The sequence below is a fragment of the Medicago truncatula genome, chromosome 6 (assembly GCF_003473485.1).
Source record: "Medicago truncatula cultivar Jemalong A17 chromosome 6, MtrunA17r5.0-ANR, whole genome shotgun sequence".
NCBI lineage: Eukaryota > Viridiplantae > Streptophyta > Magnoliopsida > Fabales > Fabaceae > Medicago > Medicago truncatula.
Genome location: NC_053047.1, coordinates 14,465,344 through 14,537,432, shown reverse-complemented (window position 1 = coordinate 14,537,432; position 72,089 = coordinate 14,465,344). Strand labels below are relative to the sequence as shown.

General features: G+C 35.1%; 3 protein-coding genes across 3 annotated transcripts; 2 read left to right on the top strand and 1 right to left on the bottom strand.

Moving 5' to 3' along the window:
* Window positions 1–21,365: 21,365 nt before the first annotated feature.
* On the bottom strand, window positions 21,366–21,926 carry LOC112422571 (uncharacterized). The gene has a single exon (XM_024785731.2). The coding sequence runs from the start codon at window positions 21,924–21,926 to the stop codon at window positions 21,366–21,368; it is 561 nt and encodes a 186-aa protein (XP_024641499.2).
* Window positions 21,927–27,855: 5,929 nt separating this feature from the next.
* LOC25496243 (receptor-like protein EIX1) lies at window positions 27,856–32,287 on the top strand. The gene is made up of 2 exons (XM_013596517.3): window positions 27,856–31,487; window positions 31,842–32,287. The coding sequence occupies exon 1, from the start codon at window positions 27,861–27,863 to the stop codon at window positions 31,482–31,484; it is 3,624 nt and encodes a 1,207-aa protein (XP_013451971.3). The 5' UTR covers window positions 27,856–27,860; the 3' UTR covers window positions 31,485–31,487; window positions 31,842–32,287.
* A 22,734-nt stretch (window positions 32,288–55,021) lies between these two features.
* On the top strand, window positions 55,022–58,000 carry LOC25496242 (receptor-like protein EIX2). The gene is made up of 2 exons (XM_024785832.2): window positions 55,022–57,299; window positions 57,589–58,000. Exon 1 carries the CDS (start codon window positions 55,080–55,082, stop codon window positions 57,294–57,296), a length of 2,217 nt encoding a protein of 738 aa, XP_024641600.2. The 5' UTR covers window positions 55,022–55,079; the 3' UTR covers window positions 57,297–57,299; window positions 57,589–58,000.
* Window positions 58,001–72,089: the final 14,089 nt, after the last annotated feature.

Genomic DNA, 72,089 nt, shown 5'->3' with positions numbered 1-72,089 from the left:
AAAGACCTTCGCATGTGTTTGCTATTGGGGATGTGATCGATCAGGCTGGCGAAAATGTGGTTGACTATAAACCCTGGTACTACGACATCAAACAGTTCTTGCTAAGCCGTGAGTATCCGCCGGGTGCTTCCAAACAAGACAAGAAGACCCTGAGAAGATTGGCCAGTAGATTCCTGTTAGATGGAGATATTCTGTACAAGAGAAACTATGACATGGTATTGTTAAGATGTGTTGATGAACACGAAGCAGAGCAGTTAATGCATGATGTACATGACGGTACCTTTGGGACCCACGCTACAGGGCATACTATGTCAAGGAAGTTGTTACGAGCAGGTTACTACTGGATGGCCATGGAGCATGATTGCTACCAGCACGCCAGAAAGTGCCACAAATGTCAAATCTATGCTGATAAGATTCATGTGCCTCCGCACGCCCTCAATGTTATTTCATCCCCATGGCCGTTCTCAATGTGGGGCATCGACATGATTGGAAGAATTGAACCGAAGGCTTCAAATGGTCATCGTTTCATTTTAGTGGCAATTGACTACTTCACCAAGTGGGTTGAAGCAGCACCTTATACTAATGTGACCAAGCAAGTGGTAGCTAAGTTCATCAAGAACAACATCATCTGTCGATATGGTGTTCCCAGCAAGATTATTACCGACAATGGTACCAACCTGAACAACAATGTGGTGCAAGCTCTTTGTGAAGAATTCAAAATTGAGCATCATAACTCTTCTCCCTATAGACCTCAGATGAATGGTGCAGTTGAGGCCGCCAACAAGAATATCAAGAGAATTGTCCAGAAGATGGTAACCACTTACAAGGACTGGCATGAGATGTTACCCTATGCTCTGCATGGCTACCGCACTACCGTGCGCAGTTCAACCGGGGCAACCCCTTTCTCTCTTGTATATGGTATGGAAGCAGTTCTTCCTTTGGAAGTGGAGATCCCATCTCTCCGTGTGATAATGGAAGCAAAGTTATCTGAGGCTGAATGGTGCCAAAGCCGGTATGATCAGTTGAATTTGATTGAGGAAAAACGTATGGATGTCATGGCTCGTGGACAGTCATATCAAGCAAGAATGAAGACTGCCTTTGACAAGAAAGTCCATCCTCGAGAATTCAAGGTAGGGGAACTTGTATTGAAAAGGAGGGTAAGCCAGCAACCCGACCCAAGGGGCAAGTGGACGCCTAACTATGAAGGTCCTTATGTTGTCAAGAAGGCCTTCTCCGGTGGTGCTTTAATCCTTACACACATGGATGGTGTGGAACTTCCAAATCCAGTGAATGCCGATATAGTCAAGAAATACTTTGCCTAAAAATATGAAAAGAACAGCGTGGTAGGTCGAAAACCCGAAAGGGCGGCCTAGGCAAAAATGCGCTTCCCGGTGGATGGTAAACCCGAAAGGGCGGTCCAGGAAAAAATAAGGGACAAAAAACAAATATGAAAAGCTCGCTGAGATTGTACACAACTCAGGCAAGAATGAGCGTCTCGATGAGCCGAAAACCCGGAAGGGCGGTTCATGCAAAAATGAGATTGAAACAAAAGGCAAGTAACTATATCTGGCCAACCACCGTCCCCCTTGGGGCATCTGCAGCTGTTAATGACCATTTTCATCAAAAGCTCTTATGCTTGCGAATTCAAAGTTTCTAGGAGATGTCATGATTACTGTGTTCAATGTACCACCAACCAATAAAATTACCATTTTCCAAGCTTTGTAAATCCGTGGAGTCACGCCTTCGGCTGACCACCACTCTTATACATCTATTTGAGCTTGTGCTTTTGTTTGAAACTCTGCTTTCTTTTTACTTTCAAAGCTATATACAAAACATTTTCTTTCTATTTTGATAATGATAATGCTCGAAACAAACATTTTGAAAATTGAAAAAGTTTTTTTTGAAAAGCAAACCTGAGCAACATGGTACATTCAAATGAGACATGCATGAGCGAGAGTATGTTGATGTCTATTTCAATATGTGTTACAAGCAGGTTCTCCTCCAGGATAGTCTTTGGTCAATGGCAAGAATGAAAAAACAGAATGAAAATGCATGAAAATGAAAAGGCTCGCTAAGTTGAAAACCCGGAAGGGCGGCTTAGGCAAGAATGAGCACCCCGCTGGATTGAAAACCCGAAAGGGCAGTTCAGGCAAAAATGGGGCATTGAAAAGAATTTATTTCCCCGGTGGATCGAAAACCCGAAAGGGCGATCCAGGCAAAAATGGGATGCAAAAAATGAATGAATGAAATTGAGAAAATAACATGCAAAAAGCATTGACCATAGATGCGACGTCCACGATACATCCGGCATTATTCCCAGTAGAGTCTTCCGAGATTCTATCCCCAGCGAGTTGCATACCTACCTGCCCTCAGCCATGGTTCCGATACGTCTCCCAACGACGTCATCTCCAAAGAGGATTTCCAAGAATGTGTAATATAGCACGAGCCACTACGTGCCCAATACTCTGATGTCTTGTCTTCCCCGTGAAGTCGTGCCTACAAAATGCCAACAGTCATGCATTACAAGCATTCATACATGCATATTACGTGCCCATGCATTTAATGAAACTGTTATATCATCCGTGCATATTGCATTTTCAATGTCAACATCAGTCTCAATTCGATACTCATGTCAGGTTCTCTGTCAAAACCTTGTGAGCCAATAATATCGGTCAATTTCTGCCTTTCAATTCAAATCGACGTCAAGTCAATCTCAATCTATATTTTGTCAAAAAAAAAAAAACCAATCCCCAGTGAATATGTTTCTGTTTGGTCAAGTGGCTAGTTCAAGTCCAAGAACAGCTTGTACCTATCAATTTGCTTATGTTATCGGTCGAGTGCCCAGCTCAATCCAAGAGCAGCTTGTACCTGTCAATATGTTTCCGTTTGGTCAAGTGGCTAGCTCAATCCAAGAGCAGCTTGTACCTGTCTATCTGTTTCTGTCCGGTGGAGTAACCAGTTCGCATCCAAGAACAAGCTCACACCTGTTTATTTGTCTTTGCTTTCGGTCGAGTGACCAGTTCGAATCCAAGAAGAACTCGTACCTATCTACTTTTCCATGACCCCGGTCGAGTTACCAGTTCGAATCCAAGAACAGCTCGTACCTGTCTATGTGTCTATGATTTTGGGTCAAGTGGCTAGTTCAAGTCCAAGAACAGCTTGTACCCGTCTATTTGTTTCTGTTCGCTCAAGTGGCTAGCTCGATCTAAGAGCAGCTTGCGCCTGTCTATTTTGTATTTGTCTCCGGTGGAGTAACCAGTTCGCATCCAAGAACAAGCTCGCACCTGTCTATTTGCCTTGCTTTCAGTCGAGTAACCAGTTCGAATCCTTAAGAACAACTCGTACCTGCCAATTTTACATGTTTTCAGTCGAGTCACCAGTTCGAATCCATAAGAACAACTCGTACTTGTCAATTTTCTCTTTTTCCAGTCGAGTCACCAGTTCGAATCCGTAAGAACAACTCGTACTTGCCAATTTTCTCTTTTTCCCAGTCGGGTCACCAGTTCGAATCCATAAGAACAACTCGCACTTTCCAATATCCCCAAGTGAGTTACCAGTTCGAATCCATAAGAACAACTCATGTTTGTCCAGTAACCTCTATCCCCTGTGAAGTGACCAGTTCGAATCCATAAGAACAACTCGCAGTTGTCTGTTTGTTTCATCCCCGGTCAAGTGGCTAGTTTGAATCCAAGAACAGCTTGTACCTGTCCAACTTGTTTCTAGTTTCCCGTTACTCTGCTATTCACTATCTTTGTCAATGTCTACCAATCCCGCAATGGATACGACATATTTTGTTAATTCCAATCCCCATGAGGTCTTGCATTCATAATCCAAATGATGCATGGCATGCATATTATTTGAAAATGGGTAGGCGTATTTTTACGTCCAAACACAGTGCAAATGCTAATATTTAAGTATCTTCGTCCTGTCAAGCCAAAGACTCCGTCTCTTGACTCTCCAGACAAAGAAACTTAAATAGGGGCAGCTGTTATACCCTGTTTTTGGACCTAAAAATACTGGGCCCAATTTCATTTCAAACTTTGTCAATTATCAAATTTCAACTGCACAGTTCAAATTGTCTCTGCCTCGCAGTATTTTCAATCACAATTTTACCTATGTTTTTCTTGCATAAAACCTTTCGAAATGTCTTTACTTGTCTTGTAAGTCATTCAAAAGTGTCTCTGAATCATTACATTGCTTTTTCTACAGTTTATTTCAAAATTTGCAAAAAGTCGTATAGAAGGGTATTTTGGTCATTTCCTGCAGTGGGACCCATTTTCATCCTTGTGACTGTCTCTGAGTCTTTTCAGATTGATTTTTAACATTTCATCAGTAAACCTTGTTAAATTCATTTCAAACTTGCATCTGAGTCAGTGTCAAGTCAATTTGAATCTGTTTAGGTCATTTTTAGCCCTAGGGGCATTTTGGTCATTTCACACAAAATTTCGGCATAGAGAGGTTACTTTGAAGTACCTCATTTAAGCCATTGATTCGTTTTAGTCCGTTTTGTCAATTTTATTTTTTGTTTCGCTTTACGTTTGGTCAAATTACGTTTTTTATTCAATTTTATTTTTAATTGCATTTTGGTCCCTCAATTGAGGTCCCAAAATTGCATTTTTTGTCCAAACAGTTTTTAATTTCATTTCAGTCCTTACTTTCATTTTCCAGTCCTTTTTTATTATTTTTTTTGCAGAAAAGGTCCCAGGGGCATTTTTGTCCAGAATTTTCGCACACTTCAGTCTCAGTCCAGATGGCATTTTCTCATTGGCCCACAAATACACATGGCAGGCTATAAATAGATGTGTCAGATCCAAATAAAAAAATCAGAATCAGTCACATCACAAAAACAGAAATTTCTTTCTCTCTCCAAAATCAGTTAGATCCAAAACAGAAAATCACCAAAAAATTCTCCAAGAACACCAAGAACAAATCTTCACAAAATCAACAAATCCGAACCGGATTCACTCAAAACCAACTCAAATCATCACAAAATCAACAAATCCGAACCGGAATCATTCAAAACCACCGCGAATCATCACACCAACACCAAATCCGTACCGGATTTTCGAGCAAAAGCGGCACCACCGGAGCAAATCCGCGCGCGCGCGGCGGAGAGAAGAGGAGGCTCGGATTTTTTTTTTCTCCGTTTCACGACGACGGTAACACTTTTTTCCCTCGTTTTCGCGCATATACACATGTGAAAAGTTTGTTACGAATCAAGATTTGTAGATCTAGGCTTGTACGTTCGGATTTTTGAAATTTTGAGGCCGGATTCGGACTCTAGAGCGAAAAGGATATCTAGATCCGTAAGCTTTTTTTACAAAAAGAGTGAAAAAATTCCGAAAGTTCAAACGTAGATCTACGACGAATCTCTCACCCCTTTTTAAAACTAGCACCGGATTTGAGTAGAGGAGGAGGAGACGAAGCTTTTGGTATAAAAATTAAAAAAAAAAAAAAAAAAAAAAATTCCGACGCGGTGGCGCCGCCGCCGGAAACCGGCCGGCCACCGCGCCGGAAAAGCTCCGGCCGCCACCTCCACATCAGCTCCGACCGGCTGTTTTTAGAGAGAAGTGAGAGCTTCTCTCTCTAAGTTTAACTTAGAGAGAGAAGAGGAAAGAAATTGTGAGATTTTTGTGAGAGAAATCCTTTTTATACTCCCTCCGATCCCACGCGCGCGCGTGCGTGCTCTTGTTGTGTTCCCTCGCTCTGTGAACCATCAGATCTGGATTGTTCCAAGATCTGATGGCTGCTGTGTGTTTGATTTTGAATCCTGTGCATGACTTTTTGTGTGAAATATGGTATATCTTCTGTTTGAACCGTTAGATCTTTGATCTAACGGTCACTGTGCTTCCTGCATTTTACACTATCTTTTGTGCCTTTTTCTGGACCCTTTGATCTTTGATCAAGTGGCTGTGATGTGATCTTGAGGGCTAGATCTGGACCTCTGGATTCATCCAACGGTCCAGATTAAATCCTGCTGAGTTTTTTTTTAACTGCTTTTTAATTGCGTTTTAAATACCTTTTTTACACTTTCTTGGTGTTTTATGCTTCTAAAAAATTTTCTAAAAATATTTCCCTATCATTTTAATTTTTCCTCTAAGTATTAGAATTTATTTGCTTATTTTTGCATTTATTTCCTTTACTTCGTTCTTTAATTTTTGCTCATTAAAATTCCATATATGTTCTTGATGCATTTTTACATATTGTGATTGATAAATTCTCATGTTTTTACCCCTTTTTATTGCATATTCATTTGGTGCATTTTTCATCATTTCCATTATATTTTTCCTTGTTTCACTAACATTTTGTTCCTTATGTGACTTCACTCATAGCATTTCACTATCTCCTCCACTTTCTTTAGCTTAGCATTTATTTTTGCAAATTTTAATTCATTCGGTGATGTAATTTGTTATCATTGGTTTGTAGCTTGGCAAAGAGGCCATAGAATGTATTTAGGCAATTTTTGTAATATGGACTATGGACACTATGGCGCACCGGCACGCACACACTCACCCTAGATGTATGCCTAGGATTGCATGTGTAGATGTATGGCTAGGATTGCATGGTTAGATGAATGCTTAGGTTTAAACACTTAGAGAAAATCCAATTTTTTCCAAAAAATATGCAAACAAGTTCGCTTCAAATATTTTTCATAAAAATGGAGTCAAAACTCCAACAATTTTTCACCTTTTATTTTCTTAATAAAATTCTCAAATAAATCTAATCATTTAGACTTTTTTGCAAAATCACTAAACAAACCCCCACTTTTTCATACTCTAATGCTCATGAAGCCTCTCAATCCTTTTCTTCAAAATCATTTTCAAAATTTAAAATCAAACAATTAAAACAAAAAAAACAATAAGTCTTTTTTAGCAAGAACTACGCCGGTTTTGATCCCGTAAAACGGTACGTAGGCAAGGGACTTTAACCCCTCCAAGCCAAAATAAAATCAAATTCTACTTCTTCTCACCCCCATTCTTCACTCAAATAAAACTTCTTTTCTTTCAATAAGTAGGCAATAAAAATAAAGCGTAGAAATCAACTTAGGAGAGCGGCTCTTATGGAGTACCATAATCGCTCCGGGTGCCTAACACCTTCCCGTAGCGAAAACGACCCCCGAACTTAGAATCTAAGGGTTTTTCTCAATTTTGCCCTTCCCAAGAAAAAATAGAGAATATCAACGGTCAAAAGGTTCAAGTCCAATTAATGGCTTGGCACCCAAAAACCATGATAACACTGGTGCTACTCATTCTTTTATCTCGGTTAGTTGTGTTGAGCGTTTGAAATTGGTTGTAACTCCGTTGTTGCGAGGGATGGTCATTGACACCCCAACTACTTCCTTAGTGTGTGCTAAGTGTCCTGTTAATTTTGGTAAGGTTGATTTTGAGCTGGATCTTGTGTGTCTTCTGTAACACCCCGTATTCCCAATCATGTATTTATACATAAAATAAATCAGAGTACATCAACAAATACGGAAATGTCACACTACCAAACATAAAATTTCATAAATAGACTTAGGATGCTATTTATTAAACGTCAAGCAACATCATGTAATTAATACATTGTAGCGGAATAATTGTCTTCAACATTAAACAATCTTGGCATAAAGGCCTCAACATAAATATCCATCAAATTATTTCAACAACCAATAAAGGCTCCAAACACAAGTTTCAAAAATTGATATATAAGGAATGAAAATAAACAACTAGTTCCCATCCCGTACATATCAGAGCCCTAGACACTTGAGCCACCACACCTACTACTCAGAATCACCTGCACGTTACCCACGATCGAGGCAACATTCAAACAGAAGGGGTGAGATTCACAATCAACAATAATAGATATAAAATTCATCAAATGAATCTAACACCCTAACATATTAATAATCATTCAACATAACCATATGTTTCACAATCAACAACATCATCAATAATGGCAATTACAACCAACACAGCAAAGACTCATGCACGACTCGACAACACCGCTAAGACTCCTCAACAATGCACATGTGTGTGGTACCAATCTACAGGGCAGAAGCCCTCCCCGAATATTGAATGATTAAAGCATTCATCAGGGCAGAAGCCCTCACCGTTTTGAACAACAAGGTGTTCTAGGACATGAGTCCTTCTGCTTTGAACGACAAGGCATTCCAGGGCAAGAGCCCTCCCGCTGTTTTATGCTTATGCAATGGACTCCACTTGTGTATATCTACATACAACTTCAACAAATGCATATATATGTATATGACTCATAACTCCACTATTCAACAGCATGTATGATTTATTTAAATATAAACGTACATCACAGTCATCTACAGATCCTCATATTCAATCCAACAATCCCAAAAAATACACAATTATTTATAATCAAGCTCCTATGTCAAGGTTAATCATTTTCCACTCAAAACATAGCAACGCAGCACCAGGCATAGGGCAACTCGCCCCGCGAGCACATCTGCTCGCTATGGCGAACTCAAGAAAAGGGGTTACTCGCCATGGCGAGTAGGAGGCGAGCAACCAAAGGTGCTCTCGGGAGTTTTGACAATTTTCCCACTAAATTCATATTTTTAAGCTCCATGTTCATCTTTTTAATCTAAAAATTGTCCCAGCCCTCTCTAAAAATATCCAGGCACTCACAACTAACCAACTTATACCTTATAACAACAATCTAAAAAAATCAAGGTTCATCATCACTAACTCGCCATGGCGAGTGGTTCTGCTCGCGAGGCGAGCCATGAGATTTCTCACTCGCGAGGCGAGCTCAGCTACTCGCGAGGCGAGCGATCAATCTCTGTACGGGCAGAGCGCAGGTTTTTCCCAAAAATCTCATTTTCCTCCCATTCACTCCCCAAATTAGTTTACAGATATGAAATGGAATGTTGTATACACTCAGAACCTATTTCTAACATCAAAGCAACAATCTCTACACTCAAACCTCATTAATTCATCATAATCCTAAAAATCCCCAATTTCTACCATAAACCTGTTTAACTCAAAATCAGAAGAAAAATGCACCGCAATTCGGTATTCTTGGCTCTACTTGCTCTTCTCTCCCTTTCTTCCCACAAGTTCTGTTTCACGTAAAAGCAGTTTTGACTTTCTATTTTCCAAACTCCCAATACTTAACTCCCCCATTATTTCACTTAACTCCCCCTTAATTCTATTAATTCTAATTAACTCCCCAACCTCCAAAATAATATAAATTCCTACTTATTCTAATTATTATTAAAATAAACCATACAATAAAATAATTCACACCACATAAAGCACAAATATTATTTAAAATCATATAAAGACTCTAAATAATTCAGAAATAAATAAATTAACATCTTGGGCGTTACAACTCTCCCCAACTTAGAGATTTTCGTCCTCGAAATATTACCTCAAGTAAACAACTCTGGATAAGACTCCCACATCTTACTTTCCAGCTCCCAAGTCAGACTTTCACCAGTTTCTCCACCCCAAACAACTCTCACTAGAGGTATCTCCTTGCCTCTCAACTTCTTCACCTTACGATCATCGATTCTCAACGGTAACGTCTCCACCGTAAGATTGTCTCTAACTTGCACATCATCTCTAGGAATAACAGGCGAAGGATCCGTTACATACTTCCGTAACTGCGACACATGGAACACATCATGCAAATTCGAAAGATGTTGTGGCAAACCCACTCTATATGCCACTGTTCCAACTCTCTCAGATATCTGATACGGACCAATAAACTTCGAAGTCAACTTCTTAGACTTCAATGCACGACCTACACCTGTCATAGGAGTGACCCTCAGAAACACATGATCTCCTTCCTGAAACTCCAGGTCCTTCCTACGCTTGTCATGATAGCTCTTATGTCGACTCTGCGACGCTTTCATCTGTTCTCATATCAATTTGACCTTTTCTGTAGTCTGCTGAACTATCTCTGATCCCTGCATCACACTTTCTCCCGACTCAAACCAACATATTTATGAAATTTTTTGTTTGGTAGTGTGACATTTCCGTATTTGTTGATGTACTCTGATTTATTTTATGTATAAATACATGATTGGGAATACGGAGTGTTACATCTTCCATTGAAACATATGGATGTGATCTTTGGTATGGATTGGATGTTATCTTTTGGAGTTTGTATTAATTGTTTGACCAAGAGTGTCACGTTTTCTAGACCGCGGAGCAAGTGAAGAAGTCTTTCGACGGTGAAGCTTGTGTGTTTATGATGTTTGGTTCATTGAAGGAGGGTAATGATAAAGGAGTTGGTGATTTGCCGGTAGTGCAAGAGTTTCTAGAATTTTTTTCCGGATGACATTAGTAAATTACCGCCGGAGAGGGAAGTTGAGTTTGCAATTGATTTGGTACCAGGAACGAGTTCTATTTCGATTGCGCCGTATCGGATGTCTACATCAGAGTTGGGTGAATTAAAGAACCAGTTAGAAGAGTTGCTTGAGAAACAGATTATTAGACCGAGTGTTTCTCCGTGGGGTGCTCAAGTGTTGTCGGTTAAGAAGAATGATTGAAGCATGAGGTTGTTTGTGGATTATCGGCAGTTGAACAAAGTGACGATTAAAAATCGGTATCCACTTCCAAGGATTGATGATTTGATGGATCAGCTGGTTGGTGCGGAAGTGTTTAGCAAGATTGATTTGAGGTCAAGATATCATCAGATTAGAGTGAAGGCGGAAGATATATCCAAAACCGCGTTTCGAACGAGGTATGGATACTATGAGTATTATGTGATGTCATTTGGATTATCCAATGTGCTAGGTGTCTTCATGGAATATATGAATAGAACATTTCATCCTTATTTGGACCGTTTTGTGGTGGTGTTTAGAGATGATATTTTGGTGTATTCGAAGTTTGAGGAGGAGCATGCTGAGCATTTGAGGATTGTGTTACGAGTCTTGAAGGAGAACCAGTTATGTGCTAAGTTGTCTAAGTGTGAGTTTTGGTTGTGAGAAGTGAGTTTCCTTGGTCATGTGATTTCTAAAGGTGGTATTTCTGTGGATCCGTTGAAGGTTGATGCAGTGTTGCAGTGGGAATCACCTAAGATTTTTTTTGAGATTATAAGCTTTCTTGGATTAGCAGGTTATTATCGGAGGTTCATTGAGGGATTTTCTAAGTTAGCGTTGCCATTGACGTAGTTGACTCAGAAAGGGCAAGCTTATGTTTGGGACGCCAAGTGTGAGAAGAATTTCCAAGAGTTGAAGAAGAGGTTGACTTCAGCTTTGGTGTTGATTTTGCCGAATCCGAAGGAATCGTTTGTTGTGTATTGTGATGCTTCTAAGATGGGTCTTGGTGGTTTGCTTATGCAGAATCGTCAGGTTGTGGCTTATGCTTTGAGGCGGTTGAAAGTGCATGAGAAGAATTATCCGACTCATGATTTGGAATTGGCGGCAGTTGTGTATGCATTGAAGATTTGGAGGCATTATATGTTTGGTTCTAAGTTTTAAGTGTTCAGTGACCACAAGAGTTTGAAGTACTTGTTTGATCAGAAAGAGTTGAATATGAGGCAAAGAAGATGGTTGGAGTATCTTAAGGATTTTGATTTTCAGTTGAGTTATCATCCCGGGAAGGCTAATGTTGTTGCTGATGCTTTGAGTAGAAAGACTTTGCATATGTCTGCTTTGATGGTTAAAGAGTTTAAATTGATTGAGCACTTTCGAGACTTGAGTTTGGTTAGCGAGTTGACGCCAAATGGTGTGAGATTAGGGATGTTGAAGCTAACAAGCAATATCTTGGAAGAGATTAAGAATGGTCAGAAGGAATATTTAGAACTTGTGGATCGACTGGTGTTGGTCGTGCTTTGAAGTGTCGAAAGTTGACTCCTCGTTTTGTTGGACCGTTTGAGGTTATTGAGAAGGTTGGGGTTGTAGCGTATCGGATTGCGTTACCACCGTCTTTGTTGAATCTTCATGATGTGTTTCATGTGTCTCAGTTGAGGAAGTATGTGTATGATGTGTCTCATGTAATTCAAGTGGATGATTTGGAAGTAAGGGATAATTTGACCGTTGAGACTTGGCCGGTTAGAATTGAGGATCGCGAAGTGAAGCGATTGCGTGGCAAAGAGATTGTTTTGGTGAAAGTGATTTGGGTTGGACGGATTGGTGAGAGTGCCACTTGGGAATCAGAGAGTAGGTTGAAGGTTTCGTCTCCGGAGTTGTTTCCTTTAGGTAATTTTCGTGGGCGAAAATTCTTTTTAGGGGGGGGGGGGGGGGGGGGAGTTGTAACAACCCGATTTTTTGCTAGATTTATTTTTAATTGTTTAATATGTGTTTCTATATGCTTGTGTGTGATTCATCGTTGAGTGTCTTTTACGCGTTTTCGTGTTGGAAAGGTAAATTAGTAATTGTTAGTGGGGATTATTTTAAGTATTAGTGTGAACCATTATTTTACTAAGTTACTAGTGTAGTAATTGGTATTTTACCGTTAAGTGGCCGTTATTAGTATTTTACCGTTAAGTTAGTAGAAACATTTTACAATTGTGTTGGAGTGGGTTAAGTCCACTAAGGTATTAGGTTAAGCCCATTAGAGGAATAGCCTATATAAGCCTTGTCTTAGAGAAAATATCATTTCATTTTTCACTACATAAGATATTATGAGAGAGGTAGAGAGAGAAAAGTGCTAAGAAGAGGAAAAAAAAAAAAAAAGGTTAGAGAGAAGAAGCTTGAAGAATCAAGAAGATGAGAGGATCCTAGGCTTCAATTTAGCTCCTAAGCTCACCCAATCCTTAGTTCTTCAAGTTCCTCTTGTTCCAACCCTTTTTATTCTCTTCACCACTTTCTCTCTCTACTTCTCTCTCAAAACTTGTTGAATAAGAAAATGAAATGATATTTTCCTCTAAGGCAAAACCCCTATGTTATCTCCTTAATGGGCTTAACTTAGTTTCTAGTGGACTTAACCCACTTCTATTCACAACTCAAAAGTTTCTACACTCTAACGGTAATTCACTAATAACGGTCACTAAACGGTAAAATCTTAATTTTACTCTAGTAACTTAGTAAAACAACTATTCTCACTAACCACTAAAAGTCATTCTCAACAAAACTTATAATTTTACCCGTTCTCACAAAAGACCAAAATACCCTTATAAAACGAAAGTCTACCAAAATGCATCCAATGATAATTAATCACATACGAGTACATATAAACACGTAATTAACGATTAAAATAAATATAACGAAAAATCGGGCTGTTATAGCTGAGTTCTCCCATACCTCCTTGAGATCTTGAACTAATACATCAACTATGGGTTCATCAATATTCAATTCATCAAAGTGTTCCGAAAATTCAGAAGCGGAATCAGAAGCTTCTTCTTCAAAACAGACATCACGAGCAAATCCCGCTTCTATTTCTTCCACAATTTTAATACTATAATGCTTGTCATCAATCAAAATATTCTCCACCGCATTGATAGTATCAAGACATTCGGTGCTAACTAAAATACGGGCAAAATCTAACCGCTGCAAATTAGTAGTGCAAGGATCAATTTTTAACATTCGTCCGCAAGAGGAGGAAATAAATTCAAGGAATTTAATATGCCAAACATGTAAGGGAACTCCATAAATTCGAAGCCAAACACCTCTTTCCGGCACATTATCCTCAGTCAGTGATCAAGCTCGCATGTCAGTAAAGAAGCAATTGAAAAAATCAGCAGCTGCAAGGTAAACTGACATCATGTCTTCTTTACCGGGAAAAAATAAAATCACATTATCTCCACCTCTAGGTACTACACGAACATTATCAAAGCCAGCATCAATGATTTTCTGTTGAACAATTGGAATAAATTGCCCATTCAGCAATTTAGCCAACGCCTCTTTACTTGCCCAAACAACATCTTCATTATCAGAATGAAACTTGCGCGTGACGTTTGCTTCACCAATCACCTTGGGTGCATCGCTGACGTGACTAGTATGTTTCTCTTTAAAGAAATTAGCATAAGGAATATCACCAGCTACGCCACTTAACCTTACTTGCTCCCTTTCCTCCTCACTACCCTTAGCATTCAATTTAACCTGCTCAAGTGCGTGTTTTCTAACCAACACCATTTCTTCCTTCTCCGATTCAATAATACCTCCATCATTGTTTTTTTCTCCCTCATTAATTTTTTCCTTCACAACAATTTTTTCACTATTTTTCAACTTATTTTTTCCTCCCATAATATTTGATTCTTTTTTTTCATCATCAGCATTATTTTTCGACTTATTTTTTCCTCCTACTGCAGCCGATTTCTTACCATCCTCCAACCCATTCAACGGTACTTTTTTAACCTCACCAAACCTATCAAAGCATGCAACATTTGTCCAAACTTTATTCTGACCAAAATAAACATTATTAAGAGCTTTTTGTAGTTTTGCGACGTCCTTCACATTGATATAACGTACAAAACCGTAATTTTGGCCACGAGCATTCCTATTTCTAGCCACATAAACATCCGATAGAATACCACAAACCTCAAATGCCTTACGAATATCAACATATTGCGCCTGATCAGGTAAGTTTGTGACATAGAATTGTTACCTTGTGAAATGGTAGATGACGAAATTGAAACAGAAACAGGTCTGGAGTGCATTTCCTGTCTGGTGCATGATCTTCCACGTTCAGTCCTGGAATGATGGCGAGAAGCAACATGCTGATGAATGCCTGTCCGTGAATGATGATGGTGTGGTCGTGAGTGATGATACCGAGAATGAGTATGGTGTGCGTCGAACCTGCTGCTGCTATTTGGAAACCCTAATTCTGTTGCAGACACACGTGAATCACAAGAGAAGTAGCGTGAGTCGCATGAATGATACTGATGACGTCTTCCTGAAGAGTAAAACCGGTCCTCCCTGTAGCCTCCATGCCGAGAAGAAATCCTAGGTCTGTCTTGTCCTCGATCACCCAGTTGGATCGCTTTCCGACGCTTATAGCTGACCGTAGTCCATTCCCCTGCATCCCCTCCCCTTTGTCCCACCCCGGTAGGCGTCCCATCCCTCCCATAGGCCGGCGAATGGTGCCGACGCGGATGCCTGAGTTTTCCCCCATGACTGCCGCTCCTCTCTCTCCTCATAACCCCATAACCCTAAAACAACTTGATAAAAACTTTAGTAACAATTTATCATTCAATTATATATCAACTTGCATAATGATGTAGAATTTCTTTTTATGAATTGAAAACCTTCTTTCTCTCCTAAGTTTTGCCTTTGCTTGAAAATCAATTTTCTTTACCATCCCCTAACACATAATTCCCTACCATGACCAATTCAAAATCATAAAAGTATCACATAAAGTTAGAAATAGCTTAAGGTACAACAATAATGTTGATAAGTTAGAGAACTAGACAAGAAACACATATGTGGATCAAAACAGTCTTTGCATAGTAATAGACCAAGACTTTTCCAAGTCTGTATTTTTGTTTTTTTAAAAGACTATTAAGTCATGACGTGGTCTTTACCCTTTTTATAAATCGTGTAGATCCATTTTTGTTTCTAATGACCATCGTGATCAGAATATAACATATTTGTTTGGTCTGGTTCGGTATTTAAAAGAAAAAAAATCTGAATTAATAAAAAATAATTAATTTTATGAAAAAAAAAATATATTTTTTTTAACTCCATTATATAAGTAACTTGCCCAATTGATTTTGAATATACCATCCATATTTATTTTGATTGCATATTAATCATGACATGAGTTAGAACACATTTAGCTTTTAACTTCCACTCCACAGCCGTTGGCTTTATGTAGTAATATTTCTTCGTTTTTAACTTAGATTTCAATAAATTAAATTCATGGATATAGGTTGAAGATGATAGAATGGATAATCAGTGCTTTGCAATCGATGTTGAAAGCAATGTAATTTATAATTTATAGTGCAACCTAATGATAATATTTGAAGAAAAGACTAAAAAAAACTTTTTGAGTTAGGACACAATAAAAGTTTTCTGAGAAGTAAATGAGAATAATTGGAGAAAGTATTTATGAAGAATGAGATTTAAAAAGGAGGTTACATTATTAACAATTAAAACTAATGATCAAGCCGTTAAATTAAAATAAAATGAAAGGTAGCGATTTGGAGTAAGTCTATAAACTTACTTTTGGCTTGAGATCCGTTAATGCGCTCAGTGGCGGAACTGGGGGTGGCAAGGGGGAGCCACCGCTACCCCATCTTTAAACAAAATAATTTTTTTTATACACTGCAAATTAGTAGATCCAAATTACAGTGAAAGAAAATAGATCTTGAACAAGAAAGAAATAGATCAAGACAAAAGGAAAAGAAAGCAACCAACCATTGTAAGTGTAATGGAAGAAAAAATAAAATAAAGAAGATGCTGAAATGAAAACTTGGGCTTCATAAAATAATACGAGAAGCCCATATTGAATTGTTATGGTCCAGCTCATTATATTTAGAAAATTGTTGTTGACACATTTGATTTGGCTAAGAAACACGAGTAAATTACTCAAATGCCCCTCGACAATTAACTGTCGAAGTTTTCTGGAATCGGCTGCAGTTAATTGCTGAGGAAAACTTCGGTAGTTAACTACCAAAATTTTATTATAAGAACAGAACTGACATAGGAGTTTCCAAAACTCTATTGTTACGTTTTTTATTCTCCAAGGTGCGATTTTCAGCCATTTCAAGCCATTCCAAGCCAATTTCAATCACAAAAACAAGTACGTGTTCTGAATCTTATTGCATTGTTGTTTTGTTGTTGAATTGTTTGTTTTTTTTTTGTTAAATTTCGATTATATAGGTTTTATTGATTTTATGATTTGTTAGATTTATGTTTAGGTTTTATTGTTTTGACGATTTGTTGTAGAATTGTTAAAATTGTTAGGTTTATGTTTTATGATTTTAGGTTAGGTTAGAATTGTTTAGGTTTAGGTTTAGGTTGTTATAATTGTTATAATTGTTATAGAAGTTTTATTGAATTGTTAGGTTTAGGTTTTGAAGGATTGTTGTAGAATTGTTAGAATTGTTTAGATTTAGGTGTAGGTTTTGATGATAGTTTAGGTTTAGGTTTAGGTTTTGATCGTTATTTAATTTTTTTTTTTATGTAGACATGTCTTAGAATCAGAACCAGGGTAACGTTCAGGGTGATGAGAAGAAGAAAGAAAAATCGCATATGACATGGCACGGAATCACATGTGATGGGTCCGTCAAAAGAAGGATTCGAAGGTGCTGATGTACAATCAGTCGAGGTTAAGGAGGAGTGGGAGGACATGCTACTTTGGTCCTTAATCAAAAGTAGGTGCCGCAGGGACTGTAGCGGGCAACCCGATTGACTTGTGTGACGATGAAGATGAATGAATGTAATGACTTGTAATGCCTAATTGTTTTGGATCTTTTTTATGTTTTTTTAATATGTCGCGCACATTTTGCTACATTTTCCTTGACATTATGGTGCTTTTGAATAAAAATCGTGTTTTGAATAATTTCAATTAAAGTCCCGTTTTGAATAATTGCGTATTCGAATAATTAAAATTGCGATAGCGTGAATTTGAATAATTAAAATTGCGACAACGTGAATTCGAATAATTAAAATTGCGACAACATGAATTCGAATAATTAAAATTGTGACAGCGTGAATTCGAATAAAAATTACGTATTGAATAAATTCGAATAAAAAGGTACATTACATTACATTCGGGAATGCACCTTCCAACTACAACAATTGTCTTGCCTCTGAATGGGCAAATTCAAACTTGCTAAGCAGCAGGACATGATTCATCCCGAAGTGCTTTTGTTCCATTCAAAAAGTTAAATTCTTGTTGTTCTTGGTTTAAAATGATAGTATCCAAGTGCCAATGGAATGAGGTCCAGACCTTGACACCTCAATACCATCATTTAAACGAACCCAACATGAATTTAACCTTTTGAATAGAACAAAAGCACTTCCGGGAGAATGCTGGAGTCCTGCCGATTAACAAGTTTAAATTGCCCCATCCATAGTAAGACAATTGTTGTAGTTGAAATGTGCATTCCAACTACAAAAATTGTCTTACCTTTAAATGGGGTAAATTCAAACTTGGCAAGCAGCAAGACTCCAGTATCCGTCCGGCATTCCCATTGTTCCATTCAAAAGATTAAATTCATGTTAGGCTTTGTTTAAATGATGGTATTCAAGTGTCAAAAGAATAAGGTCCATTCCTTGACACTTCAATACCTTCATTTAAACAAGCCTAACAAAAATTTAATCTTTTGAAAGGAACAATGGGAATGTCGGATGGATGTTGAAGTCCCTGATGTAGTATTTTTGCATCAAACAATTCATCAACCTATTCATACATATTCTAGGCCGTTCAATTTTAAGTATTTGTATCGTCTCCAATACCTTCAATTTTAAGTATTTGTATCGTCTCCACAGGGACTGGTGCGATATTCTAGGCCGTTCAACAATTCATATCGTTATGAGCTAGGGTTGCGAAGTTGTTTTGGTTCATAAACTATAAAACTACGGAAATGTGAATAGAATGAGAGTTAACAGGGAAAAGATTATGTTGGGATTAAATTTCATCAACCTATTCATACATATTCTCGGATTAGTGTTGCAGATCCTAATTATCAATTGATATTATCACATATTGCTCGACAACATCATTCGTGTCCAAATGATGTCGTGAATTCTATTGAGTCATTCAATCGTTGATTTCCCAAACTACTAAACGATCCACTAGTCGATTGTATCGTTGTATAGTTGATTTCCCAAACCATTCAATGATGCAAAAGCTTTAAGTTCCAATAGTCAAAGTGATTACCAAAACCTAATTCCATGTCTAGAACAAGAGATTTGATAGAAGATTATTCTAACCTAGATTCAAAAGGTATTTTTCAATCACGATTCAAATCCATAAGATCAAAATGGAAAACAAGAATAACCTCAACATCAAAAGATAACTAAGAACAAACAACATCATAATCAAAGGAAATACATACTAATAGAGTTGATTACATTCAATCCCGACAAAAATAGTTTAGCTACACATTGTCATGGTAACCTTACAAGGAGAAAAGAAGAGATGAAATGAGCAAGCCATGATGTCTCAATGATCTTGGAGATTCCTTCAATCCTTGTGCTCCTTGCTCCTTAAGTTCTCTCTGGTTTTTCCCTGTTTTTCTCTCCCTCCAGTGGTCTATGATATGATATGATAAAAAAATCCCCCCTCTCAATTGAGAAAAATGTGCTTTTATACTTGTGCTGAGAAAATATAATTTCGCCAGGCGGAATCTGGCTCGCCATGGCGAGTCGAGCTTTCTTCCCCTATGGGTTTCTGCCACGTCAGCTTGAAGAGGTTAGGCCGCCTTAGCTCGCCTCGCGAGTAGTTTTGCTCGCCATGGCGAGCTCTTGGATTTCCTTGCTCGCCTTTCACTCGCCATGGCGAGTTGGAAGCGAGTGAGAGATGTGCCTCAGCTCGCCATGAAGTCGCCTTGGGTTCGCCTGGCGAGTTGACCTTTTCATTTCTTCATGTTTTCTTGCTTTTTAAATATCCAGGCATGCATTTTCCTACACAAACAGTTGGCATTAGATGTAAAAAGCATAAATGAATGATTCTTCAATATTTATGAGCTTTTCACTAGATAACTTGCAAACCAAGTAATCAAAGTGCCTAAAATGTATGTCCTATTTAACTGTTTTCTGACACTTATCAAACTCTCCCCAACTTAAATATTTGTTTGTCCCCAAACAAACGACTTCAAAAAGGAAATACACACGCATTGGACAAGAGCTTTAAAGTACAAAGCATATAATCAAATGTTTTAACAAATGTTAGATGACATGATTAAATTGTGAACTGTGCGGGCAAGTTTGGAGTTTCTCATTAATCTAGGAATAGACTGTGAATGTGAAACATGTCCTAAACACAAAATTCATTTCATATAGTTCAAGGCAATAACATGGTTATCGGTGAACCACACCTAACACTCTTCTTTGAAAGTAAATAAGCAATTTAAATCATGAAATGTGGGACATGAACACACATCCGACACTCATGCTAACATCCTGATCAGGTTATGTGTCCATCCAATCATACCATCTTGAAAAACATGAAAGCATAGATCATAAGGTCTTTTAGGGTTGTAATGTGGCTTGGCTACAAAAGAAGGGTCATTTGTGGGAAATTGAATTCAAAAAGGCCAAGCATAGAGGAACATTCTTTTAACTTGGTAATTACACAAGACACTTAATTACACAATTCCTCCTCCATTTTTCTTTCAAACCCGTGGTGTTTAAACATGATACACCTTGATCTTGACAACTTATTCTATTTTTGAATATTTGTGCATATTATTATTATTATTATTATTATTATTTTCTTTGTAGGAATAAAACATTGATGTCTTGATCAACAACTAAAGTCACCATTACTTGACAATTAAGTTAACCTTCCTTTTCTCCCCAACTTGTTCCCAACATAACCTTATTTGAATGTTCCCCTAGCCTATGGCAAGGGACAATTAAACATGAAGGTTTAGGGTTCGACAATTAAAGAATATATCAGAGTCCTATGGGCAACTTCATTAAGCAATGTGCTTATGAATTTGAGGACTCCAATCCATTTGGCTCAATGGGGTTATCAAATACTCGCTCTTTTCACATGGTAGGCTATTTGTGGTCAAGTATTTCACTCAATTTAAAAAATTGCCTTGATCCTTTCTATGCTTTCACAAATTTCAAAACAGATATTGGATTTAACATAAAACGACCGAGTTAAACAATGAATGACGGTCTCCTGCATATAAGTTAAGCACATTGAAGTATCCTCACATTTAGGCTGGATCTAAGTGGTTCACAAACAAATATGGTATTGCGGAGAACTAAATGAAATGAACTATATGCAAAGTACTCATTTCAGATTCAAGTAGACACCTAGAAAAACAGGAAACACGTACCTTGGCTTTGCATAATTCAAACAATACGTATCATAATCATGCACCTTATGTTTTGTTTATTGATGCTAGAAAATTTTTGAACAACTTTGACCTGAGCCAATCATCATCAGTTAATGGGAGTTTGTGACAAAACACATTGCAAAAAGGGTTACCAATGACTTAACCTTAAAATCTTTAATGCAATGATATATCTGTACTGCCTAAGCATCAAAAAGGCCAGACCTGCTGCAACTCGCCTCGCGAGAATATGCTCGCTATGGCGAGCAGTTTGGTGGTCAATGCAGGTCAAAGGACCTATAATACTCGCAATGGCGAGATTGGGCTCGCGAGGCAAATTATGACAGTTTCAGAAAATGAAAATTGAACTTCTGTCGCTGCTTTTTGTGGGTGGAATGTGATCTAAACCTCTTAATTGCAAAAAATAAAGCATGAAAAACTTAAACAAGGTTGGGTTGCCTCCCAACAAGCGCTTGTTTAACGTCGTTAGCTCGACGCCTTTTTCGTTAGGGTGGCCGAAATGAAACGGACAACACATCATCTTTTGTAATCCTGCGCTTTGGAAGGAATTCCATGAACTTTAGGTACAAGTGATGTGGAGTCCATATCCTCCCTAAATTTGGTTTATTGAACAAGGCACATATCTCATCTATGATCCGATCAATCTCCACCTTGTTCACTTTCTTCCCCTTTCCTTCCATTGATTCTTCCTTGATTAGTATCCGTTCCTTTTTCTCTGTCACCTCCATCACTTCTTCATTTTCAATAGTTTCGGCCTCTTCAGTATATGGCCGTTCTTGAGGAAATTCTTCTTTGTGTGGCATTTCTATTTCTTTTGCACTTTCAATCTCACCACATCCGTCTAATGTTGCTCCTTCCTCAGTTTGATCAACTCCTTCCTCACCAATCTCACTAACTTCCTCATTCTCAGTTGAAACATCTGTGCGCTTTTCATGAAGGAGTCGATTGCTGAGTTGAATATCAATGTCTGAAAGTTGCAGCTGCATTTTCTCCATTTGGCATGATAAATTGTTCAATCTTTGGTTAGTATCTTGCATGTTTATCATGGATTACTGCATGAACAGATTCAGAATATTTTCCATCTTTGATATTCGTTCATCTTCAGAAGGATGATGTGGATACTGTTGATATGATTCATACTCGAATGGAGTGTAGAAGTTATAACCATGATCAGGCATGATTTCGTTCATGTGACAAACCTGAAACGGAAACAACTAACAAGAAACTTTTCTTTGTATACCAAAGAGGGGTTAGTGAAAACAATTATACAAAAGAGAAGATTATATACAAATGCTCAAAACAATACAAATTGTCGCAATGCTTGAAATATCTAAACGCCAGTCCCCGGCAGCGGCGCCATTTTGATGTAGTATTTTTGCATCAAACAATTTTAAGTATTTGTATCGTCTCCATAGGGACTGGTGCGATATTCTAGGCCGTTCAACAATTCATATCGTTCTGAGCTAGGGTTGCGAAGTTGTTTTGGTTCATAAACTATAAAACTACGGAAATGTGAATAGAATGAGAGTTAACAGGGAAAAGATTATGTTGGGATTAAATTTCATCAACCTATTCATACATATTCTCGGATTAGTGTTGCAGATCCTAATTATCAATTGATATTATCACATATTGCTCGACAACATCATTCGTGTCCAAATGATGTCGTGAATTCTATTGAGTCATTCAATCGTTGATTTCCCAAACTACTAAACGATCCACTAGTCGATTGTATCGTTGTATAGTTGATTTCCCAAACCATTCAATGATGCAAAAGCTTTAAGTTCCAATAGTCAAAGTGATTACCAAAACCTAATTCCATGTCTAGAACAAGAGATTTGATAGAAGATTATTCTAACCTAGATTCAAAAGGTATTTTTCAATCACGATTCAAATCCATAAGATCAAAATGGAAAACAAGAATAACCTCAACATCAAAAGATAACTAAGAACAAACAACATCATAATCAAAGGAAATACATACTAATAGAGTTGATTACATTCAATCCCGACAAAAATAGTTTAGCTACACATTGTCATGGTAACCTTACAAGGAGAAAAGAAGAGATGAAATGAGCAAGCCATGATGTCTCAATGATCTTGGAGATTCCTTCAATCCTTGTGCTCCTTGCTCCTTAAGTTCTCTCTAGTTTTTCCCTGCTTTTCTCTCCCTCTAGTGGTCTATGATATGATATGATAAAAAAATCCCCCCTCTCAATTGAGAAAAATGTGCTTTTATACTTGTGCTGAGAAAATATAATTTCACCAGGCGGAATCTGTAACGCCCACTTTCGTTTAATCGTTTATTTAATCGAGTTTAGGCGATTATATTATAATTATATAGTATGAGCATGATTTTGATATGTTTTGATGATTTACGATGATTTTAGTGATTTGATTGATGACGTGATAAGGTTATGAGATTTATTTTATTGTTAAATAGAATAAAGATTTGAAAATAATATAAAATATTTAGTTGAGGGCTGTTTTGATATTTTAGATAGTTTTGGGGGAGAAAGTGAGATAAGATAAGTAATTAAGAAAAGATATAAATAGGGAAGACCGAATTTTTAGAAAAACTATTGTACGTGAAAACTTTTGGAAAAAGGGAGAAAAGCTTAGAGAGGAGCAAGAGACCAAGAGGGCTGCATTTCTTCTGCAAACTTAAGGTAAGGGTGAGACTAATAACTCAGTAATATTAGTTGTTGTAATTCTGATGAATAATTAGCAAGAATTAGGATTAATTGGAGAAAACGAAAACTAGGTCAAAACCTTAGAATTGATGATCAAACGGTGAGAATTAGTTTAGTTGATGTAGAAAGTGTTCCTAGACCTTAGATAATGTTTAGGACGAACTTTGGAATCAAAAACAAGCTTAGAACCATGTGGATCAACGGATTTTTGTGAATTTAGGAAGTCTGGCCGTAGCGACATTCATCGCTCGCCACGGTGAGCTATGATCCTCGCCTCGCGAGTGATGAATTTCATCGCTCGCCACACGAATCCTTCCCCTTCGCCTCGCGAGTTGTTTTGGTACAACTCGCCATGGCGAGCTTTTCCCTTCGCCTCGCGAGTTGTGTGACGCAGCTCGCTATTGCGAGCAACCTTACTCGCCATAGCGAGCTAAGGCAGAGTGTATGTTAGATATCGTGTTTCGACCCTTTTTGCTGGACCTTGTATACCTTTGAGTGCCTGAACATGCCTAGTATTGATTAGGAATGAATGTAGGATCAGAGGGAACCCAGAACAAGCTTAGTTTGGGAGATGAGTGGTACTCGCCACGGCGAGTAAGAACTCTCGCCTCGCGAGTACAACCAGAATGAGATTGTTTATGTGTTTGTGCGATCTGTGTCGCACTTGTTGATCAAGAGTGAACCCCTAACTGGTATTGAGACCTAGTGATGTTGTTAAGTACAGTCTGTAGAGTTGTTCGAGCCATGATAATATTAATTGAACATGAGCTAATGTGATGAATATTTATGCAAGATATGAAGATTTGATAATGATACAATTTATGTGCTATTGATATAATGATATCATCTTGTTATGTGACTTGTTTATGCTGCTTTCGTTATTTAACTAAGTGCATAAGTATATGGTAAAGTTTAGCTCCAAATTATTGGATGCATGTTGATATGTTGATTACGATGTTCTGTTCATAAGTGTCCATGCATAGCATCTCATTGAGCTTAGTCCTCACCACGAATAATAGGAGCTTTGTCCTCCGCACGTTTTATAGGAGCTTTGTCCTCCGCACGATTAAAGTATATTAATACTTATGATGACGATTGGTACCAAATGCATATAAGGAGTCTAGGAGCATTGTCACATTGTCATGATTAAGATGCCTTGTTGATAATGATTGAATATGTGATTACGTGATAAGTGTTTATTGATTATGTTATGTTGTTCATAATGATTGGATATATGATTACGTGATAACTGTTTAGCATTTATGCAAAGTTAATAAAGGAATGATTGTGATGTTAATTTATGATTCGCAATTACATTGATTAATGTTATTTTGTTATGAAATCTCACCCCTTCTGCTTGAAAATGTTGCCCTTCGTATGGGTAACTTGCAGGTGATCGTGCTTAGTGTGCAGTTGCCGTCGTGAGTGGCCTTGCCTTCACTGTGTCGTCTAGGTCGCTCTGATACGTAACGGGATGGGGTTTAATGTTATACATGCTTCATTCTTTTACGTGGATAATATGTTATTTTTATTATGTTATGGATAATGAACTATTTTGATGGGGCCTACGTGCCAAACTGATTTATGACTTTCGAATTAATATTCCGCTGCTACGTTAAAGATGTTTGTGAAGGTTAAATTATCATTTAACTGTTTTTGGATTACGTTTCTATGTGATATCCCGTTTATGTTTTTTTTACTCTGATAATTGTTTATGAAATTTGTATATTGGGAAAACGGGGTGTTACAGAATCTGGCTCGCCATGGCGAGTCGAGCTTTCTTCCCCTATGGGTTTCTGCCACGTCAGCTTGAAGAGGTTAGGCCGCCTTAGCTCGCCTCGCGAGTAGTTTTGCTCGCCATGGCGAGCTCTTGGATTTCCTTGCTCGCCTTTCACTCGCCATGGCGAGTTGGAAGCGAGTGAGAGATGGAGTTTCTGCCTCAGCTCGCCATGAAGTCGCCTTGGGTTCGCCTGGCGAGTTGACCTTTTCATTTCTTCATGTTTTCTTGCTTTTTAAATATCCAGGCATGCATTTTCCTACACAAACAGTTGGCATTAGATGTAAAAAGCATAAATGAATGATTCTTCAATATTTATGAGCTTTTCACTAGATAACTTGCAAACCAAGTAATCAAAGTGCCTAAAATGTATGTCCTATTTAACTGTTTTCTGACACTTATCAGTCCCGCCGCTTGGCAAGTTTGAATTACCCTATTTAAAGGAAGACAATTGTTGTAGTTGGAAGGTGCATTCCCTACCTAATCACTATCTTCTGGCAGAATCAGACTCTTGATGATATCTTCAGTTGATCTCAACAACGTTACCCGCATATTGATCCACTGGAACATGTTGTGCTCCCAGAACATGCTCGTCACGTTTTCGTCGTTCTTTACTTCCACCCAAGTGAATGATACTCTCCCCTCGTCGAGCGTTGGACGTTTATACTGAACGTTTTGCACCCTCCTTGTGTCTCCGAGGTTGACTCCTTGGTTGAATTCATCCAGTTCATCCTTGAGACCTCTTAACGACCAAGGCACCGAACCTTCAACTTCAACCTATGAGGTTCTCTGCCGATGAATTCTGCATGAACTTCGATCCACCCGATCATTGTTTCAAATCTACAGAATAAGAAATTGAAAACAATCAATGAAAAATTCTTTCAAACATTTCATCAAACACTTGAAGTGTAAATTTTACATAAACCCTAAAAATCATAAAAATAACCCTAAACTGTTTTACCCTAAAAAAAAAACATAAAAAAAATGTAAAATATAACAAAATTATTCAACTTATATCTAATCTTAAAATAAATCATATACTCTTACACGTAAATCTACTTAAAAACTAAAATAAAAAAATAAATATAAAACAACAAAATAAAAAATAACCCTAAAATTCTAAACTATAATATAAACATCATGCAAACATTTTAACAACATTAATCAACTAACATCTACTCTAAAAATGAATTATAACATGTAAATCTACTCAAAAACTAAAAAAACAAAATAAATCTACTCAAAAACTAAAAAATAAAAACATTTATAACAATAAAAATGTAAGTTAATAACATTATAATTACTTACTTGTGATTTTGTTGAATTAATTTGGTTGGATTTTTTAGAGAGATTTTTGAGAGAGATTTGAAAAAAAAATATGAAAGAGCTTTCTTCTTACCAGATCCAAACGTAAAAACCATTCCTTACTCACAAATCAAAATCCTAATTAAAAATCACAAACAAACTAATGGGTCAAAATTATAGAATTTGAAAGTTTCTCAAAAACCCATCCTTTGTACAATAACAATCCAATCCAGAGAACTTACTTTCACAAAAAAACAACAAGTTTATCTTCGTGAAATCAGAAACAAAACAATTATTACTTGCTGCTGATGTTGCTGCAATTCTGGGAACCTAGAACAAGGGTGGCGGCGTGAGGATACGAGTTGTTGGAGAAAGAGATAGATCCAATTCCGAGAGAGAGATGTTTAAGGTTTTAGAGGGGGTTTTCGTAGAATTTATTTATTGATTTAATCGATTTTTAGTTTATTACTACTTAAATGTGTTCTATGCAATATGATTTATATATTTTAGTTTATTTTGATGGCGGCGATCCCAAACTTTTTTGTCTGGCTCTGCCACTGAGTGTGCTCCTTCTCGAGTGTCATACTCTAATTTTTGACTATTTTAAAACTTTTTAATCATATTTTTAAAGCCGAGTAACTTCGTCTTTTCAGACGAAATTTCGGCAGAGAGATATTTTGAAATACCTCATTTGATTACCAAAAGGGACAATTTCAATTTTAATTTTTGTTTTTTATTTTTATTGTAATTTTATTCTATTTTCTATTTTATTATTTTGTTTTTCATTCATTTTATTTTTATTTATTCTATTTTCTATTTTATTATTGTTCCGGTGGTTGAAAGGTAAGTATCTTTGTGTTACTTTTGATTTTCATAACGAATAACTTAATTGTTAATGATGGCGCGAGTAAACATTTCAGTAGTTTCGTTTTTTTTTCGTTCCTGTTATTTTTGAAAGGAGTTGTGTTATATGTACAATTAAAATTGGATAATTTATGCAACAACCTTTGATATTGTGAGGAGCACGCAATTAAGCCTATTAATTATGGGTGATTGTATTTCTTTTGTTTTGTTTTGTTTTGTTTTTTATGAAAGACTCTAAAGTCTTCTACGTTATCTTTACTCTTGTCGTTTTTCCCCTTATGGTTCTTGGCAACAATCAATCATGAACACGATGTTAATTATTATAAATTCAGCTATTGTCAATGCAATTAAGTACACACAACATTCAATCAAATTACATACATATCTTGCTACAGAAACTTGTGATGACCACAATGTCAATGATGGATCCATTTTGTTTGAAATTGATTCAAATCCTATTTCTCATGTCTTTGGTGTTGCAAGCAGACCTTGTTTGTTCAAAAGAGGCTGTTAGGTGCATACAAAGTGAGAGGCAGGCACTTCTACAATTCAAGGCTGGCCTTACTGATGTGTATGACAACATGCTGTCATCTTGGAGGACAGAAGATTGCTGCCAATGGAAGGGAATTGGTTGCAGCAACGTCACTGGTCATGTAATTATGCTCGACCTTCATGGTAACTATAATGATGGTGCCGATACATTTTATATCAGTGGTGATATCCACAAGTCACTGATAGAGTTGCAGCAATTAAAGTATTTGAACCTCAGTGGAAATAATTTTGAAGGCAAAGATATCCCAAGTTTCTTTGGATCTCTAAGAAACCTAAGAAACCTTGATCTTTCAAATTGTTATTTTGGCGGACGAATTCCTATTCCATTGGGGTCTCTTTCACATTTGAAATACATAAATCTTTCCAACAATCGTCTAGATGGTGTGATTCCTAATCGACTTGGAGATCTCTCCAACTTGCAATTTCTTGATCTCAACAATAATGGTTTGGAAGGAAGCATTCCATCTCAACTTGGAAATCTTTCCAACTTGCAATTTCTTGATCTCAGCATCAATGGTTTTGAAGGAAGCATTCCATCTCAAATTGGAAAGCTTACAAATCTACAAGAGCTTTATCTTGGAAGAAGGGATGCTGATAGTGCTCTGACAATTGGCAACAGTACAGATCACAGTGGAGGTCAGTGGTTGTCTAATCTAACCTCTTTAACCCATCTTCATCTGATGTCAATATCTAATCTTGATAAATTTAATAGTTGGTTTCAAATGGTTGGTAAGTTACCAAAACTAAGAGAACTAAGTTTAAGAAATTGTGACCTTTCTGATCATTTTATCCATTCATTGAGTCAATCCAAGTTCAACTTTTCCAATTCTCTTTCAATCCTTGATCTTTCTTTGAACTACTTTACGTCATCTTTGATATTTGAGTGGGTGTCAAACATAAGTTCCAATCTTGTAAGGCTTGACCTTAGTTATAATCAGATGGTGGATCTCCCATCAAATAAATTTTCCCACAGGCTTCCAAAATTGAGAGAACTAATATTAAGTAATAACAAGTTCACATCTTTGATGATACTCCAGTCTTTGTCAAACATAAGTTATAATCTTGTTGAGCTTGACCTTTCTGTCAACAACTTGGAGGCTCCTCCATCAAGTGACTATGGCATAGTGATGAAGCATCTTGAGAGACTTGATTTATCAATTAATAGATTGCAGGATGGGGTCTTTAAATCCTTCGTGAATTTATGTGCCTTACGTTCTTTAGATATTAAATTCAACGAAGTCACTGAAGACCTTCAATCAATTATTCACAATTTGTCTAGTGGTTGTGTTAGAAACTCACTTCAAGTGTTAGACCTTAGTTTCAATGGAATCACTGGAACACTACCTGACCTTTCTATATTCACATCATTGAAAACATTGCATCTTTCTTCCAATCAATTGAGTGGAAAGATTCCTGAAGTTACTACCTTGCCATTTCAGTTGGAGACTTTCTCCATCGAAAGAAACTCTTTAGAAGGAGGAATTCCAAAATCATTTTGGATGAATGCATGTAAGTTGAAATCATTGGACTTGTCTAATAACGGTTTCAGTGGTGAGCTTCAAGTAATAATCCATCACTTATCTAGATGTGCTAGATATTCACTCCAACAATTAAATCTAAGATTTAATCAAATTAACGGCACACTACCTGATCTCTCAATATTCCCATTTTTGGAGATATTTGATATTTCTGAAAATAAGCTAAGTGGGAAGATAGCTGAAGATATTCAATTTCCAGCCAAACTAAGGACATTACAGATGGGTTCGAACTCTATGAGTGGAGTGATATCTGAATTTCATTTTTCTGGTATGTCGATGTTAAAGGAATTAGACTTGTCTGACAATTCACTAGCATTGACATTTACTGAAAACTGGGTCCCGCCATTTCAACTTCACATTATAGGATTGAGATCATGCAAACTTGGTCTTACATTTCCTAAATGGATTCAGACACAGAAGTACCTGCTCATTCTTGATATTTCTAATGCTGGAATTTCAGATAATGTTCCGGAGTGGTTTTGGGCTAAACTATCATCACAAAAGTGCAGGAGCATCAACGTTTCAAACAATAATCTCAAAGGAATAATTCCAAATCTTCAAGTAAAAAATTATTGCTCTAGTTTATCTCTTTCATTAAATGAATTTGAAGGGCCCATTCCACCATTTCTACAAGGTTCCCATGTTATTGACCTGTCCAAAAACAAGTTCTCTGATTCTTTTCCATTCTTATGTGCAAATGGTATAGATGTAATGTTAGGCCAATTTGACCTTTCAAATAATCAATTATCTGGAAGAATTCCAGACTGTTGGAGCAATTTCAAGTCATTGGTTTATGTTGATTTGAGCCACAACAATTTTTCAGGGAAGATTCCTTCTTCAATGGGATCACTTGTTAATCTGCAAGCATTACTATTGAGGAACAATAGCTTAACAGAGGAGATCCCTTTCTCCTTAATGAACTGCACTGATATGGTAATGTTTGATTTGAGAGAAAATAGATTAAATGGACTCATCCCTTACTGGATTGGAAGCAAATTAAAAGATCTGCAAATTTTAAGCTTACGAAGGAATCATTTCTTTGGAAGTTTACCATTTGAACTTTGCCATTTACAAAATATTCAACTCTTTGATCTCTCATTGAACAATCTCTCTGGGAAGATTCCGAAATGCATTAAAAATTTCACTTCAATGACTCAAAAAGATTCACCAGATGGTTTTATCGGTCATTCTTATATTATCAGCCAAGGATCTACGAGTTTTCAAGAAGACTATGAATTGAGTGCATTCTTGACATGGAAAGGTGTAGAACAAGAGTTTAACAACAATGGCTTGTATCTTCTAAAAAGCATAGACCTATCCAGCAATCACTTCTCAGAAGAGATTCCACCTGAAATTGCAGATTTGATTCAATTGGTCTCGTTGAACTTATCAAGAAACAACTTGACAGGGAAAATTCCTTCAAATATTGGAAATCTAACATCACTTGACTTTCTTGATTTGTCACGAAATAACTTGTTTGGTTCAATTCCTCCCAGTCTCTCTCACATAGACCGGCTAAGTGTGTTAGATTTGTCACATAATCAATTATCTGGAGAAATTCCAACGAGTACACAACTACAAAGTTTCAATCCCTCAAGTTACGAAGATAATCTTGATCTTTGTGGACAACCACTTGTAAAGTTGTGTGTTGAAGGGAAACCAGCGCATGAACCAAAAGCAGAAGTTCAAGACGATAAAGATTTGCTTCTCAATCGAGGATTTTACATAAGTCTGACATTCGGATTTATTATAGGCTTTTGGGGAGTGTTTGGCTCAATCCTAATCAAGCGCTCTTGGAGACATGCTTATTTCAAGTTCATGAACAACTTAGTGGATACAATTTACGTGAAATGCAGATGGGGACTCAAAGGTTAACCGGTAATTATACTTTAACTTTAGACATCTCATATATACTTACATTTAACATCAAAATAGTCATCATAATATATCATTATAGTATCTAAAAATATATATTTTACATATAATTTCTATTGAAATACTGTTCATTTTTAGTCTCTACAGTTTCTTAAATAACATGTTCTTAGTATTTCCGAAGAGTTTAAAAGAAAATTTCGTACTTCCATTAAAATAAAAAAATTCTTATATCTATCTATATATCATTCATGATAGTCTAAGCCATATATGCTCAAAAGTAATATGTGTTTCAAGTTTTCTAAAAATTTATATTTTAGACTTTATATATAAAGAGGTTAACACTTAAACTATATATAGGGGGCATTTCACTAAAGGGTACTCGATAGTGCGTTCGTGGTGAATCAAATTAAGGTGTGCAGTCAAAGACCTACTCTAGGAAGATGAATGCTTTCTTTTCTTTTATGAATGATTTGTGAATTATTTGCTTTGTAACTCTAGAAAGATGATTTCTCCTTGCTCCCAACATGTCTCAAAACACTCAATTTGTCTTGTTTATACAATCCGGACGTGCAAAAGACACCTTATTTTAGACATCTGGATTCTGTAATCCGGACAAATTGAGAGATGTTGATGGCTTAAGAGAAACTATCTTCTTGGAAATAGATTGTTCGGGGTGTCTCTTTGTAATATGTGGTTATGTCATTTATTGCTTATGTAATAGTGATCTCTTGTTGAATTGAGTTGCAACTTGCAATACCTTTTGTATTTCTCTGTAATTTATTCATGCAATAAACTTCGGTGAAGTATTCTACAAGTAAAAAAATACATTTGTCATTTTTCTCATGCATTCTACTTAGAAGTATCATCGTCTATAAAAATAAATTAAGACTAATAATTCAATTTAAGAAAATATGAAAATTTAAGTCATAGGTTCTTAATGTTATCCAATTATCTTACTGACAATTGACAATATCGACATAGAGTTACAGCAGAGTAATTTCAGAGAAATACGAAAATGATAGGAATAATGAAAATTACACTCACCTCCCATAAGTTCTATTAAAAGGATACAGACTTCAGGTAATGAAAATGCGACTTCTAGTTCGTTACTTCGTTGTCTGTCATTACTATCTAAAACTCAAATGAACGTAGGATGAAACAGGCTGGGGTAGAATCTACCACATCAACATGAGAATCGATAAAGGCAGTAAAAAGACCCACTTCTAAGCCATCAAGGAGGTGAGTAAAGGGCATTGTTATGAAACCTGCGAAGAAAATAAAAAAGATTAATTCATGCAATGTTGTCTGTGTAAACCTCGATTGTACACCGATCTATACTTATGTGTCGGATTGAGCAACATGTCATAGTGTACACAAGATCAGTTCGTGTGTTCGAAAATAACATCTGTTAGTTTGAATGTTATCTGTTTTATATAAGTATGATCTGCTAGTTTATTGTGTACATGGTCACCGTCATTGAAATCTAGCTCGAATACATCTGTTTTTCTTCTTCCATTGAAGATAAACATGGACTGAATAATTTCTTCAAATGTGTAGGATTGAGCAACAAGTCATAGAGATATTGCAGGCATCTTTTAACGAAACTAGAAAGTAATTGATGCATTATGTTTGATTTCTTATATGATATAAAATCTGAATTAGATTAGGGTTTAACTGTGATTTTCCTCTATCATTTGGAATCTCAATTTCTACTTAGTTTCTATTAAATAATTTTGACTGAATTCCATTTTTGTACATAATACCAAAAAAGCCCTTGATTCCATATTAATTTTAAAAACTCTGTATTTTCATCTTTCTCTTAATTTAAACCTCTTTCTAATATAACCATCAACCCTTCCTTTCTTTCTTTCTTTCTTTCTTTCTTTCTTTCTTTGTACTTCTCTTTTGTTTAATGAAATGATGTAATGATCTCTGCATTATTTTTGGTTAAAAAAAAAAGAAGTAATTAAAAAAATAAAAGTGAGTTCTTGAGTAATTTTATGTGTTTTTCAATTTTCATAGTCTGTAAAATAAACTTCATGTAAGTTACTGAATTTAAATCAATTCAAGTAAACCAAGTTGTTTGGGCTCCAGTGGCAAGGAGCTCCTTCCAAAGACGTATTCGGGGAATACCGGGTTCGATTCCCAGGAGGAACAACGCTTGACCAGTGCACATGCCTCTACGCATGAGCCGGATTAGTCGCCCATTATTAGTGGGTCGGAAACCGGTGCGAAAGCCAAAAAAAATAAAAAATCAATTCAAGTATGCCTCTCTTATGATTGTTCAAAATGTGTCTTTCAATTCTCGTATTCAATTGCCAATTAGCTATTGATCTACAACAACTACAAACTACAAGTATGAATGACAAACATCTTGGGACTGATAATTTCACTCTAAAGTCTCCTTGTTTTGTTTTTTATGAAAGACTATAAAGTCTTCAACGTTATCTTTACTCTTTTGGTTTTCTTCCAAATGGTTCTTGACCACAATTTATTACAAATTCAACAATAATTACTCCTAGTCACCTTATTAAAAACGAAATAACAAGCATTTGTCTTGAACATAATAAAAACGAAAAAGGATTGTTTGACTAAGAAAAAAGACTAAGAAATTTCCTAGTCACCTTATTTTGTTTTTTATGAAAGACTTTCAGAGTCTTCTGCGTTATCTTCACACTCTTTCGTTTTTACTCTTAGGGCTCACGATTATCACGCAAATCATGTTTACTAGACGTGTTATAATTTACTCGTGAATAATTGTTTTTTTTAAGGGATCATCATGTGAATAATTGTTGAAAGGGCAGTATTTACAGAATTTACAAAGATATTTTTTTAGTTTTTTTCTTTTTGACGAAAAAGATATTTTTTTGTTATAAATATAGAATTTTATATATGAAAAAAAATTACATATAAGTGGAAGACAAACAGACGACAAAATGCGTTGTTAAACATGTTTAGATGGTAAAACCATTTTTGTAAAGATATTTGTTAGTATTTTCTGATTTTGTATATAGAGTTTTTTATTTTAAGTTGTCATTTTTATATGGTGACATGTTTTTTAAAAATTTATATTTTAGACTATATATCTAAGGTGGTTAACACTCAAACTATTATATAGGGTGGCAAAATGGTGTGCATCTTCACTTCGTTGGTGATCGATAAGCTTAAGGGGTGCAGTCAAAGTCCTATTCTTGGAAGATGAATGGTTTCTCCTCTTTTATGAATGTTTTGTGAATTATTTTCATTGTAACTCTAGGAAGATGAATGCTCCTCATCTTCAACATATCTCGAAACACTGAATTTATCTTTATTATACAATCTAGACGTGCAATTGACACCTTGTTTTACACATCCAAATTGTGTAACCCAGACAAATTCAGTATTTTGAGAGATGTTAAGGGCCGAGGAGCAGCAATCCTCTAGCGAATAGATTGGTGGAGTATCTCTTTGTAATATATGGTTATGTCGTTTATCTCTTATGTACTAGTCTGTCGTTGAATTGAGTTGCAACTTGCAATGCCTTTTGTATTCTCTGTAATTTATTCATGCAATAAACATTGGTGGAGTATTTTACAAGTAAACAACGGTTTTTTCTAGATTACCCTCTCTTATTTAGAGGGTATTTTACCCTCTTATGATATCAACCAATCAAAATGTAATATACATTGGCAACATTAAATGTCATAAATGAGTCAATTTTTTTCTAAAAAAAGAATCAATTATAATCATAAGATAACTTTCAATACTTTTAATTTTTATTTAATTATAGACATGATTACATTAGAGATCATTTATCTCATTTATTTGTTACACTTGAGTCCTTTATCTTTATTTTTTCCGCTTAGGTCTTTTTATCTCTTATAAAAGCATATATACATCATTTTTCTCATTATTTTTATTAAAAAAATACATAATTTTATTTTTTAAAATATCTTTTTATTAAAAAAGAAACAAATCCAGAAATATGATGAAGATGTTCATCATCTTCATGTTCTTCCTTTGAATCTTCATCATCTTCATTGAATCGAAAAAATTTCTACACAAATATATCTCCAAATATCATGAATTAATGTTATATTCACCTCAAAATCTTCTTTTAAACACAAAAATCAAACCCCTATAGAAAAAGAGATTTAGTTTCATCACAAAAAAAAAAAATAGTTATATAAATTGTCACGTTGTATATTATTATTTTCTAACTCGATATTCAAGCCCGACATAAAAATAACCCGAAAATTAATAGCAGCTTTGCACATCAATTTTATTGTTTCCAGAACAATCTTAACTTTCGTAAAGTCTAACCCTTCCGCCAGTGACTAAGCCTCCGCCATCCGCCTTGCAACATTTGTGAAATTAAGGTTTTGATTTTTGTGTTTAAAATAAGATTTGAGGTGAATATAACATTAATTCACGATATTTGGAGATATATTTTAGTAGAATTTTTTTTTATTTAAAGAAGATGATGAAGATTCAAAAGAAGAAGATGAAGATGATGAACATCTTCATCATATTTTTGGATTTTTTTTTCAGTTTTAATAAAAATATATTTTAAAAAATAAAATTATGTATTTTTTAATTAAAAAAATGCGAAAAAAGATGTATATGTGCTTTTAAGATAGATAAAGGACCTAAACGGGAAAAAATAAAGACAAAGGACCAAAGTGTTATAAATAAATAAGATAAAGGACCCATAATGTAATATTGTCTTAATTATATTTAGGTGTTCAATCTTAATTAATTTACACTACAAGACTGGCTTAGAACAATTAAAATTTCACATCAAATTTCTTTCATCTGAATGTCCTTAAATTTATCAGTTATATTCATAAAACTTATTCCTCCCATTTTGATTGTTCAATTTTGCCGTTCCCAACTGCCACATTTTTCAATTTTCGTGAGAATCGTCATGATTTTAAATATCGTGAGAATTGCTGTTATTTCCAGTACAACGTCAGGTATGATGACTTGATTTGATTTTTCTTGGTTGTGAGGTAGTTAATTATAACAATTGAGTAAATCATCCGTTGTACTTTGAGGGTTGCTAGCAGGTGTTGCCGCTGTGATGTTGTGGGAGTTTGCTCGCATTTTTTTGGTTGTTGCTGAAATGGTTATGTGATGAGACTTTTGTTCTTTTATTTGGACTTAAATGCTTTTGCTGATAGTGAGACATGTCTATGCGTGTTAACAAATTTTATTAGGTTGACTGCTTAAATAAAAAAAAACAAGTCACGATACCTGACGCGGGGTTCTAGAAACAATGACAATTCTCACGATAATTGGAAATTGCGGCAATTTGGAACGAAAAAATTGAACAATCAAAATGGAAAGAAGAATGAAAAAGAAACAAAAATTGATCAATATGGAAGATTAAAGAAGAAGAAATTTGAAAGAAGGAGATGTTTTTGTTCTCACGTTCGGGGTTCTGGAATGAAAGAAATTTTATGAAAGTAAATGATGAATTTAAGAACATCCAGATGAAAGAAATTTGATGTAAAATTTTATTTGTTATAAGTCTTGTAGTGTAAATTAATTAAGATTGAACACCTTAATATAAAAATAAAAAAAATTAAATCATTTGTTGTTTCAAGAAAAAAAATTAAATAAAAATTAAAAGTATTAAAAGTTAACTTATGATTAAGATTAACTCTCCTTCAAAAAAAATATAATTAAGATTAACTCTTTTATTTTTAGAAAAAATCTACTCATTTATTTGACATTTAATGTTATCTATGTATATTACATTTTGATTGGTTGATATCGTGAGAGGGTAAATTACCCTCTAAACAAGAGAGGGTAACGTAGGCCTCACCGTAAACAACACATAAAAGAGTCAGTAATTCATCATAACCTTATGAGTCTTAACCCATAAAACTGCAGACCTTGATTCTATTAAAATTATAAAAATCCTTAAATGTGTTTTTCCTTTGTCTGTTTGATCTTAGGATATGTTTTTTCATTAGTTTGTTTAATCATTAAAAGTGTCTTGGTTTTGTTAATCATTAATAAAGTGCTTCGTGAAAATCTCATAAAAGACGATGGTTACAGCGCCTTCACATTTTTAACTATTTTTTTTAGCTGAATCAAGGGGAGCAGATATCAAGGGGACTCGCGGACATCCCAACTAAGCTGGCACCCCCACGCGAATCACATCCTATGTCGGTAACCCCATAAAATAATATTATTAAAAAAGAGCAAAATCTGTACAAAAGACCGGGGGGGGGGGGGGGGGGGGGGGGGGGGGGGGGTGGGGGGGGGGGGACAAATTAAAAGAAGAAAACATAAACAAAATTAAGGAAAACGATATTTAGGCCAACCGAAACGGTCTGAAAAAACGGATCCCGAATAACATCTAGAAGAGCAGTGGACCACCAAACACCCTGAGTACTGTGACCATGATTAGCATATATTCGAAGAAATCACCTTAAAACCTGTCGGAAAACAGTTGTGCCACCTGTTTCTCAAACGGATCGGCACCAGAGAGGCTTTCTTAAAAGCCAGCAGTGCAGAAGTCATTAGTAGTTACTAAAGCCATAGTTATGACAGAACACTAGGATTTTACTTTCTTCTAAAAGAAAGTGACTTATGTTTTCAAACTAAACGCTCTTTCAAAAATATTCTTCAATTTGATCTTAGGAATGTTAAAATGAACGATTTTACAACCATAAAGTACCTAAATTTTATGGTAAAATGACCAAAAAGTTAAAAAAAAAAAAAAAAAAACGAATGATTATGCCTTGATGGCAATAGTGTTCTTACAAAAAAGCATTCCAATCATGTAAGCAACATACCTAAGTTCTTGTTTCATAAGTCAAGATTTTCGTGTAAACTACAAATCTTACCGTAATGCCTAAGTTCTTGTTTCATAAGTACCTAAATTTTATGGTAAAATGACCAAAAAGTTTTATCTTGGACCATAATGTTCTGGAGGCAGTTAATATTGAATAAAATAATACAACAATATTAATAATTAATTTGGGACCAGAGAACTCTGGATTAATTTGGTTGTGATTAATTAGGGCAAGAATATTCTAGAGATTAATAAATATTAATATGAGTGTGATAGTGTGTGTATATTGTGTAGCCTTAAATAAAAGAGAAAGGGAAGAAGAATAACACTGAAGAATTATCCTGGTTCACCAAACCCGGCTACTTCCAGTCCCCACACCTCTTGTGAGATTATCCACTATAGTTGTCTTGCTAACAGAAACTTTTGACTAGCACTGTAAGGTCTTGATCACAACAGATCAGCCTGTTACACCCTGTATTATTAACCTCAGCAGACTTCTACAATTCTTTCTCAAACTATTGTTTGGGATAGACTTAAGAATTACAATACACTTTGCATGAGAGATGGGTTTGGGATCGAATTTACACTCAACTCGTGTTTGAGGGTATGATGAAATAAACACACTCAGAATATGTGATCCACAAATCTGTTATGAGCTGGAGTGTGTTATAGATAAAAAGATTATGATATTTGCACTTAAAAGTGGATTATGGTTAAAATCACTCTCTTAGCCTCAAAGGCTTCTCAACTCATGTTTGAGATTTCGATGAACAAACTCTTGATATTGATCAAATATATAGTGAGAGAGTTGGAGTTTGTTTTAATTGTGAAGAGTTTTGTATGTAGTGATGATTTTCACTTGAGATAATATTTGCTTTAAAAACTCTTGCATTTAACATTCAAAACCAATTGTATTTATAGGTGAGGAGTGCCTTGGTGATCAAGAGTGAAAATAGAGTTGTTGGATACGTTTTTGGCAGCTGTCCAAAGCTTCAATTGATTTCACTTTTCTTCATTAAAACGGGAAGAACGTTCTCAGAATGTTCTGTACGAGCAGCTTGCTTTGCTTGCACTGTTGCTTGCTTGCAAGAGAGACAACCAGCTGTTAGTGAGTTGTATAAGTTGCTAGACACTTGATAAGACGTGTTGATGTCATCTTGATGTCATATGATGATGTCATATGCTTTTATCACAAGGAACAACTTTATGAGCTTTCTTTGATTGTAGAAACTTGGAGACCACTTATGATGATGTAACATTTATGTCATTGCATGATGTCATAAGATGATATCTTTGATGATGTCATATGGTAGTAACTCTGAAGACATATTCCTTAATGGGATTTTTGCTCCAAATGGGTCGAACCTTTCTTTGGGCCCAAGATGCCAACTTTCAATTAAATATTTTGCCATGTTTTCTGAAGGTGAGAAAAACACAAGAAAGGGGGTTGAATTGTGTTAGCTTTTTCTTCGTTTTCTCCTAAGCTGAAAATACTGATCAGAAGCAGATAGAGTTCTACTTATGAAGTGATGTTCAGGACAAACTTGCAGCGGATAAAAACAGAGAGAGAGAGAGAGAGAAAGAAGAAAGACATAAATCAATTATACAGGTTCCTTCCACAAACCGGAAGTAGTCATGTCCCCCTTGCACTTCCAAGGAGAGTTCACTAAAATGTAATATCTGATTACAACTGCTCTCTGCTAAAACTAGCAAGAGACTTCAAACTACTCAAGCACAACTGCAAGAGACTTCCTATGCTCCTGAACACAATCAAGAGACTTCTAATGCTCAAGCACAACTGCAAGAGACTTCTATTCAAACAGAATTATAAAGAAAAATGTTTGAGGTTGGACACTTGAAATACAATCAGTGGTATTCACAATAAAAATCAGATACAGACTCTTAAGACTCTAGAATTTCTAAGATATGAACTTTGAAGAAGAAATTCTAAGTGAACTTTGATTGCAAAACAAGTTCAGTAGAGTTTTGGCACTTGTAAATTGTTGTTGAGTCCTTGCCAATCTCTAAGTCTTTACTCCTTTATATAGAGGTATGAAAGAGACGTTGTGAATTGTCAGCACATCAAAATAGAGTCATTTGAAGCTTTGATCAATAATCAATGATCTTTTGTCTGATATGGTTATTGTCCTATGAAGGATCAATTTCAAATCCATTCCAATTGTGAAGAAACATCGTTGCATGCAGAGTTGTTTTCTTGTCTTGTAGCAGAGACAAAACAGAGTAGTGGAGGTAGTGGTTGTACACTTCGTATAATTGTACTTTGTCAACGCTCTTTAAAGAAGAAGCATCCAATGCCTTCAAATCCTTTCAAAATAGTTGTTTCTTCACTCTTCCAGTCTTCTACAATGCTTAGATGAGATTAAATCCATTGAACATCCTTTGAAACTTTAAGTCTTGCATCTCCTGATGAACTTCAGCTTCTGATGAGATGCTTCTGATGACGTCATCACTTCAGAAGCACTATACTTCAGGAGTACTTCTCTCCAGATGCTTCAAGCTTCCTTTTTGTTGATTCCATTGCTCTCTTTTGTTCTTCCAGAACCTATTTAATATATCAAATTTTTGTCTATGGTCCTATACATTTGAACAAATATTAGCATATCCAATTGACAATTTTTAATACATTGTTATCATCAAAACTCTCAAAGGGTAATGTTAAACACATTTTGTTCCAACATTCTATTCTTGTGCTGACTTGTATACTTTTGATGTACCGTTTTATTTTCTTCGTATATCCCTGAACGTTCTTAGTTCGTTCTCACTGATACATTCTCACAAAAGACATTAGTGAATAAAAATATAATAATTGTAATATTTTTGTTATCTTTTGAAAACATCAAATGAAGATGTTTTCTTCACTTTGTATGACCATAATGATATTTGTAGGTGTAACGCCCACTTTCGTTTAATCATTTATTTAATCGAGTTTAGGCGATTATATTATAATTATATAATATATGCATGATTTTGATATGTTTTGATGATTTACGATATGTTTTGATGATTTGATTGATGACGTGATAAGTTATGAATTTTGAAGGCTTTGATAAGGATATGAGATTTATTTTATTGTTAAATAAAATAATGATTTGAAAATAATATAAAATATTTAGTTGAGGGCTGTTTTGATATTTTAGATAGTTTTGGGGGAGAAAGTGAGATAAGATAAGTAATTAAGAGGAGATATAAATAGAGAAGACCTAATTGTTAGAAAAACCATTGTAGGTGAAAACTTTTGGAAAGGAGGAAAAGCTAAGAAGAGAGCAAGAGACCAAGAGAGGGCTGCGATTTCTGCAAATTAAGGTAAGGGTGAGACTAATAACTCAGTAATGTTAGTTGTTGTAATTCTGATGATTAGTTAGCGAGAAATAGGATTGAATTGGAGAAAACAAAAATTAGGTCAAATCCCTAAAATTGATGATTAAACGGTAGGAATTGATTTAATTGTTGTAGAAAGTGTTCCTAGACCTTAGATAATGTTTAGGACAAACTTTGGAATCAATCCTAGGCTTAGAACCATGTGAATCGTCGGATTTTTGTGAAAATAGGAAGCCTGGCCGTAGCGACATTCATCGCTCGCCACGACGAGCTATGAACCTCGCCTCGCGAGTGATGATCTTCATCGCTCGCCACGCGAGCCTTCCCTTTCGCCTCGCGAGTTCCTTTGGTATTGCTCGCCATAGCGAGCAACCTTACTCGCCATAGCGAGCTAAGGCAGAGAGCATGTTAGATTTTGTGTTTTCGACTTTTTAGTTGGACCTTGAGTGCCTTTGAGTGCCTGAACATACCTAGTAATGATTAGGAATGAATGTAGGGCAAGATTAGACCCAGAACAACTTTAGTTTGGGAATTGTTTGGTACTCGCCATGGCGAGTAAGGATTCTCGCCTCGCGAGCAATTCCAGGTTAGTGTGCCTTGAGTGTTGTGCGATCTGTGTCGCACGTTTGGATCAAGAGTGAACCCCCCTTATGGTAATGAAACCTAATGATGACGTTAAATGCAGTCTGTAGAGCTGTTTCAGATATGTTGATATTAATTGGGTATGAATAAAGTGTTGTACGATTATGTAAGAAATGAGAGTGTAATCATGATGCAAATGATTTGCTATTGGTATAATGATATCATACTGTTATGTGACTTGACTGTGCTGCTGCTGTTATTTAACTAAGTGCATAATGTTTATGTATGAGGAACATGATGACGTTTAGCTCCAAATTATTGGATGCATGTTGATTACGGTGATTACGTGTTTTGTTGTTAAGAGTCCATGCATAGCATATCATTGAGCTTAGTCCTCACCACGTTTATTAAGAGCTTTGTCCTCTGCACGATTTATTAGGAGCTTTGTCCTCCGCACGTTTAAAATATATTTATACTTCTGATGACGATTGGTACCACATGCATATAAGGAGTCTAAGAGCATTGTCACATTGTCATGTCTAAGATGCTTTGTTGATAATGATTGAATACGTGATTACGTAATGAATGTTTTATCAAATTTGCTGTGTATTGACGACGACTGAATATGTGATTATGTGATAACTGTTTAGCAATTATACAAAGTTGTTTAAGAATGATTATAATGTTAATTTATGATTCGTAATTACACTGATTAATGTTATTTTGTTATGAAATCTCACCCATTCTGCTTGAAAATGTTGCCCTTCGTATGGGTAACTTGCAGGTGATCGTGCTTAGTGTGCAGTTGCCGTCGTGAGTGGCCTTGCGTCGGGATGGGGTTATATTCATGCTTCATTGCCTTACGTGACATTTATGTTATTATTATGATTGTTGGAACATTTTGCTGGGGCCTACGTGCCAAAAATAATTTATGACTTCCGAACTAATATTCCGCTGCTATGTTAAGATATTATGTGAAAGTTAAATTATTATTTAACTGATTATGGATTACGTTTCTATGTGATATCCCGTTTATGGTTTTTACTCTGATAATTGTTTAGAAATTTTTACATTGGAAAAACGGGGTGTTACAGTAGGAGCATGAGAAACCTTTCGGAAAGTCAAAATTTCTTTGATTGATTTCTATTCTCCAAATCATATCTTGAATAGTGATGGAAGATTCTTGGACCATCATAAGTCTTTTATGATAGAATCTCCAAGCATATGATCATGAATTTTCTTCTTTGATATTTCTCCAACCAATATCATTAATGACTGACTTAATAAATAATTCGTTCATGAATTGGTTTCTCTTCAAAGTTAATTCTAATCATTTTGATGAAATGATGAGATTGATTTCGAGTGTAATATGCATCCTCATTACGAGACCATTCTTTCATCGGAGTTGATAATGTTCTCTTCTATGACAATATATTCTCGGTTAATTAACCTTGAATTATTTTGTTGTTGATGCGATTTATCTCATAATTTCTTTTGGTGATTGCACACAATATTTCCTGTCCATTGAGTATCTTTGAGATGTTTTAGTTTAGGCAATCTTGAATCTTTAAGGCATTGTTGAAAACCATGTTGTGAGAATGATGAATCAATTACTAAGAAAGTTCATCTTCTTGTTAAATCTTCAGTCAACACTCGTTTGATTCAAACAATATTCTTTGTATATCTTCTTTGAGCTTGTGATACTAACGTTTTAGTATTCTTTCAATGAGTATATACATGCACCTGTAAGAGACTTCTTTCTTGTCAACTTCTGTGAAAAGACTCAATGCAAACATCAGTAGATCACCATTCATAAAACTTAGTGTTTATTCCATAAGGTTTGTTATCATTAAAACATTCATCAAAAAGATTTTTGTTTCAACAAGGTTGACCATCAAGGTCTCTTTCGCCTTAGACAAGAAACATACCTTACCCCAGTCCCCTTCTCCCCCACCATTTATTTCTCCAAGCTTTACCCTACATATTTTGCTTTGCCCCATCACCTCCATCTTTTTCTGAAGCAGATGTAGTTTTACCCCAATCCCCATTCCTAGACAAGAAACATATCTTATCCCATTCCCTTTCTCCCCCACCATCTATTTCTCCATGCTTTACCCCACAAATTTTGCTCCCATCACCTCATCTTCTTCTGAAGCAGATGTTGTTTTACCCCAATCCCCTTTCTCTAGACAAGAAACATACATTATTGTAAATGTATCTATATAATAATAAAATGAGATTTTATATGTATATGTTTTATTGTTTTATTTTTGTTTATATTTGCATTTATTTTATGATTTTGTTTATATTTGCATTTATTTTATGATTTTAGCATCTAAATAATATAATGTCTTCGAAGACTAATTAAACCTGCGTGAATTCGAATAAAGTTGTGTATTGAATAAATTCGACTAAAGTTGCACAAGTACACAAAATCAATTCAAAAAATACACAATTTTATTTCATTTTAATTTCATCTACATTACATTATATTCTTGCTAAATATATGTGGTATCATCATGACGTTGAATTTAAATTAAATTGTTGAAAGTTTACTGAATATGTCGGCATTTAAGTGTCTTATACTTAGTGTAAAGGTTTACAGCGCCCTTTGAAAACTTGAAAGAATGGATATAACACATATGTTGCATTCTACCTAATGAGCTGTATAAATTTTCACATCAAATTCACTAATATTAGATGAGTAGTGACAAACATGAATGCATTCCAAGAGGTTGTTTTGAATTTAATCTTACTGCCCAGCCAACTGACAAGTTTCAATTGAAAGAGAAGCATGATCAAGTACAAGTTTCAATTGCATCCCCTTATGTCCCACTCATCTTATACGAAGGAATTTGATGAAAAATTTGTACAACCATTAGGTAGAAAACAACATATGTTTTATCCATTATTTTGACCTTTCAAAGAGGCTTGTAAATCTTTTCATTCAGTATAAGACACTTCAATACCAACATCTTCCACAAACTAACAAGAATTAAACTTAAATTCAAACAAAATAAAGACATTACATAATAATGATGCTACCTAAACATAATCTTGTGGCATAATCAAACTCTTGAGAATATCTACAGGCGATCTCAGCAACGAAGCTTCCATCTCAATCCTCGGGAACATGTGGTGCTGACGATATATGGAGAACATGGTCCTCACACAGTCATCGTCTGTCAGCATTATCCTTTTGGTCTGCAAATAACTGGGACATGCATACCGAAGGTCCTCCACCCTCCCTTGTGTCTTCAGGGTTGAGTCCTTGATCGATTTTGTAGTTGATCCTTCTGATCCTTTAGCGTGACATCGACCCCAACCTTGAACAAATGAGGGTTTCCGGTGTTCAAATGTACTTGAGCTTTGAACAAACTGTCCATTGTTTCATATCTACATCATAAGGAATTAAACAATCAATGTAAAACTCATTCAAACATTTCATCAAACAATTTGAGTGCAAATTATACATAAACGCTTAAACTCACAACAACAACATAAACATACAAATATCTAAACACTTAAGCAATATAAATCATTTATATATAAACATTTTATCATTTTGTGTGTATTTCTTGCCTTTCGTACAGCATACTCTCGTAACAAATAGCAAGGCTCTTGTTTGAATACTGTTGTACCAGAGTTGTTGAAACATGTAGGTGTATTTTTTTCTCTCCATATACTAAAACAAAAATTATGTACCTTCATCTAAAATTATTTATTTATTTACCTCAAAAAAAATCTAAAATTATTTATTGTCTTCACCTAAAAAGTCATCGATTATTAATTACTTAGAGTAGTGATATTTGTACATCTCTTTCTAAACAACTTCCATGACAACTTTGTTTTTCTCTATTTTGATTGATCAAAATCAATAGAGAGAGAAAAAGGTAGAGAGATAATAAGAATATAATGTGAGTATGAGAGAGAAAGTTGTCAAAAAGTTGTTAGAAATTGGCTGTACAAATATCATTTTCTCAATTACTTAACGTGTTAATGATTGCCCTGAAGACCGCAGAGTTTCCAAGTCTTTGTTTTGCTTTTTGAGTATATATAGAATTTTGTGTCGATTATTGATGTGTCATCGATTATTCATTGTTTGATTCCTTGTACTATCTTTTCAAAGAGAAATGATATTTATACAATTATTTTTTATAACTTTTGCGATAATTTTCTCTCTCATACTCATATTATGTTTTTACTTTCTTTTTCTATTATTTTGATATTTGTACTAATACCTCTTTTTTTTTTTTTGAAAAATTATGTTTGTCTTAAAAATTATCAATCAAATAATTCTTCAAATAACACAACTCTTTTTAAACTACCATTGTTTTCATCATGATATGATTTTGAAAATGACACAAGAGTTTTAAGTTCTTTGTTCTATTGTATACCATTATTCTTCCTGTCATTGTTTTCATCATGACAAGATTTTGAAAATTCATAATTGTACATTTAGACCTAAAACGTTCACATCAATTTGTCCGGAGATAGTTTAAGGTTTTTTCCATCCAATTTGCACATTCTCTTTCTCATATCAAACAATTGTATAATACTCCATATTCCTTTTTAAGAGTTTTTTTAGGGTGAATTTTTCGTTCCTATTTAAGGGTCCATTTATTGCGGATTAAAATAAAAGTGATTTTGACATAAAATAATTTAGAGATTATTTTTAGAGATTTTAAGAAAAATCAGAATCTATTTTGTGTTTGTTTATCGTAATAAAAATCACCTTTTTAAAAAATAATTTAGTTTGTTTGGATACAACTATATAAAAGCGATTTTTTGTTATAAAATTAATTTAATTTTTTGATCCATATTTTCTATAAGGTGTCTAAACAGCTTCTCATTTGAAGCTGTTTTCTTTAGATTCTGATTTTTTTTTAGAAAGTTGTAACTAACGAATACAATATTCTTAAAAGTGATTACTTTCTTAAAAAATTGATTTTTTTTCTTAAAAAAGATATAACGAACGGGCTCTAACCGTCTTTTGGTATTTTAATGGTCCGATTTGTCAATTATACTCTTTGTCAATTACTCTTATCTTTTTCAATAAAACTAATTAATGCTATCGATTTTGAAAACTAAAGTTTATTTTTTTTAAACAAAGTTTGCTTGTTTTTTTTAAACAACGTTTGTTTCTTGTTATCTTCTAATTAAACAAAATTTTGTTACAAACAATGGTTCCAATAAGAGTTAAAATTCTATAAATAAGATGAGTAACAATTTTTAAAAATTTCAAGCGCAAAGCGAAAGAACAAATTCGAGTGAAGAAAAATAAAAGACTTCATGAATGTTTAAAATGAAGAAAAAGTAGAAGACTCATTGGAACTGATGATGAGAGGTGAAGAGGGAGAAATAGTTGAAACTCATTTGTCAAGATACGAGAACAAGAACAAGATGACAATGAAGAAGAAGAAGTTGAAATAAATTTTTATATTGACTTAAAATAATTAAAAAGATGTGCACAATATTAAAAAATTTGTTGTAGAAAAAGATAATAACCGACAATTGTTTGTTACGAGAGAAAGATGACATATTAAATTTATTGGAAGGATAAAGTGTGTGCAAAAAAATAGAAGTTTATTGATGGATTAAAATGAGGGTATAATAGGAAGAAAATGTGCAAAAATACACATTGCTAATTTGGTGTTAACTTTCTAAAAGATACTTAAAAATTAACAGATGGAGTAATATTTTGGGTTATGTTAGGCATAAGTTAAGAAAATAGTATATAATAAAGACTAGATACATTAATTATTTAATGTATTTAAAAAGTTGAGTTTTTCTTATAGTGACCGGAGGGAGTATGTTATCTTTCTCTCGTAATAAACAATTGCCAGTTATTATCTTTTTCTCTAATAATTTTAATTTTTTAGTGCACTCTCTTTCTTATATCAAACAATTGTCAAGGAATGAAACAGATGGATATTTCTTGTAAAAGAAATGTAAATGCAATTTGTTTGTCTTAACAAGTTTTAATGTAGATTTCTTTGCTTTCACAATTTAGATAGCTTAACTAGTTTGAGGTAAGGAATGAAACAATCTGTTAAAGGATCGAATTTCAAACAACTATCGGTAGAACAACTAATTTTTTTAATTTTTTTTTGTACAAATTAGAAAAACTAATTACTAATGTTGGATCATAAAATGAACTATACTATTCTATATTATATTACTATATCTAAAGGGAAAAAGAGATATTGGGCTGCCCTTTTCATTCTTTCAATTATACCTTCAAATAAATTCGTCTATAATATTGTTATATTGTTGATGACTGTGAGAATAAGTGAAATATTTAGTGTTTACTAAATATGGAATAATCTAAAGATGGAAAGTGCAAAGAATAATGCAAAGGAATGTTTACTCTAGGATAAGAGTAATAATAGGATGGAGAGTACATGAGAGGTTTATAATTGTTTGAAGTATTGTTCACTCAATTTTTAGCATGTACATTATTATAAAATGTTTAGGAGTTTTGTAATTTAGATATCACAACAAAACAAGTAGAGTGTAACAAAGTGAATTTATTTATTAGAAGTTCATCTTTCTTTTTAGACATTTTTTCATACAAATTTATTGTTCTAACTACATTCGTGTTCAACTTTAGTGAGTGCATAGTTCATATTATTATTAGAAGTCTATATTTTCCGCTGCTACTCAACAATTGGCATCAGAGCCAAAAATGGCTTCTTCTAGTGGATCGGTCAAGGTCGGCAAATATGAAATAGAGAAGTTCAATGGGAAAAATGATTTTTCCTATTGGAGGATGTAGATGAAAAATCTGCTTATATCACAAAAGTTGCATAAGGCGTTAGTGGGAAAAGAACAAAAACCTGTGAGTATGAAGGATGAGGATTGGGAAGAGTTAGATCTTGAAGCACGGGCAGCCATAATCTTATGCCTTGAGAGGGATGTTGCATTTTTGGTTAATGAAGAAGCAACTACTGCTGGCGTATGGTCAAAGTTAGAGAAAACTTTCATGACGAAAACTCTGACAAATCGAATCTATTTGAAATCCAAATTGTATACATGCAAGATGGAGGAAGGCACCTCAATCCGGGATTATGTCAACAAGTTTGATAGGATTATATCAGACTTGAAGGATATAGATGTGAAGATTGATGAAGAAGACCAAGCACTCATATTATTGCTTTCATTACCAGAGTCTTACGAAAATCTAGTACAAACATTGATGCTTGTGGGTGATACTCTAACCATGGATGAGACTAGAACATCACTTTTAGCGGATGATCTTCGAAAGGTTGCTACAAGCGGGATGTCTAGCAGTGGAAGAGAACATAGGGAACAAGCTCAAGGATTGTTTGCTACTAGAGGGAGGACCAATGAAAGAGGACAAGGCAGGGGAAGGAAGTCTAGATCAAAATCTAGAGCTCCTGCGGAAAGAACATGTTTTAAATGTGGTGAGCTTGGACATTTTAAAGCAAATTATCCAAATAAGAGGGTATTATTTCAGAATAAGCAGGCCAACAACGGCAACAACTCTAAAGGCAAACAACAAGATTTGTCAAAGGCGAGTTATGTATCTAATGACGAGGATGATTGTTTCTCTGTCTCAGAGAGAGACCATGATATTTCAGGTAAGTGGATGCTTGATTCAGGAGCCTCACACCATATGTGCCCAAATAGGAAGTGGTTTGCTACCTACCAAAGTATAGATGGTGGAACTGTTTTAATGGGGAACAACCATGCCTGTAAAATTATGGGGTATGGTACAATACAAATCAAGATGCATGATGGAGCGTTAAGAACTCTGATGAATGTGAGACATGTTCCAAATTTGCGGAAAAACCTTATTTCTCTTGGCGTTCTAGAGGAAAATGGTTGCAAAATAGTTATGGAAGATGGAATTTTAAAAGTTGTACGTGGTTCGTTGGTTGTGATGAAGGGAGTTCGACACAGAAATCTTTATCCTCTTATAGGTAAAACCGTTACAGGAGACTTGGCAGTTGGAATCATTGGAAGTAAAGATCAAACAGAATGCACAAGGATATGGCACATGCGCCTTGGGCATATGTCAGAAAAGGGTCTATCATTACTTGGTGAGAAAGGTTTGCTGAAGAACATGAAAAAGCCATGCATGGAATTTTGTGAACATTGTGTGTATGGAAAAGCACATCGCTTGAAGTTTTCTACAAGAAAACACAAAAGCAGAGGATTGTTAGACTACGTGCATACTGATGTTTGGGGTCCGGCTTCGGTTACTTCTAAGGGTGGTTCCAGGTACTTTGTTACATATGTTGATGATTATTCGAGGTATGCTTGGATTTATTTTCTTAAGCATAAGAATAAGGTATTTGATATTTTCAAGTGTTGGAAAGCAATGGTTGAGAACAGAACGGGTAGAAAGCTGAAAACTCTGCGATCAGATAATGGTACAAAGTATACAGATGGAGCTTTCAAGAGGTTTTGTGACCAGGAAGGCATTGTTAGACACTGGACGGTAAGAGGCACACCACAACAGAATGGAGTCGCGGAAAGACTGAACCGTACACTTCTTGAGAAAGCAAGGTGTATGCGCTCTAATTCTAGGTTAGATCGAGAATGGTGGGCAGAGTCGGTTGCTACAGCTGGTTATGTAGTAAACAGATCCCCACATTCTAGTTTAGGTGGAGACACACCCTACAAGGTGTGGTCAGGTGAATATGCGGACTATGACAAACTCAAAATTTTCGGATGCATGTCATATTATCACGTCAAGGATAACAAACTTGATAATAGAGCCAAGAAAGCTATTTTTTTAGGATATGCAAAAGGGGTCAAAGGCTATCGTCTTTGGTGTCTAGAAGATTCTAAATTTGTGATTAGCAGGGATGTTACCTTTGATGAGAAATCTATGGTGCCTAACTATGGTGATGTTCAAGTATCAAATCAAAGAGTTGACATAGAATCTAAAGACCAACCAGATTCTAGTCATGATCAGGTGGAACATCCTAGTGTCACTCAAGATGATGAGGAGGATGAACTTGATAATGAGGTTCAACAGGAAAATACACATGTATTGCAACAGCAGCTGCAGGAATCTTTGGATACCACTAGGCCAAAGACAAATTATAAAACAGTTCAGAAGTTGGGGTCAGACAAACCTCTAAGGCATTATGGGCAGGTAAACTTGGTGGAATATGCACTCTCGGTTGAAGATGATGAGCCGGTCACCTTCAAACAAGCTATCAAAGACAAGGATAAAGAGAGCTGGTTGGTTGCAATGGAAGAAGAGATGCAATCTCTTCACAAGAACAAGACATGGGAGGTAGTCCCATTACCTGTAGGAAAGTCTGCTATTGGTTGCAAATGGGTGTATAAAAGAAAAGAAGATCATACTAAGTCGTGTGGTACAAGATATAAGGCTAGACTAGTGGCTAAAGGGTTTGCACAAAAGGAAGGAGTCGATTACAATGAGATATTTTCTCCGGTGGTGAAACATACTTCTATCCGAGTGCTATTAAGTTTAGTAGCTCATGGTGATCTTGAGCTGGAACAACTAGATGTGAAGACAGCCTTCTTGCATGGAGACTTAGACGAGGAAATATATATGTATCAACCTGAGGGTTACAAGGTTGAGGGTAAAGAGAGTCAGGTATGTCGCTTGAGAAAATCACTTTACGGGTTGAAACAATCTCCTAGACAGTGGTACAAGCGATTTGACTCTTTTATGATAAAACAAGGTTTCTCTAGAAGTAGTTATGATAGTTGTGTCTATATTCAGAAGCTTCATGGAGGTGATTATATCTATCTATTATTGTATGTCGATGACATGCTTATTGCTTCAAAAGGCAAGGTGGAGATAGATAAGCTGAAGTCTAAACTTGGTAAAGAGTTTGAGACGAAGAATTTGGGCGCTGCAAAGAAAATACTGGGTATGGAGATTAGTAGAGAGAGGACAAACCGGAAACTGTTCTTGAGTCAAAAAGGCTATTTAGAGCGGGTTGTTGAAAGGTTTGGAATGAAAGGTTCTAAGTCGGTGGTTACTCCATTAGCTCCACATTTTAGACTTTCTGGTAATCAGTCTCCCACTACAGCAGAAGATAAGGAAAACATGAAAAATGTACCTTATGCTAGTGCAGTTGGCAGTTTGATGTATGCTATGGTGTGTACACGTCTAGACATTTTACAAGCGGTAAGTGTTGTTAGTAGATTCATGGCAAATCCAGGAAAGGCACACTGGGAAGCAGTGAAATGGATTTTGAGGTACTTAAATGGTACCATTAACACTGGTTTGTGTTTTGGTGGAGATACATGTCAAATAAGTGGCTTTGTTGATTCGGATTATGCTGGTGATCTAGATAGACGACGGTCTACTACTGGTTATGTGTTCAAAATACACGGTGCTCCAGTAAGTTGGCGATCAATGTTACAATCTACAGTGGCACTATCTACTACGGAGGCTGAATATATGGCCGTAGCAGAAGCCGTAAAGGAAGCATTGTGGCTGAGAGGTCTTCTAGGTGATTTGGGTGTTACGCAAGAACGTGTGAGTCTGATGTGTGATAGTCAAAGTGCGATTCACTTGGCTAAGAATCAGGTTCATCATGCTCGGACCAAGCATATCGATGTAAGGTATCATTTTGTACGGGATGTGATAGAGGAAGGTCGTATTTCTCTTGCGAAGGTACATACTGATGAGAACTCAGCTGACATGTTAACCAAGGTTGTGTCAGGTGGGAAGTTCCAACATTGTCTGGACTTGCTCAATATTCTAACATGTTGATTCATGTGGAGGCATAATAAGACGCAATTTGTTCGTCCAAAATTTGAAGTTTCTTTTCAAATTTTGAACGAGGTGGAGAATTGTGAGAATAAGTGAAATATTTAGTGTTTACTAAATATGGAATAATCTAAAGATGGAAAGTGCAAAGAATAATGCAAAGGAATGTTTACTCTAGGATAAGAGTAATAATAGGATGGAGAGTACATGAGAGGTTTATAATTGTTTGAATTATTGTTCACTCAATTTTTAGCATGTACATTACTATAAAATGTTTAGGAGTTTTGTAATTTAGATATCACAATAAAACAAGTAGAGTGTAACAAAGTGAATTTATTAATTAGAAGTTCATCTTTCTTCTTAGACATTTTTTCATACAAATTTATTGTTCTAACTACATTCGTGTTCAACTTTAGTGAGTGCATAGTTCATATTATTATTAGAAGTCTATATTTTCCGCTGCTACTCAACAATGACATTAAAAAATAAGAATTCATATTAGATTTGCTATATTATTTATGTAATTGAAAAAAATAAATATAATTTGTTACAAATTAAAAGTCACAAAAGCTATTTTATTTTATTTTACAAGAAGTCACAAAAGCTATATTGTTCTTACTTCAAATGCATTAACATAATTATAAAAAAGTGTGACAACGCTAGTAGAACATAATAAAATAAAACCTTAAAGAAAAAGGAATGTATGTATTTTATAATTGACTCTAAAGTCGTCTACTTTATCTTTTGTGTTTTTCCTTGTGGCTTCTTGGCTACAATATATTATAAATTCAGCTATTGGCAATGCAAGAACACGCAACAATCAATCAAATTACATACATATCTTGATACATAACTTGTCATGACCACATTGTCAATCATGAATCTATTTTGTTTGAAATTGGTCCAAACAATATTTCTCATATATTTGGTGTTGCAAGTAGACCAGCTTGTTTGTTCAAAAGAGGTTGTTAGGTGCATACAAAGTGAGAGGACAGCACTTCTTCAATTTAAGGCTGCCCTTACTGATCCATATGGCATGCTGTCATCTTGGACGACAGAAGATTGCTGCCAATGGAAGGGAATTGGTTGCAACAACCTCACTGGCCATGTACTTATGCTCAACCTTCATGGTAATTATGATTATGATTACCTTTATTATTATTATTATTACGGTGGTGGGAATAGATTTTGTATCCGGGGTGATATCCACAACTCACTGATGGAGTTGCAAAAATTAAAGTACTTGAACCTAAGTAGAAATGATTTTCAAGGCAATCATATCCCAAGTTTCTTTGGATCTCTGAGAAACCTAAGATACCTTGATCTTTCATATTGCAATTTTGAAGGAGATCAAATTCCTATTCAATTGGAGTCTCTTTTGCATTTGAAATACTTGAATCTTTCATGGAATTATCTAGATGGTTTGATTCCTCATCAACTTGGAGATCTCTCCAACTTGCAATTTCTTGATCTCAGCAACAATGACTTGGAAGGAAGTATTCCATATCAACTTGGAAAGCTTACGAACCTACAAGAGCTTTATCTTGGAAGAAAGTATGAAGATAGTGCTCTGACAATTGACAACAAGGATCACAGTGGAGGTCAGTGGTTGTCTAATCTAACTTCTTTAACCCATCTTCGCCTGATGTGAATATCTAATCTTGATAAATTTAATAGTTGGTTTCAAATGGTTGGTAAGTTAACAAAACTAAGAGAACTAAGTTTAAGAAATTGTGACCTTTCTTATCATTTCATCCATTCCCTGAGTCAATCCAAGTTCAACTTTTCCACTTCTCTTTCTATCCTCGATCTCTCTTGGAACAGCTTTGCTTCATCTTTGATATTCCAGTGGGTGTCAAACATAAGTTCCAATCTTGTTTTGCTTGACCTTAGTGGTAATCAGATGGTAGATCTCCCTTCAAATCATTTTTCTTGTAGGCTACCAAAATTGAGAGAACTAAGATTATCTTATAACAACTTCGCATCATTCATGATATTCCAATTGGTGTCAAACATAAGTTCCAATCTTGTTAAGCTTGACATTTCATTTAACCACTTGAAGGATCCTCCATCATATGACTATGGCATAGTTATGAAGTCTCTTGAGGAACTTGACCTATCTAATAATAGATTAGAAGGTGGGGTCTTTAAATCCCTTATGAATGTATGCACCCTACGCTCTTTAGACTTGCAAACAAACAATTTCATAGAAGACCTTCAAACAATTCTTCAAAATTTGTCTAGTGGTTGTGTCAGAAACTCACTTCAAGTGTTAGACCTCAGTTATAATGGAATCACTGGAACTTTACCCGACCTTTCCGCATTCACATCATTGAAAACATTGGACCTTTCTGAAAATAAGCTGAGTGGAAAGATTCCTGAAGGTAGTAGCTTGCCATTTCAGTTGGAGAGTTTATCCATTGCATCAAACTCTTTGGAAAGGGGGATTCCAAAATCATTTTGGATGAATGCATGTAAGTTGAAATCATTGGATCTGTCCTATAACAGTTTCAATGGTGAGCTTCAAGTATTAATCCATCACATATCTGGATGTGCTAGATATTCACTTCAACAATTAGATCTAAGCAGTAATCAAATCAATGGCACACTACCTGATCTGTCAATATTCTCCTTTTTGGAAATATTTGATATTTCTGAAAATAGACTAAATGGGAAGATACTTAAAGATATTCGATTTCCAACCAAACTAAGGACACTACGGATGCATTCAAACTCTTTAAATGGTGTGATCTCTGACTTCCATTTTTCTGGTATGTCAATGCTAGAGGAGTTAGACTTGTCTTACAATTTACTAGCATTAAGTTTTGCCGAAAAATGGGTCCCGCCTTTTCAACTGGGCATTATAGGATTGGGATCCTGCAAACTTGGTTCAACATTTCCTAAATGGATTCAGACACAAAAATACTTTCGATATCTTGATATTTCTAATGCTGGAGTTTCAGATAATATTCCAGAGTGGTTTTGGGCAAAACTATCATCACAAGAGTGCAGGACAATCAACCTTTCTTACAACAATTTCAAAGGATCAATTCCGAATCTCCACATAAGAAATTATTGTTCTTTTTTATTTCTGTCATCAAATGAATTTGAAGGTCCCATTCCACCATTTCTTAGAGGTTCCATAAATATTGATCTGTCCAAAAATAAATTCAATGATTCTGTTCCATTCATATGTGCAAATGGTATAGATGTAACTTTAGCCCATTCTGACCTTTCAAACAATCAATTATCTAGACGAATTCCAGACTGTTGGAGCAATTTCAAGGCATTAGCTTATGTAGATTTGAGCCACAACAATTTCTCGGCAAAGATTCCTATTTCATTGGGATCACTTGTAGAACTTCAAGCATTACTGTTAAGGAACAACAGCTTAACAGAGGAGATCCCTTTCTCCTTAATGAACTGCACAAAGTTAGTAATGCTTGATTTTAGAGAAAATAGATTAGAAGAACTTGTCCCTTATTGGATTGGAAGCGAATTGAAAGAGTTGCAATTTTTAAGCTTACAAAGGAATCACTTCTTTGGAAGTTTCCCATTCGAACTTTGCTTTCTTCAAAGAATTCAACTCTTTGATCTCTCATTGAACTATCTATCTGGACGGATTCCCAAATGCATTAAAATTTTTACTTCAATGACTGAAAAAGCTTCCCAAGGTTTTGCCTATCATACATATACTTTCCAGAAAGGATCTACCAAATTCAGCTTTGCATATGAATTGAATGCAAATTTGACTTGGAAAGGTGTAGAACAAATGTTCAAAAACAATGGATTATTTCTTCTAAAAAGCATAGACCTCTCAAGCAATCACTTTTCAGGAGAGATTCCACATGAAATAGCAAATTTGATTCAATTGGTCTCTTTGAATTTATCAAGAAACAACTTCACAGGGAAAATTCCTTCAAATATTGGAAATCTAGCATCACTTGACTTTCTTGATTTTTCACGAAATAAGTTGCTTGGTTCAATTCCTCATAGTCTCTCTCAAATAGACCGGCTTAGTGTGTTAGATTTGTCGCATAATCAATTATCGGGAGAAATTCCAAAGAGTACACAACTTCAAAGTTTTGATGCCTCACGTTACAAAGATAATCTTGATCTTTGTGGACCACCACTTGTAAAATCGTGTGCTCAGGGGAAGCCACCACATGAACCAAAAGTTGAAATTCAAGGCGATGAAGATCTGCTTCTCAATCGTGGATTTTACATCAGTCTGATATTTGGATTTATTATAGGCTTCTGGGGAGTATTTGGCTCAATCCTAATCAAGCGCACTTGGAGACATGCTTATTTCAAGTTCATGAACAATTTAGCAGATAATATTTACGTGAAATGCAGAAGGTGGCTTAGAGGCTAACTGGTAATAATACTTTAACTTTTTGCGCTCTCATATATTCTTGCATTAAACATCAAATAGTCATCATAATGTATCATTATATTATCTAAAAATATATTTTTTACTTATCATTTCTATTGAAATACTGTTCATTTTTAGTCTCTACAGTTTTTTAAATAATGTGTTCTTACTTCTTAGTAATTTTGAAGAGTTCAAAGGAATTTTATCTTACTCTCTTGATGCGTTTCATGTTTTCTAAAAATTAATATTTTAGATTATATCTAAAGAGGTTAACACTTAAACTATTATATAGGGGGCATCTTCGCTAAAGGGTACTCGATAGTGCATTGGTGGTGGATCTCAGATTAAGGTGTTCAGTCAAAGACCTGCTCTAGGAAGATGTATGGTTTCTTTTCTTTTATGAATGGTTTGTGAATTATTTGCTTTGTTACTCTAGTATGATGATTTCTCCTCCCTGACAACATGTCTCAAAACACTTGATTTGTCTTGATTATACAATCTGGATTGTGTAATCCGAACAAATTGAGAGATGTTGATGGCCGAAGAGAAACCATCTTCTAGGAAATAGATTGTTGGGGTGTCACTTTGTAATATGTGGTTATGTCTTTTATCTTTTATGTAATAGTCTCTTGTTGAATTGAGTTGCAACATGCAGTACCTTTTGTATTCTCTGTAATTTATTTATGCAATAAACAATGATGAAGTATTCTACAAGTAAAAATTACATGTGTCATTTTTTTCATGCATTCTACTTAGAAGTATATTCGTCTATAAAAATCAATTAAGACTAATAATTTAGTTTATGGAAATATGAGAATTTGAGTCAGAGGTTCTTAATGTTAAGGAAAAAGAAAATAACAAAAATACCCTCCTAATAGTTCTCGCAGCAGCATCAACAGTAATAATAAAGAATATCAAAATGTGAAATTGTTTATGAAAATGGTTCAGTAACATAGATTTACCACAGGAATGAGAGAAAGAACAGGAAGAATGTCTTAAATGGAGTGAAACTGAATCTGGTCAGGATTCAGGATAAGCCTTTGGAGTTGAATCGTTTATAGAGGCAGTTTTGCGTAACACCTAAGCACTGCTACGCAACGGTTGATATATAGTGGCAATTTTAACACCTTCGAAATTAAAACCGTGTAACAATTGTTCTAATTTCTTATAATTATTCATTCAATCATTTTTGGTTAGAGCGGAACAGTTTTATGGTTTCTTTTCTCTTTATTTCTTTTTTAACATACAATGTAGTTAGCTGAAAACCTCACAATTCTGGAGATAGACAAAAATTATTGGGGCCTGGGATTCAAGCTGAATATTTCTTTTAGGAGATTTGTCGTTGATTACCAAAATTGACATAGAGTTATGTTGCTTTCATAAGGATAAACTTTCACAGCTCGATCTTTGTTCCATCTTTCTCATTTGAAGTGCTTTTCCCAGATGAAGCTTCATGTCCCGGATTGCATTTTTCTGTATTTTTGTGGAGGGTAGAATGGGAGAACCGAGCAATACCTAGGCTTTTTTGTATGTACAAGTTATTTATAATGTAAGTAAGCAGAGGCTACACATGTTTCATATGGTTTAGTGAGTACTCTGGAAAATTTCAAATATCAGTAGCAATGGCCGTTTCTTTGATGGAAAGGTGCATTGATTTAGAACAAACTGTGCAACCAATAGGAACTTAAACTTGTTAACTGCTTTTAAATTTATAAGCATTTGCGTTTATCAGAAGCCACTATTTGGCCGCTACTAAAAAACACAATGCAATGACACTCAGATATTTCTACGCCTGCAGTTATAGCGTTATCTATTGACTTCTAGATATTTCTGCATAGTCAGTGAGAACTCATTCATCAACAGAAACATGACTTCATTGAATTTCTGCAAAGAGTGTTTCAAAATTTTAATTTTAAGCAGTTTTTGGCTTTTTGCATCCGTATAATATATAAAGCTTAGAGGGCTTTCACATGCATTGTAAATAACATACAGAAGTTCCCATACGGAGATCAATCACTCTTAAACGGCGATGATCACTTCGTACTAAGACATGATAAAAAAAAATATAGTACATGTGGTATACATGCCAATTTTACACATCATCTCATGTTCTTATTTTCATCCACCATTTATTTTCGCTATTTTTCATTTATTGGCCTCAATATCAAAACCTTACTAACCAAAATTAAACTAATTGAAGTTCACAGCCATCGAAAACAAAAGAATACACATAGGAAAAAATGATTGGACTAAGACCTCAAAATTGACTTCACATGAGAGCACAACAGTTGCAATTCCAAAAATTGATATAGGTAAGCACAAAAATACCACCATACAATCACTCACTCATTTGAAGCATGACACTGCTTCGAATATTATCAGATCTTGAGAGTCTCAAACATGAAGACTGCATCCAAAAGAGAAGCTTTTGAGAGCAAATGGAAAATAGAAAGCTTCATTAAACTGATAAACCATTCATAGTCGAAAGTCGAAACAACAGAAACAATGGTCAGACTTTTTTAATAGAAAAAAGTTGTCTATAATAGATACAAGGTGTATAAACATTATCTCATAACTGAGGAGATTTGTTGACTACGGGTATGATGATAGACCTCTTCCATTGATGATAAATCTTGGCTGAGTTATATATTCATATGTACCAGGTGGGCAACAAGACATAGAGATATTGCAGGGATCTTTTGACGAAACCAGAAAGTAATTGATGCATCACGACCGTAGACCTGGTGATCAAACCAAGCTGGAATACGTTTATCTGGCAAATGAAATTCCTTGTTGCTTCCCTGCGCGTGCAGTTTCTGAAAATATTAATCGATTCAAACATTAAAAATCATATACATTGTAGAATATTATCAAATCAAATACATAAGAGACAGAAAAATAAGAACCTGATTGAGTAACATTCCTCTACACCAGAACCTACTTGTAGAGAACACCACCATTGACGGAGTTGGGTTTTTTTTCTTCCAAAAGTAGCCATGAAACACTATCTATAGCCCTCCAACCACCAATTTGATTCCCTTACTTACCCTTTAACAGCCTTTTCTGTTCTGGACCGTTCAAAAGAAGGCCAATTGCACTGCACCACACAGGAATATGCCCCCGCGTGAGGATACCCTATACATGTCCTCCAATTGTTTCTGATCACACGCCACAATAGTTATCACCAACGCACGCCTGTATAAAGGTGTACTTGCTTCACTATGATTCACTTTTCACAACACTTACTACACACTCTTTCTCAGTTCATTACTAACTTGAGCGTCAGAGTGCTAATGTGCCTGTAGGCACCTTTCGTCCCACCACAAGAATTCGTCACCGCCGTACCGGAAACCGTCACCATCACATCGAAGCACTTTCCGCCACCATTGTCACTCATCCATCCTCACTGGATAGATCATTTGGCACTAGAAGGAGTGATTGTTCGCTAACCGCCACAGTATAACGATCCTCCACCGTAACTGTTTTCAGTTACACGTTCCTCCACCGCAACGGTTGACAATTACAGCTTCTTTCTCCGATGTAATGGCCAGAACTCGTAAGAGGGACACCAGAGTCACTCCACCACCACGCAAGAATCACGTCCTACAATTCAAGTCCTCCAAGATCGAACGATTCCGATTCTCGAACCAGTGAATCCAGAAGAAAACAATGCAATCCTCGACACTATGATCGACGCTCGTACAATCGCCACGATGAACACGACGGTCCACCCTCCACCTGCTCCGAGCAGTTAGAATCTGAAGATCACCCAGAAGATGAACATCAGACTCTGAAACTCAGACTCTGGATAACTAAAGAACAAAGGAGCAGAATTAATGGATGTCAAGCAATGGTAGCTCTGAAGATCAAGCATGATTGTTCTGCAAGGGAAAGGTCAATGGATGTCATTATCATTGAAGTACAATGAAGGACAAAGTGCACGACCACTGCCTTCACTACCTCTAACATTCTCATGTGCATTGTACAAAGCTACAGTTGTGTCTCCTTTGGAAAAGAAGGGTTAATTCCTTATCAAGGAAATGATTCAAAATCATTCCTTCATATGACATTAACCAAATCAAGCAATAAATCAATGTTGAATGATCAAAATTCTCAAATGACTCTATTGATGCGTTGACACTCTTCAACAACTCTATTCAACCTCTATATAAAGGATTGAAGACTTGAAGAATTAACAAGACTCTGTAACATTTTTCAAGTGTCATTACTGATGTGCGAATTAGGCAAGTGTACCAAATCGTTTACCAAGTTATAAAGTGATAAGTAGAGTATCGTACCAAATCGTCCAAAAAATCCGCGTTACTTATTTTTAAGTTGACGATATGCTAAAATATAAGGGCTAGAGAGTTGCAATTTTTATCTGTTTGCAACAAAGGAAGTTTTCCTATTTTTGGTTACAGAAAAGTAAGCAGCGGTTAGAATTCTTCGAATTCCCCCTATTTATATTGTTGGATATTAAATAACAGTCATGTCGTGTTTATTTATCTTTGGTAGACTATACAAGTTATGAGGCCGTTGGGACATGTCTAACCTAGTAGGTTGGAAACTGCACCTGCTGATCACACGGTGATTCTTACATGTGGGGTCTATAAAGCTCAGTTAACTAGGTCTATCCCTCCTAAGTCTGGTTCCACCTGCTGATCACACGGTGATCCTTACGTGTGGGGTCTTACCAACTCTAGGGTAATTGAAAGCATAAACTTTATACTGACTTTATACTGGATCTAACCATCTATATATGAATCTTAGGACACTCATTGTACGCTCTCTCTCTCTCTCTCGCACTTAGTAGTTCTCCAAACAAGCAGCCCTATCAGCATCTACCTTACCAAGGGTTTAAGAGAATGGTTTTATTAGATTTATTCACCGGAGTCTCTTGTTTACTTAATTACTAACTAGTTACCTCCTAGTTTCAACATATTTTATTCAGTATTAGTAATGTCACCTCCTAAGTACTTACTACAAGGGTCAACTCGCTTTCGGTATATTTCGCTAGTTACTAACTAATTACTTCCTAAACAGATAGATATTAGTATACGAGCAATAAATATACCGATATAAGCAGCAAGATAGTAATATCATTATTAGGCCCTGTCACAATTTAAATACCTAATCTAGGGTTATGATCCTTTGAAATAAGTAATTCCTAATAAAACTTAACGGCGAACAAAAGATAAATAAAATAAAAACGACATAAATTAAATAAATATCCAACAAAAATAAATAGAGGTTCATCTTAAAACTCTAACTTATAAAGAATTAGTTAAACATGGTAAGTAAAAACAAATTACTAAAGATAAAAACATAACCTAGAAAATCAAGGAGAAGATAGAAACTCTCCTGAAACTCCAAAGTTGCCTTCCTCTTGAACTGCCACAATTCTAAACGAGAAATTATGAATGACAAAAGCTAGTATTTATAATGAGAGTTTCTACATGGGTTTGGGTTGAAAGTGCGGGCTTTACCCACAACCAAACTAGGAAAAGATGATTGCGCCCCACATTTTCAGATGCACAGGGTGCATGGCTAGCATGCCTAGCGCATGTGAGTGCAAGGGAACCCATGCTCTAGGAGCATTAGAAATTCCTTAGGCCTATGGCTTGGAAACATGCCCTAGGCATTTTTTCATGTTGATGACAGGTCATCTTACATTATTCTTAGCATGGTTTTTAGTTATTTTTCAGTAGGATTTAGCAGCAAAGAGGAGGAGTATTAGAGCAATTGCCTATGATTTCGGGACTTTTGTAATGTTTTTTATATTTGAGTCTCTAATTCTAGTTTTCATGGTATCTAAAAACAAATTACTAAAGATAAAAACATAACCTAGAAAATCAAGGATAAGATAGAAACTCTCCTGAAGCTCCAAAGTTGTCTTCCTCTTAAATTGCCACAGTTCTAAACGAGATGTTCTGAATGACGAAGGCTAGTATTTATAATGAGAGTTTCTACATGGGTTTGCGTTGAAAGTGCAGGTTTTACCCACAACTGAAGCAGGAAAAGATGATTGCGCCCTAATGAGTCAATAATTATCTATTTTAGTATAGTATTTAGTTTGGTTTTAATTAGATTTAAGTTTATTTTATTTTAATATTATTTCCTTTTAGAACTATTTTACATCAATTGCATATTATTATATTTCAAGAACGAATATTTGATGGATTGAGTCTTGGAGCAAAAGAAAGGGGTTTTGGAGCTGATTCGGTGCAAAAATACGAAGATTCGGAGTCAAAAATACGTCTCTATTTTTAGTTTACTTGTGGAACATTCTAGTGATGTAATTGCTTAGATTTTAAGTCGAATGTAAACTATAAATAGAGTAGCTAGCCATCACAAATATTGATCTTTTCTTGGAATTCAATATGTGACAATTGTCTTTCTAATAAAAGTTCTTTTCTTTTCCTTTACTTTCTTGTTATTTACGTTTATGCTTTCTCTCTTCTTCTCCATGTCTACGATGAACATGAGTGAGTAGACTTCTCTTTGTCTTGAGATTGTTGGATAAGTCTAAATGACATAATCATAATCAAACCAAGCTTAAAACCTTAATCTTATGTAACCCTAATTTCTAATCTAAATTCACCGCTTTAACATGAATTAACCATTATCAAACTGTGGAAACGAAAGTGGAGGTTTTGATAATTGTTAATCCATCATCTCAAATATCAATTCATAAAACAAAAGTGGACCTTTGATATTCGAACAAGTGAATTTAGACAAGGGTTGCAAAGGCAGCGAAATAGTATTTGCAATCTTTGAGACATATAGTTTCAATCTTCAAGGGAACTAATAATAATCAAGTCAGCGAAATAGGCTTGGTTGTTAGAGGAACCAAAATCTAATAGTAATCAAGTCAGCGAAATAGGCTTGGTTGCTAGAGGAAAAAATGAGAAATTGTCCTTAGAAGTTAGGTCTAACATAAGGTTATAAGTTTAATAGTTTGGTTTGTGAAGGACTTGTCAGTTAGATGAACCAATGATCCCAAAGCTCCTTTTATTATATTATCTTTTAATCGTTTGAAAACTCCAACTTTTCAACTTGATTCTCTTCTAAGCATCATCAAAAGTTAATTGAATTAAACTACTCCCTATCGGAACGATACTTTTTTCATTACTACTTCGATAGAACCGTGCACTTGCAGTTTTATTCCATCACACCCCGCATTTTCAGATGCACAGGGTGCATGGCTAGCATGCCTAGGCAACCCATGCTCTAGGAGCATTAAAAATTCCTTAGGCCCATGGCTTGCAAACATGCCCTGGGCATTTTTTCATGTTGATGACAGGTCATCTTACGTTATTCTTAGCATGGTTTTCAGTTATTTTCAGTATGATTTAGCAGCAAAGAGGAGGAGTATTAGAGAAATTGCCTATGATTTCAGGACTTTTGTAATGTTTTCTATATTTGAGTCCCTAATTCTATTTTTCCCGAAACATAGCAATTTTAGGTAGTTTTTGAAGTAATTCACGAAGAAATCATGCAAATTGACAAATCAAGAACATCTGAAGAATTTTAACGACTTAGGAAAACCAAGAATGAAGATTCAAAAGGCCTCATAAGACTTACAAATGGGAGAAATTATGTTCCTAAAGTTCTGAGCCAAGTTATTTGAAGACGAAGACCTAAAAGGACGGAAATTCGGAGATTGGGACCCAGAAAACAAATACCATGCGCCTAGGGAATGCATTGGGATGCACTCTCATGTGCCCCGTGGATGCAAAAATGTGGGGCGCAATAGTCTTTTCCTGCTTCCGTGTTGGGCAAAGCCGTCACTTTTAGCCCAAAACGAGGTAGAAAATCACACTATCAATATTAGCCTTCCTCATTCATAAATTCTGGTTCAGAACTTTGGCAGTTAAGAAAAAAAAGGCAATTTTGGAGCTTCAGGAGAGTTTCTATATTCTCCTTGATTTTCTAGAGTATGTTTTTATCTTTAGTAATTTGTTTTCAATTACCATGTGTAAATAAATCTTTTTAGGTTAGAGTTCTAAAATAAACCTCTGTTTATCTTTGTTGGATAATTATTTAATATAATATGTCGTTTATTTTATTTATTCTTTTGTTTGCTATTAAGTTCCTGATTTAGTGATTTATTTCAAAGGAGGGTAATGAAGGAAAATCGAATTCAAAACAGAATAAGCAGCGGATAAAATTTTAGATTTTCTTTCCTTGGATCATTACGAATTACAAATGAATCAGTGATTCGATTGTTACCTCAAAGTGTGAAATCTGAAAGCTGAAAGTTGGAATCTGGAAACTGGAATCACGATCACAGCAAAGCAGGCAACAAGCAGCAAAGCCTCTAGCAAGTCCACACGAACAGTGCTCCTCCAAAACTCGGTGCTAGCCAAGGAATGAGAAGTTTCAGAGAGCTAGGGTTTCTCAAAAATGTAAAACCTCAAACTTCAGCACTAGGGTTCTATTTATAGAACTCCTTGTGTGTTCTGCAAGTCAGAAGCCACTGTTGGACTTCATTAAGTCCAATGACGAGTTTAGTAATTATGCTAATTAATTAGCGTTAGTTACTAAACGCACCCCTTATATAAGTCATACTTATATATTTCTCTTTTGAATCTTCTTTGTGTGTGACCCTATAGGTTCTAGTCACGTTGGCAATAATATTAAATTTAATATTTAATACTATAAACAATGAGCGGTATCTAGCAACACATCATTGCTCCCCAAGTGACAAGAATGTCAAGTGATCTGACGAAACCTTTCCATGATAATACTCATGTGTACAATTACTCCTTTGTCTCGATATCATTATTGATCCCAAGGCATAGATATTTTCAGCCTTGTTTAGATCAATATTTATATTTCTTGATTCTGAAATATACTGAATAAATAATAAGTCCAATATCTTATATTGACTTAGTTCGGCATGGCCATGCAGTTTTACAGTCATATTTCATCAAGAGGCCTAAAGATATATCTCCTATTTATGAGGAGGGACAAATCCCATCTAGGACACTCATGCCCCTCAGCATGATTCATCAAGTACCCATCAACCAACGTTATGGTTATCCTTTTACAGACAATGTTAGAAAGGCAACAAAGCACTTGAGTCTACATCTAGGGATCATAGTGGTTTCAGGTCTAAGAGCAATATACACTTTTATCATTGTGAAAATATCTTATGACAATTTCATAACTTACTATGTAGTATTCTCACGGTGGGTCAATCCAGTATAAATATTACTCCCAATATTTATACCTATGTATAGACTTAATATCTCATATCTATGACCCATGAGATGCGGTCATCAGTCTACATACATAATAGTCTCGACGCTTTATTATTATACTTTATTCATATTAAAGCTTTGACTACATATACATTTAAGACTAGTGTTCTTTATGATAATGTAATCTCATGATTAAGTCACACTTAATATATTATTACACGAACTATCTATTCTAAGGACTTTATTAACATTATCTAAATATAATAAAGAGTGCCATATATTATTCAATAATAAAAGTCATGATACATAAGATAAGTTTAACATAAACTATTGGCCTCTAGGGCTTACACCAACAGGTAATTGTTATACCCCAATTTTTGACCTAAGATTATATAATGGGGGTACATAATTGTGTGAGCGAAGTAAGCACTAGAAAAATATTATTTGGAAATGATAAATTAAATAATTAATTTGGTCATTATTAAAAAGTGCTTTCTTGGTCCCCAAGTTTTGCTAAATTATTTTAGAATGCAATCTATAATATTTTGGAACACAATCTAAAAATATTTTGGTAGGCAATCTAATATATTTTAGTGCTTGATCTGAAAATATATTTTGATACACAATAATATATTTATGCACTGAATAACATATTTATGTATTGCATAATATATTTTTGTACTCAATATGGTATATTTTGGTACACAATTGTGATATTTTTGTATTAAATGAATTATTTGTCCCCAAAGTTTCTCATCTATTAGTTGTGAAATTTCTCTATAAATAGAGAGCTCATACAATGCATTCCGGACCCCGAAATTCACAGTTCATGATTCTTGTGCTTTTCCTCTCTTCTCCCTTCTTCGACTTGTGTTGACGAGTCTTTCTTCTTTTTCTACTCCTTTCTGTCCCTTTAGATTTCATTTATCATTGAAAATAACAAAAACATTCAAATAACAAAAACCACAAAAATATTTTCATAATAAACATTGATTTTCAATCAAGTGATCGTTCTTTTTATTTTCTTTCTTAATCAAATTTCAAATCAATTTTAACTCTACGTCAAGACTATTCTCTTTCAATATAAAAAATACAAACCAATTCTTATTTTCCACTTGGCTTTTACATTTTAAAACTTTTTCAAAACTAATAAAAAACACAAAATCAATCAAACGTCAATTTCTACCCCGAACTACGAGGTTTTGATCCCTCACGGGTATGTAGGCAAAGGACCATATCCTTCCAAATCATAAAAAAATGTAGATAATTAGGCCTTTATTTTTTCCACTTTAATTCCTTCTTTTAAAAAAATAAGCAAGTTATAGCACATTAATTAAATAAAATCAAGAGGTTCCCGTAGAGTACCACGGACATAAAGGGTGCTAATACATTCCCTTTATGTAACTAACCCCCGAGCCCTAAATCTTTTCAAATTGGGTAGTTTGAACTTTTTTCCCCTTCTCCTAAAAAAATTAAATGTTCAGTCGTGAAATGAATTAATGAGTCAAAAGCTAATCAAATAGCCTTGATCTTCGAAAAATGACGCGACAGTAACCCTAGATTAAGTACTTAGATTGTGGCAGGACCTAACATTGTTATTACTATCCTCTTGCTTATATCTTGATATTTATAGCATTATACTAGTAACTATCTGTCTAGGAAATAAGTGATTATTAACTAGTGTAAGATACCAATAGAGAGTTTACCCTAGGAAACAAGCGTCTCCGAGGAATAAACCTTTATCAAACCATTCTCTCAAAACCCTTGGTAAGGTAGACGACATAGGGATGTCCGTTTGTAGAACTACTAAGAATGAGAGAGGGTGTGCTATGAGTGATCTAAGATTCATAGATGGGCTGACCTACTGGAAGATTGGACAGGACCCATCTAATATTCCTTACAAAAGTTGCATAATCATATAGGATTAATAACCTTATACTGTAGCGCGCGTTTAACCTTAGTGTGACAATAATTGCCTTTGGAAAACTTGGAACACCAATTTAAGTTTATATTTCAATTACCTTTGAATTAAAAAGACCCCGCACGTAAGGATCACCGTGTGATTAGCAGGTGCAGTTAGCCGTCGGAGGGATAGACCTATAATGAACTGGGAGAATAAGACCCCACACGTATTGATCATTGTGCGATCAGCAGGTGCAACTTGACGACCGACTAGGTTAGAAACGTCCCAACGGGCTCATCACTTGTATAGTCTACCTAAGAATAAAACAAATTTAAGCATAAAAGAAAAGGTTGTATATGTAAATGTAAAAGAAATAAATTTTTATTAGATAATACTTGAAAGATAAGAAGCAAAAAAAGAAAATAAATTGACTAGTCAGATCATCTCAACTTAGCAAAAAGAAAAATGCAGAAAATAAAAATAATGGGTTGCCTCCCAAAAAGAATCGCTCGAAACTTCCTTCTTTTAAACCTTGTTATCATCAAAACTTAATAGGGTTTGTATAAAACTCATTTTTGGTTCAACAAATTAACTTTCAGTTCAATTTAAAATAATTTTTTTAAAAATTTTATAAGTATGTTAAGTCATGTGCTTGGCTAGGAAATTATATTAGTTATAGTAGAAATCTAATTTAAAATTAAATTTTTTTATTAAAATTTTATAAGTATGTTAAGTCATTTACTTCGCAAAGGTATTATATTAGTTACAGTGGAAATCTAAGACTTTCCAAGTCTCAATTTTATAGTGCTTCTTTTCCATATTCAGTTATGGGTAAAAGAACCATTTTCTCCATTGTTTTTAAAGAACCTTTTTTTCTCTTTAGAAGTGTAAATCGTTGTCATCTTAGTATTTGAATATCTTAAAGTTGCAAAGACATCTTTAAGTGGCTATTTTCTTAGTTATTTTGATCATTGAACCTTCTTTAATTGTCAATTTAATTTTTATTAATATTCTTTAGTAGAGTTTATAGTGCTGCTTTTTTTGAAAATGTCATTTTTTGCAATCATGATTACTTTGAAGTGTTAGAAACTTTAGTGGATACCACAAACTTTCCAAGTGTTTGCTGTATTTTGAAGTGCTGCTTCTTTTGTTTTCCTGTAGAGCTCCACTATTTTGTGGTGCTCCAAGTCTTTGAAGGACATTATTTCAAGAATCTATTGTTGAAATTGGGTCTAATTCATTGCTGATAAGGTGATGAGTGTCTCCTCTTTTATAAATTTGTATCAATAGATATTTCTATCCAATATGGGACTTGAGTTTTTTCAGATACACCTCTTCTAGTCCTTCACGATTGGGCTTTAGTGCGTGTGTATAAATTTTGAGTGGTTTGATCGATAGGTTCTGATACATGTAGAAATTTAGTCTAACTCTTCCTTACAAAATCGATTTGTGAGGCGAGAAGTACCTCTTCTTTATACACACAAAAATAGTGATTACTTATGGTTTCTCGACAAAACTACAAATCCAACTCATTAGACACACAAAAATTTCAACCAATATTTTCCATATTAATAACAACGTAAAATAAGTTTTCTATATCAATATTTTTCTATTTGTGGGTGTGCCTATATCAAGTAAATCGCTATTAAAGTGGGGAGGATGGATTCTAGGGTGAGGGTGAAGGTGAGAAAAACACAAGAAGGGGGGGGGGGGTGTTTAATTGTGTTTTCTTTTTCTCTAAGATAATTCTTCTTCTGAAGTATTTCAGAATCAGATGCACAGCGGAGTACAAACAGAGTAAGAGAGAAAGAAGAAAGACACAGGCAATTTATACAGGTTCCTTCCACAAACCGGAAGTCAGTCTTGTCCCCCTTGCACTTCCAAGGAGAGTTCCACTAAGTATAATCACAACTGATTACAACTGCTCAATACTTCAACAAGTACGAGACTTCAAAATGCTCAAGCACACAACAAGAGACTTCCTATGCTCAAGCACACAAGCAAGAGACTTCTTATGCTCAAGCACTAAAGCAAGAGACTTCTATTCAAACAGAATTACACAGAAAATTGTTTGAGTTTGAACACTTGATATACAATTAGTGGTGTTCACAATACAATGCAATTGAAAGACTCTAGACTTAAGAATTTCTAAGATATATCAAATGAGTACAGAAATTCTTAGTGCTTGTTGAAACAATTTCAGCAGAGTTTTTGCACAGTTAAATTGTTGATGGTCTCTCTCGTATTGTTTTGTGCCTTTGAACTCCAAGTCTTCACTCCTTTATATAGAGGTGTGAAAGAGACGTTGTGAAATTGCCAGCACGTCAAAGAGTCGTTGTAGCCTTGATCAATCACCAATGATCTTTTGTCTGATTTGGATGATGTCCTATGAAGAATTAATTTCAAATCCATTCTGAATTTGAAGAAACATTTCTGCAGGCAGAGCTGTTTTTCTTGTCTTGTAGCGTAGAAAAAAACAGAGTAGTGGAGGAAGTGGCTGTACGCTTCGTACAATGTACTTTGTCGACTCTCTTTGAAGGATAAGCATCCAATGACTTCAAATTCCTTCAAAACGAGCTTTCCACTATTCTTAAGTCTTTTCGCTTCCTTTAGATGAGCTTAAATAGCTTGTTTGAATCTTTAGACAAATTCTGTAGATTCTGGTGATGTACAGCTTCTGATGAATTGGCTTCTGATAGACTGCTTCTGAACTATTGCTTCTGATGGACTTGCTTCTGATGACGTCATCAGGTGCACTTTGTTTTCAGGAGCACTTTTACTTAAGAAGCTTCTTTAACTTCAGAGGCGGATTTCGTCAGACGCTTTAGGCTATTATTTTAATCAAATCTTTGGCTTTGACTATGGTCCTGTAAACTTGAACAAATAATTAGCTAGATCCAATTGACAATTTTTTAATACCTTGTTATCATCAAAACTTATTCAGGTTTATTGTTAAACACATTTTTTTCCAACAATCTCCCCCTTTTTGATGATGACAAACAATAGTATTTAAAAAATGTTCAATTGTTGTTGATTTAATTAACAAGTTGACTACTGGGTTTGAGGTTTGTAAGCTCCCCCTAAGTCCAATAAAACTTTCAAGAAGGGTTTGTAAGCTCCCCCTGAGTTCTACCCATGTTAATCAAATTTATCAATAAAAAGCGCAATAATATTAAGTCAGAAGCATTCTCATAAAAATATATTATTAAGAGTTCAGAGAATGGTTCTATTAATTTAATTTTGATTAAATTAATGGGTCTCAGAGCCTAAAAATACTATACAATTACTCCCCCTTTTGTCATCAACAAAAATAAAAAATAGACAAAAAGGAAAGATATGAGAAAGAAAAAAAAGGAAACTTAGACAATTTTCAGAGGCAATAAACAACATAAAAAGATTGTAGAAGAAAGGGAATTATATTAAGCATGAAGAAACAGATGAGTATACATAGCAACAATAGGTTCAGAAGCAGAGGCAAAAACACAAAAGAAATGAAATCTAAACAAGTTAAGGGTGTGCAACTAAGGTTGGGGTTGTTGTTTAGAGAACATTTCCATCAAGTGGTCAACCTTTTCTTGGTGCTTCTTCAGTTCTTCTGCTTGCTTAGCTACCACTTCTTCCAAAGATTCATTCTTCCTCTTCATCTCTTGGATTTATGCCTTAGCTTTTTCTTCTTTCTCTTGT

What these genes read in the sequence shown, in the direction of transcription:
- LOC112422571 (XM_024785731.2), bottom strand. Translation starts at nt 21,926, where the DNA reads ATGATAAACATGCAAGATACTAACCAAAGATTGAACAATTTATCATGC.
- LOC25496243 (XM_013596517.3), top strand. Translation starts at nt 27,861, where the DNA reads ATGCAATTAAGTACACACAACATTCAATCAAATTACATACATATCTTG.
- LOC25496242 (XM_024785832.2), top strand. Translation starts at nt 55,080, where the DNA reads ATGAATGTATGCACCCTACGCTCTTTAGACTTGCAAACAAACAATTTC.